Genomic DNA, 72,089 nt, shown 5'->3' with positions numbered 1-72,089 from the left:
TGTCATGGAGAGAGAGCGCCTGTGTGTGACTGTCATGGAGGAGAGAGTGCCTGTGTGTGACTGTTATGGAGGAGAGAGCTCCTGTGTGTGACTGTCATGGAGAGAGAGCGCCTGTGTGTGACTGTCATGGAGGAGAGAGTGCCTGTGTGTGACTGTCATGGAGGAGAGAGCTCCTGTGTGTGACTGTCATGGAGGAGAGAGCTCCTGTGTGTGACTGTCATGGAGAGAGAGCTCCTGTGTGTGACTGTTATGGAGAGAGCTCCTGTGTGTGACTGTTATGGAGAGAGCTCCTGTGTGTGACTGTTATGGAGAGAGCTCCTGTGTGTGACTGTTATGGAGAGAGCTCCTGTGTGTGACTGTCATGGAGGAGAGAGCTCCTGTGTGTGACTGTCATGGAGAGAGAGCGCCTGTGTGTGACTGTTATGGAGAGAGAGCTCCTGTGTGTGACTGTCATGGAGGAGAGAGCTCCTGTGTGTGACTGTCATGGAGGAGAGAGCTCCTGTGTGTGACTGTCATGGAGAGAGAGCTCCTGTGTGTGACTGTCATGGAGGAGAGAGCTCCTGTGTGTGACTGTCATGGAGGAGAGAGCTCCTGTGTGTGACTGTCATGGAGGAGAGAGCTCCTGTGTGTGACTGTCATGGAGGAGAGAGTGCCTGTGTGTGACTGTTATGGAGGAGAGAGCTCCTGTGTGTGACTGTCATGGAGAGAGAGCGCCTGTGTGTGACTGTCATGGAGGAGAGAGTGCCTGTGTGTGACTGTCATGGAGGAGAGAGCTCCTGTGTGTGACTGTTATGGAGAGAGCGCCTGTGTGTGACTGTTATGGAGAGAGCTCCTGTGTGTGACTGTCATGGAGGAGAGAGCGCCTGTGTGTGACTGTCATGGAGGAGAGAGCGCCTGTGTGTGACTGTCATGGAGAGAGAGCGCCTGTGTGTGACTGTCATGGAGGAGAGAGCACCTGTGTGTGACTGTCATGGAGAGAGAGCGCCTGTGTGTGACTGTCATGGAGGAGAGAGTGCCTGTGTGTGACTGTCATGGAGGAGAGAGCTCCTGTGTGTGACTGTCATGGAGAGAGAGCGCCTGTGTGTGACTGTCATGGAGGAGAGAGTGCCTGTGTGTGACTGTCATGGAGGAGAGAGCTCCTGTGTGTGACTGTCATGGAGGAGAGAGCTCCTGTGTGTGACTGTTATGGAGAGAGCTCCTGTGTGTGACTGTTATGGAGAGAGTGCCTGTGTGTGACTGTTATGGAGAGAGCTCCTGTGTGTGACTGTCATGGAGGAGAGAGCTCCTGTGTGTGACTGTCATGGAGGAGAGAGCTCCTGTGTGTGACTGTCATGGAGGAGAGAGTGCCTGTGTGTGACTGTTATGGAGGAGAGAGCTCCTGTGTGTGACTGTCATGGAGAGAGAGCGCCTGTGTGTGACTGTCATGGAGGAGAGAGCTCCTGTGTGTGACTGTCATGGAGAGAGAGTGCCTGTGTGTGACTGTCATGGAGGAGAGAGTGCCTGTGTGTGACTGTTATGGAGGAGAGAGCTCCTGTGTGTGACTGTCATGGAGAGAGAGCGCCTGTGTGTGACTGTCATGGAGGAGAGAGTGCCTGTGTGTGACTGTCATGGAGGAGAGAGCTCCTGTGTGTGACTGTTATGGAGAGAGCGCCTGTGTGTGACTGTTATGGAGAGAGCTCCTGTGTGTGACTGTCATGGAGGAGAGAGCGCCTGTGTGTGACTGTCATGGAGGAGAGAGCGCCTGTGTGTGACTGTCATGGAGAGAGAGCGCCTGTGTGTGACTGTCATGGAGGAGAGAGCACCTGTGTGTGACTGTTATGGAGAGAGTGCCTGTGTGTGACTGTTATGGAGGAGAGAGCTCCTGTGTGTGACTGTCATGGAGGAGAGAGCGCCTGTGTGTGACTGTTATGGAGAGAGCTCCTGTGTGTGACTGTTATGGAGGAGAGAGCGCCTGTGTGTGACTGTCATGGAGGAGAGAGCTCCTGTGTGTGACTGTTATGGAGGAGAGAGCGCCTGTGTGTGACTGTCATGGAGAGAGAGCGCCTGTGTGTGACTGTCATGGAGGAGAGAGCGCCTGTGTGTGACTGTCATGGAGAGAGAGCGCCTGTGTGTGACTGTTATGGAGAGAGCACCTGTGTGTGACTGTTATGGAGAGAGTGCCTGTGTGTGACTGTTATGGAGGAGAGAGCTCCTGTGTGTGACTGTCATGGAGGAGAGAGCTCCTGTGTGTGACTGTTATGGAGAGAGCTCCTGTGTGTGACTGTCATGGAGGAGAGAGCTCCTGTGTGTGACTGTTATGGAGAGAGTGCCTGTGTGTGACTGTTATGGAGGAGAGAGCTCCTGTGTGTGACTGTCATGGAGAGAGAGCGCCTGTGTGTGACTGTCATGGAGGAGAGAGCTCCTGTGTGTGACTGTCATGGAGAGAGAGCGCCTGTGTGTGACTGTCATGGAGGAGAGAGTGCCTGTGTGTGACTGTTATGGAGGAGAGAGCTCCTGTGTGTGACTGTCATGGAGAGAGAGCGCCTGTGTGTGACTGTCATGGAGGAGAGAGTGCCTGTGTGTGACTGTCATGGAGGAGAGAGCTCCTGTGTGTGACTGTTATGGAGAGAGCGCCTGTGTGTGACTGTTATGGAGAGAGCTCCTGTGTGTGACTGTCATGGAGGAGAGAGCGCCTGTGTGTGACTGTCATGGAGGAGAGAGCTCCTGTGTGTGACTGTCATGGAGAGAGAGCGCCTGTGTGTGACTGTCATGGAGGAGAGAGCACCTGTGTGTGACTGTTATGGAGAGAGTGCCTGTGTGTGACTGTTATGGAGGAGAGAGCTCCTGTGTGTGACTGTCATGGAGGAGAGAGCTCCTGTGTGTGACTGTTATGGAGAGAGCTCCTGTGTGTGACTGTTATGGAGGAGAGAGCGCCTGTGTGTGACTGTCATGGAGGAGAGAGCTCCTGTGTGTGACTGTCATGGAGAGAGAGCGCCTGTGTGTGACTGTTATGGAGAGAGCTCCTGTGTGTGACTGTTATGGAGAGAGCTCCTGTGTGTGACTGTTATGGAGAGAGCTCCTGTGTGTGACTGTTATGGAGAGAGCTCCTGTGTGTGACTGTCATGGAGAGAGAGCACCTGTGTGTGACTGTTATGGAGAGAGCACCTGTGTGTGACTGTTATGGAGAGAGTGCCTGTGTGTGACTGTTATGGAGAGAGCTCCTGTGTGTGACTGTTATGGAGAGAGCTTTATGGTTTTTGCATTTTTCTTTCACTGATCCTTTCATTTGGACCTTTGCCACCTGATGTAATATATTCTTTGGTTAATGGCTGCATTACTGAAAATGCTAGTTATGTTTCTTAAAAAGAAATTTTTAAAGAAATTAGAAAGTGAAATTGTTATTAATGAGTTAAGGAACCTAAATTCATTAAAAACAGTGCCCCTGCTTAAGGCCTTAAGCAGACAGGTGTGAATCCTTGGAATGTTGGGTCGCCTTTCCTCAGTCCGATGCCATCTCTCACTTCTTCTTTACTCCTTTTCTCCCTGAGGTCAGGTTAAGTCTTCGGTGTGCTTATGGGTCAGGGTCAACTGAGAACTTGTCCTTCTCTGGAGTCTAGGAAGCTCATTAACATACCCTTAACGTAAAAAGAGAGTAAGATTTTGGCTCTTCGTCTTTTTCTATTTGGTGTGTGTGAAAGTTGGAGGAGAAAGAGAGAACCGGAGACAGTGTCTCAGTCAGAGTTTCCATTCCTGCACAAACATCATGACCAAGAAGAAAGTTGGGGAGGAAAGGGTTAATTCAGCTTACACTTCCACGTTGCTGTTCATCACCAAAGGACATCAGGACTGGAACTCAAGCAGGTCAGGAAGCAGGAGCTGATGCAGAGGCCATGGAGGGATGTTTCTTCCTGGCTTGCTTCCCCTGGCTTGCTCAGCCTGTTCTCTTATAGAACCCAAGACCACCAGTCCAGGGATGGCTCCACCCACAAGTGCCCTCCCCGCTTGATTACGAATTGAGAAAATGTCCCACAGCTGGATCTCATGGAGGCACTTCCCCAACTGAAGCTCCTTTCTGTGATAACTCCAGCCTGTGCCAAGTTGACACACACACACACACACACACAAAACAAAAAGATACACAAAACCAGCCAGTACAGAGACACAGAGAAACAGAGAGAAAGAGAGAGAGAGAGAGAGAGAGAGAGAGAGAGAGAGAGAGAGAGATGAAGACATAAGAGATAGAGAAGCATACAGTGAAATACACAGAGAGTTGGAAACAGAGAGATAGAGACTTGCACAGAGAAAGAAAGGCAGAAACAGCAACAAATATGAAGAGTCAAATAGAAACAGGTAGAAAGACCCACAGAGAGGACAGAGACAGACAGGCACACACATACACACAGACACAGGGACACACACACAGGGACACACACAGGACAGAGACAGACACACACACACAGAGATAGGGACACACACAGGGACACACACACACAAAGATAGGGACACACACAGGGAGACACACACAGATAGGGACACACACACAGGGACACACATACACACAGGGACACACACACAGATAGGGACACACACAGAGGACAGAGACAGACAGACACACACACATACAGACACATGCACAGGGACACACACACACAGATGGGGCACACAGAGGACAGAGACAGACACACACATACACACACACAGGGACACACACACACACAGGGACCCACACACAGGGACGGACACACACACACACAGATAGGGACATACACAAAGATAGGGACACACACACAGATAGGGACACACACACAGGGACACACACACAGGGATGGACACATACATGCACACACACAGGGACACAAACACACTGATAGGGACACACACAGGGACACACACACACACACACACACACACACGATTGCCCATTTGTATGGAAAGTAAAAGGGAACATAACGAATCGCTAGATTATCCTCTGAACATAGAATTCCTGACTAAGTGGTGAGAAGGCAAGAGCTCCTGTCAGTTCACAGGTCAGGGCTCTCTCTGCTTTTCTTGATAGCTAGTTGGTTTCTATCTCTGTGACACATACCTCAGGGGGAAGAAACTGAAAGAAGGAAAACTTTAACGATTTCTTTTGGGCCAGTGAAATGGGTTCCTGCCACCAGGACTGATGGTCTGAGGTCAAGGTCTGGGACCACACGGTGGAATGAAGTGCCACCTTGTGCAAGTTGTTTTCTCATCACCACATGTGAAGTTTGTCACAAACAAATACACACCAAGTAGAAAAGAGCCCAAGAGCCCAATCTTAATCTTTCTTTACCTTAAGGGCATGCTAATAAATAAATAAATACAATAAATAAATAAGCAGACAAACTTTTAAAAAGATTTATTTTGGCTCCTGAAGACTCAGTCCTTGGTCGCCTGGCTTTATTGCCACAGGCTTGAGGTAAGGGTGGGGGACTGCTTACTTTGAGACAGCCAGAAAGCAGAAAGAAAATGTCTGGAAGAGCAGGAGATGAGATACACCCCTCAAAGGTATGACCCAGTGACCCAGTGACCCAGTGACCCACCTCCTTTGCTTAGGTCCTGCCTCCTTTCATTGCCTCCCAGCACTGCCATTGGTTGGATTATAAACCTATCAGGCAGAGCTTTCCTGATCCAATTCCTCCCCCCCCCCCCCCCACCGAGACAGGGTTTCTCTGTGTAGCCCTGGCTGTCTTGGAACTCCCTCTGTAGACCAGGCTGGCCTCAAACTCAGAAATCCACCTGCCTCTGCCTCCCAAGTGCTGGGATTAAAGGTGAGCGCCACCACCGCCCAGCCCTAACTCAATTCCTATCTCTGACCAATGGTGCTTTGGGAATCAAACTTTACACATGAAACTTTTGAGAGGCGCTTGATGCATAAGCCATAATAAAAATTGTCTCCTTAATTACTCAAAACAAATCATAATGTATGTATGCATGAGCAAACCATTTATCTTCTCTTTGCCAGGTTTGGACTGAGTCAGGCATTGATGCCCCAGCCAGGTACGTGGGACCCCAGAGATGATGCCTCGAAAGTTACAGAGCTCCCCTCTGCTGCACAGGCTTTGCAGTGTGCATAGCATGCTTTTAAGGGTACCAAACAAGTAATACCACCACCACCAGCTATACAGCCTATAAGAAAAGCATTAGAGAATTACACACAAATAAGACCTGCATTTGACACACACATACACACACACACACACACACACAATAATGGTTAAGAAGATGTGCCTGAGGACCAGGACTCCAGCCTTCAGTGAGCCACTTGCCTCCTACTGTTCTTTCAACTCCTTCCTTGGAATTTGATGTGAGCCTGGACACAGTTCTCCAACAAATAAGATTGTCCCACAGGTTACAGATGATGCCTTCAAGGAGACACGGGCTGGGAGACCAGTGAGAACCCAGATAAGCACAGCCACCATAAAATGACATCAAAACAAACAGTGAAGAAGCTGTATAAGGGCTGCGGAGATGGGCGGGCTCCTGCCTTCAACCATGCTGTGTTTAAGGTGGGGGAAACGTTTGCGCATCTCCATGAGGGAAGGTAGCAACAGAATGAGACCTTACATCACTATCGGTAAAGCACTAGTTAGGAAGGTGATGGTGACAATTGTAAGAAGTAGCAAGAAAACTACCTGTGAAGGTTGAAGAGGGGCTTCTTTGACACCACAGCACAAATAGATAAGACAAAAGTGTGTCTGTGTGTGTGTGTGTGTATACATGTGGTGTGTGTGTGTGTGTGTATACATGTGGTGTGTGTGTGTGTATATGTGTGTGTGTGTGTGTGTATTGACTTTTAGTGTGATATAGCTAAGCCAGGCTTGGAAGTAATTTTGTTTTAAACATATTTATCTGAAAATATGAATGGCATAAAGCATAAAGTAAGCTCTCAGGTCAAGAACTTAAAAAAATATATATCAACGGAGCAAATCCAAGGAACACGAAGGATGTTAGAAATAGAGATTCAAGAGAGATCAATGAAAGAGAGAATGCAGGAGGAATAAAAGCCTACAAAAAAAAATAGACATGATCCAAAGAATCAAGGCGTACTGCTTTGTAAGGCGTCTGACAAGGAACAAACACTAGAAAACAATACAACGTCTAAACATAAAAAGGAGAAGGCAGAATACTTTAGTTATAGTTATAATAGTGATTTAGCTTCAGTTACAATAGAAGTAAGGAATTAATCAAAGAGTATTATGAACAACTACACTAATGAATTTGCAAATGTAGACAAAATGGATGCACTTAAAAAACAAAAGAAAACAAAGCAAAAAACAAGAAACCAAGCACAATACCAAGGCGGACAAACTACTCAAGAAGTTGCAATGGGAATTAAACCGTATTGTTCTCACGAAACCCAGCTCAGAGTTAATTCTAAGTTGTTTTGGAAAATAGAAAATAGTGAAAGAGTATACCAAGAACAACAAAAAGTCCGCCCTGGTTACCAACACTGTAATTTTTGTTCCCAAACCAATAAAGACAAAAATGTAGGAGAAGGATTGTAGGTTAATATCACTTGAGAATGTAGATGCAAAAGTTGTTAAATAAAGTATGGTCCTACTGAACCCAGAACCACATAACATGAGGGCTTTGGGAGGGTAAGGCTGGTTCAATGTCGGAGAAAGCTTTTAATACATTGTTAGTGGACTTAGAAAAAAGTCACAATTCTCCAGATGGATATAAAAGGACCGTTTACAAAGAGTTAAACTTCTTTACCTTTGCAGACATTAGTGCGTCACCCACCGCCAACCATAATTCAGAGAAAAACCTCCTCCTAAGATTGGAAACGGGGTCAGACCATCCTCTACGGCAGTTTAAATCAGTATAAAATGTCAACCAGACAGAGTAAAACAACTAAGATGTGGAAGTAAAGTGACATGTAATTTCATGAAACATGAAAAACTAGGAAAACATGAGTTTGTGCAAACAAATTAGAATTATCAGATGTTCAATGAATTTCATACATTTTCCCCAGATTTACGATAGATTTGTGACAGTTTGCGCTCTGAAGCCATTAGAAGATCTAAGGAAAATAAGATGCATTTGCTGTAGCAGCACAGATTCTGAAAATCTGCAATATAAACATTTCACAAAAGATTATTAGAAAAGTTCTGATGAAATGTATCCCATGCACAGGGTGACTTGGTGATGCATGAACTTACGGCCACGCGAGAATCTCTGTTAACTCATTGAAGCACCAAGCAGAAAGTCAAAACCGAGCTCGGGTACCTGATTACCATTCCAGTCACTCCAAAGACTAAACAAGTATGTGCAGAGCCAAGCTGGCCTACGGAGTGAGACCCTGTCTCCAAAGGAACGGAGGTTGGAAGCGTGGAGCCGTGGGTTCAATTTCCAGTCTGTGAGAAGACAAAAATATCTCAAAAATATAGTAGCTAGGATGAGATGTTCAAAGTCTTTTAAAAAAATGTATGCAGATAATACAGTAAAGAAATAGGTGTGCTTCCGTGGCTATGTCCAAGTTACAGGTTTAGGAAGAAAGAAAAGAAATGAAGCAAATATGTGACTAAGTGTCTTAAAAGTGCTTATGACCACTGTCTGCTGTGTCTGCGGCCCAAACACCGCTGACTGTGGAGCCCGAGCTGGTCCTTCCCATGAGTGCTGGATTACAGGTGTGTGCTACCACACCTGGCCTAACATTTCTCTAAATGACAATTTCTCACACAAAAATGTTCATTAAGTACAAGACAAGAACTCAGTTGGAGTTCAAACAACCCTTAGCAATGAACGCAGAGAAGTTCCCAGCATTCTTTCAGAGCAGCATGCAGGTTACACAGTCCGGCATTTTTTACTGGGTGATTTTAAAAAGGAAAAAATGACTTTATCTGGTTTTCCCCTTGTTTGAATGCATCATATTTTAATTGAGTTTATAGACAGGAGAAATTGATGAGGAAGGGAAAAAAATAATGTAGCAAAACATGCTTGTTGAAACATGCATGAAAACATGCGTGGGCAAGCCAAGACTCAGAACTAGGAGCTGTCTTGGTTTCTGATGGAGCTAAGACTCAGAACTAGGAGCTGTCTTGGTTTCTGATGGAGCCAAGACTCAGAACTAGGAGCTGTCTTGGTTTCTGATGGAGCAAAGTCTAGAAGCCACATCATTAAGAAATTCTCCAGGATCGGTGGCGGCAGGCAGTGCACACACCTTTAATCGGAAAGGGAAGGGAGGAGGAGGAGGAGAGGGAAGGGAGGAGGAGGAGGAGAGGGAAGGGAGGAGGAGGAGGAGAGGGAAGGGAGGAGAAGGAGGAGAGGGAAGGGAGGAGAAGGAGGAGAGGGAAGGGAGGAGGAGAGGGAAGGGAGGAGGATGAGAGGGAAGGGAGGAGGAGGAGGGAAGGGAAGTGGGAGGAAGAAGCAGAGGCAGAAAGAAAAGAAAGAAGAAGAAGCAGCAAAAGAAGAGGAAGAAGGAAGAAGGGAGAAGGAGGAGGAAAGAGGAGGAGGAAGGGGAGGAGGGGGAGGAGAACAACAACAACAACAACAGCAGCAGCAGCAGCAGCAGCAAAAACAAGAGGAATACACACTTCCTGGTCTTTCCCTGAATAGCATTTCCAGCACTTCATTGGTAAAGTTCTTATTTTCCCACTTTTAATTTCAGGGCAGTTTCTTATGAATCCTAGCATGATTCTGGGTTCAACTAAAACTCAGCGGGGAGGGGGAGGGAGAGGGCGCCCTTTGTCTTCCTGAACTCCAGGGAGTAATTCTACCTGCGGAGCTCCCCCCCCCCCCACTTCTTGGGTTTATGGAGGGGGTGTGTAGAGGTTCTACCTCTCCCATTAGGCCCTGATCTCAGCATGGTAAGGGTCCCACCCAGGACGGGGAAATCAAGTCCAGCAGAGACATGGGAACCTCTTCTGGCACAGGAAGAATCAAGGCCACAGAGATGCAATGACCCTGGAAGCCAGTCTCTTTGGCGTTAACCCACAAGAACAGTCGCTATGGGCTTGCTCGCACAACCTCAGGGCAGCCTCTATGCTGCAGATACCTCCTCTCTGGGTCTCCACATCCAGGACTTGCGAGCAAACAGGCACAGACCAGGAGGGGTGAGAGGAGTCTTTCTGCAGGGCGGCCCCTCTAGGGCGGCCGAGGCTCTGGAGAGGCCAGTATTTTTGGTTCTAAATATGGACTAAAGAAGATGGTTATTTTTAGGAAGTAAATGGTAATGATTAGACTTTTTAAGATTTAAGTATTCATTTAGTCATAAAAGCTGAAGTCACATGATACAAAAAAAATAGTGTTTTCCTCCTGGTGATGACAGGGTCCTTTCAAGAGCAGTGATTGTCCTTATGAATGCGATCAGACCTCCACCCCAGGGTCTCAGAAAGAAAGGGAGGCAGGTGACGTCACCATCCTGCTTGAAGGAGGCTTCTGATCTGTGACCAAGGACAGGCTGCCACTCCCAAGGTCCTCCTCCCTGTGACCCTGTGCCTCCCTGGGTCCTCCTTACATGGTTCTCCCTAACTGTGATAAACAGATGAAGGAGCCGTGCACTGGCTTGCAGGGAGCAGATTCACAGTATCTATCAGGCGATGCTATTTGCTGTTGTGGCGTGAAAACATCTGGGTGTTTATGAGACTCAAAATTCTGAAGCTCTGCCTGGGTAGTGAAGTCATCTCCAGAGCATCACCAGTTCCAGTTGGCTGAAATAATTAGTCCGAAAGGGAGCCATGATGTGGGGATAAAAAAAGAAAACAAACAGTTTAATTTGAGGAATCTGCCTTGGGGTGTGCAAAAACCCCATAATTATATGCCGTCAGTCCTGCTTGGAAGCAGTTGTAGGCGTGGGTGTAAGGACATGGGGTGTTGGGGTCTCAGAGAGAGGGAAGTTTCTGCAGAGCTATACAGGCAGCAGGGACTTCCTGAAGAGAGTGGTCTGAGAGGCTATCAGGTCTGGCTTCCCATCCCACCTCTCACTGAATAAGATTCACTTTACACTCAGGCATCCCTGGCCAGGTATCTTGGCTTGAAAAAGCGTTCCTCCTCAGTGCAGGTGAGATTGCTATAATGATGTGCCAAGAGTCATAAATAATTCACAGGAGCCTCAGAAGGCTTGCCTCTGGCGTAAATAGTCAAGTAAAAAGCTAGCCTCCAGAGAAAAAGTTTATGAGGATCTTAGGCTCGGCAAATAGGCCCGGCCCTGGAGGGAAGTAAGCTATGGCAAGACCTATGTGGGCAGGAGATGCTTGGTGGGTGGGGGAGAGGGCGACGTGGTAAGGCCCTGCGCGTCTATGCTCTAGGTAGTGAAGGCACTGAGCAAAAGTATGGGGCTTTTCGGGGAATATGTCCACAGAAGGAAGTGCTAGCTGGATATCCACGATGAGTTCCTTAGGTTTTATTATCAGTTTTATACACACTAGAGTCACCTGGGATGGGCGAATGGTAATTTAAAAATTTGTCTCAATCAACTCCGGCCAGTGGCCATGTCTGAGAAATCTGGGTTGTTTTCCTTTTATTTATTTTAATATAATTTATTTTATTTAGTTCTTTGATAATTGCCATGATTGATGATTGACATGGGAGGGGCCGGCCCACGGCTGCCAGCCCTGTTCCTGGGCAGGTGGGCCTTGGTTGTCTAAGAAAGCCGACTGAGCAGGAATCTGTGACCTAGGCAGGAGACAGCTTTCCTCCATGGGCCCTGCCTCTGACCCTGCTTGAGCTCCAGCCTTGACATCCCTCCGTGATATACACGGAAATGGAAATGGAAATGGAAATAAACCCTTTCCTCCCAAGTTTCTTCTGGTCGTGGTATTTATGATAGCAATAGAAAGCGAGTTAGAACAAACGAGTTAACAGGGTTATGGGGTAAGATTTATGTAGACACAAGAGCAAGTGAAGGAGGACCTGGGCGAGATGGTGCAATGACATCACCTGAAGGGACTGGGACAAGGGACCAGAGAATGGCATAGATACCTCTCCCACTGGGCAGAGTAGCCATCTCGGATATCTGGAAGACCCTCCACAATCAAATCCACAGTGAAGAATGTCTGAAAAAAATCCCCACTTAGATCCACAGTGAGGAGAACCTAGGAGTCTTTCCTCTGATAAAATAAAATAAAATAAAATAAAATAAAATAAAATAAAATAAAATAAAATAAAGGGCATCTCAGAATGTCCAGTCTGAGTCACAGTGAAGGGTACCTGGGAGTCCATCCTGAGGTGGAGCCTCTCTAAGACACATCTGGAGGTGACTCATCAGTCACAACCACATCACTTCATTTAGTGAGGGACATTTAGAGATTCCTCTCCAGTCGCAGCCATCATAAGGGACGGTCAGGATGTGTTGTCTGGTCTCTGGAGTCAGCCATCAAGCAAGCAGCCTGATAGAACTTCCTTCATGTTTCCGAATATAGAGCCCCTTTCAGTTGTCTTCTTTCTCTGGGCTGGCACTTTGTGCGACACTGAACAGAAGGGAAGGCGAGGAAGGGGGATGTTGTGTCCTTGCTCCGATCTGAGCTGTAGCAACATCAGAGATGGGGGCCTGGCTTTGGGAGTCTCGACATTCCTGGACTTTGGTTCACATGGGAAGATGAAAATCCTGGCTACAGGAGGGATTCTAGGAGCCATAGCCTTGGGTGCTTCTGGAACTCATCAGGAAGAGTTGGCCCTACTAAGAAATCGCTATTTTGGTGGAAGTAATGGCAGGGGGAGGGTGGCTTGGCTTGGCTGCCCCATGGGAATCAGGCAATCCACCTACCATGGCAGCTTTCTAGACATAACTGGGTCTCAGAGAGAGAGAGGTGTGTGCTCTACAGTATCAGCACCAGTCATAACTGGGCAAGGTGGAACATATGGCCAGATAAGTGGTTCTTTTGTCACGCTGTGCTATGTGTGAGAGGCAAGAACTGAAAGAATGGGCCAGGCTTAGTATTGGAGACTCGATAAATTGGGTAGGCAGGTGGAAGTGGTTTCCCAGGAGGCTTCAGAACATAGCAGATGCACGGCTGTGCTAGAGCATCAGCCCCAGAGCCTCCAGATGCCACCCTGAAAACTGGAATTTGTCAAAATGGTGGGAGAGTTTAAGAGTCCCTGAGGCCTAATCTATATCATTTGCAGAATTAAATTCCTGAGAAAGAGCGAAAGACCCAGGGATGATGGTGGTGAAATAAGAATTCATAAGTGATAAAAAAAAAAAAAGAGTTCTCTTAGAATACTGAAAGCAGAGAATACTTTAGTCAGGGCAGAAAGAGCGGTGACAGGGAGATTAGTAAGTGTGCCATGTCAGTATTGCAGGGTATGTAGATGTCATGTAATATGACTGGCAATGTGTGGAACTGGAAAGGTTATTATTGAGGACAAATAACATATTCTTCGTGGGATCAGTGAAAAAGGCCTTTCTACATACACAAAAGGAGGGGAGGGAAATGGTCAGAAGCACGAAGAATGCACAAAAGCAGAATGTTTGTGGACACTGCGTGATCTCGGAGAGGCAGTGTGAGCAGTGGGAAACTCTTCACCTAGCGGCCCAGAAGAGATGAAAATGCTTGGCAAACCATCCCTTGTACATAAAGTCTTTCAAGTACTTTTGAGGAAGTGTGAGTTGAACCTGTAGTTTGAAGGGAGAATGTATCAGTATTCATTGAATTTAAATTGTATTGAGTCTATGATCCATGCACCCGTTTCTTAACTCAGCATTTACCCTGTGAACTTTAGACAACAAATGGGGGAAGGGAAGAATGGGGCAGATACCCAGCAGCGCAGCAGCATACGACTGAGGCGACGTTGACTTGGGGAAGATGGACTTGCAGGTATGCCCTGGAGTGGTAACAATGTGTCCAGGAGGTATACACAATGTTTGTGCAAAGAGCTACAGGAACTGGTTGGCTAGAAATCTTGAAAGAAGATTCTCTGTCCTCTTCCAAGTTACATTCGCTACTTTTGTGACAGCTTAACTCAAGCTAGACTCATTTCGGAAGAGAAAAATCCCAATTAAGAAAAGGCCACCATAAGATTTGCCTGTAAACAAGTTTGTTAGCCATTTTACTAATTAACGATAAATGTGGGAGAGCCCGGTCACTGTGAGCATGCCACTCCTGGGCAGGTGGGCCTGGGAACTATAAGAGAGCAAGCTGAGCAAGCCAGAAGGAATAAGCCAGTTGTGGTGATTGGCCAGAGGGTGGCACCTGGCCACCTGGAAGACGGTCTGCTACTTGTCGTCCTTTGGATGAAGATGTAGAACTCTCAGCTCACCATGCCTGCCTGGATGCTGCCATGCTCCCACCTCGATGATACTGCACCGAACCTGTAAGCCAGCCCCAATTAAATGTTGTACTTTATAAGAGTTGCCTTGGTCATGGTGTCTGTTCACAGCAGTAAATCCCCAATTAAGACACCAGTAAACTGCATACCTCTGCCGTCTCTGCTTCAGTTCCTGCCTCCAGATTCCTGCCTTGAGTTCCTGCCCTGACTTCTCTCCGCAATAGACTATAATCTGTGAGGTGAAATAAACCCCTTCCTTCCCTAGTTGCTTTTGGTCATGGTATTTATCACAGCAACAAAAACCAAACTGAGACACCAGTGCTGTTGAAAATTACATCAAAGAACAAAAGACTGTAAAACAGCTGGATAAAAACAGCTGGATAAAAACAGAAGCCAGAAATCAGATACTGGTGAGTGAAGCCTCAGCCCACACAGCTTGCTGGCTCCAAGTCGCACTTTAAACATTATCCTCTGTGGAGCTCTAAGTGATTGTTAAGCGTAATTAAGCGACAGAGGTTTGTTTCTTTAATTGTTATTGCTTCTAAATATCAATTTGAAAAAGGCATCCAAACCTTCATTATCAGTGGAAGGTGTATACTAATATTTGTTTGTTTGTTTGTTTATTTTATAAAGAGGAGGGGGAAAGTCTGTTTTTACAGCTGCTTTTCAGTTTTGAAATGCTCCTGAAGACTGGACTTAGAAATGGAAATGTTTGGAAATGAAGGAAGCCAGGACATGGATATTTCTAGTATCAAGATACGAGCGCATTTCAACCATGGCTGAGTGTGGAGACGTGTGTTGCTGGGTTATGGTCAAGAAGGCCAGATCAGGAGCTTGTCCAAACGCTAATCCTATGGAGAATGCTCAAGGCCCCTCCGTACCAGCTTTTATCTTGTGGGAAAAAGAAACACACATTGCAGGAGTAGACTTGAGCTCCCCAGAGTCACTCAGGAAAAGCGCCACCCTGCCTGCAGTCTCTGAAGACAGCCACTGATAAATATCTGTGGAGAGTGTAAGCCCATGGCTCCCATCCCCGAGGGTGTAGGGATTCCACACCAGACAATGCATAGGGTTGATGCTATGCTCTCCTACAGGAGCGCAAACAGGGGTGGCCCCTGTCCTGGTATAATTTCCCTTATGTGACAAGTGTGTATTCACAACAAAAACCAAAGTTCCTGCCACCTGCCAAAGGTCTGCCAGAAGACTTGGACAGGAAAAATAAAAAAGATGGAATGAAGCCTGTGAATCACGTGGCTGAGACTCTTTTGGATCCCTTACGGTTCTCTTGGGCTTTTGGATAAACACAGAATGCAGGTTGTCTCTATCTGGGCTGTATAGCTCCTGTCACACGATGAGGTTCTCATTAACAAGGCCACATACAGATAGCACCTCTCTGGATCTGACACAAGCCATTGGGCAGGGACTGTGGATTACTGGTTCTCAAGTTGGTACCCTGAGTATGAGGTCAGGGGAGCCCCCAGATCCTCTCTGTAATCTCCCTTTCTACAGATGTTCACTGGCTGGTTTTGCGTGTCAACTTGACATAGACTGCAGTTATCATAGAGAAAGGAGCCTCCATGAGATCCAGCTGTGGGGCATTTTCTCAATTATTGATCAAGGGGGAGGGCCCTTGTGTGTGGTACCATCTCTGAGCTGGTAGTCTTGGGTTCTATAGGAGCAGGCTGGGCAAGCCAGTAAGAAACATCCCTCCATGGCCTCTGCATCAGCTCCTGCTTCCTGACCTGCTTGAGTTCCAGTCCTGACTTCCTTTAGTGATGACAGCAGTGTGGAAGTGTAAGCTGAATAAACCCTTTCCTTCCCAACTTGCTTCTTGGTCAGGATGATTTGTGCAGGAATAGAAACCCTAAGACATTGGGCTGGTGAGATGGCTCAGTTGGTAAGAGCACCGACTGCTCTTCCAAAGGTCATGAGTTCAAATCCCAGCATCCACATGGTGGCTCACAACCATCCGTAAAGAGATCTGACACCCTCTTCTGGCGTCTGAAGACAGCTACAGTGTACTTACATATAATAAATAAATAAATATTAAAAAAAAAAGAAACAAAGAAACCCTAAGACAAGCTGCTTCCTATGGTGAGGTCTGGGCCAGAGTCTCTCCTCTTTGTCCCTGGTCTCCTTGGCTCAGGCATTCAGCCTAGCGTCCCCCACAGTTGTCCACACAGCCTGTTTCTCTCCTCTACTGCTGTTCCCCTGAGGCCTGTCATCTACACCTACATCCACCATCTGCTCTCTGATGCTGAGCCCTTCACCTCTGGAAGCTAACATGTGACATTCACACCTTCCTCTGGCCCCAGGACTGTCACCTCATGCCCTGCTGTCCTGCCATATTATAAAATCCCGTGGAGACCCCACCCAAGTCCCACAGAGAAGCCTCTTGTTTTTTGTTTTGTTTTGTTTTGTTTTTTTGGTTCTTTTGCATTTGGTTTTTTTTTCTGAGACAGGGTTTCTCTGTGTAGCCCTGGCTGTTCTGGAACTCACTCTGTAGACCAGGCTAACCTCGAACTCCGAAATCCGCCTGCCTCTGCCTCCCAGAGTGCTGGGATAACAGGCGTGCGCCACCACCGCCCAGTGCTGCCTGTCTTCCTTGACTGCTTCATGCTCATGACTTTCCTCAAAACTTCTAATCTGGTCTCTGCTTCGCAGGGCTCCCTTCATCCAATGGCTTCTGTCATGTTCTTGTCTCACTGAGCCCTCATTTCTGTCCATCTGTGCAGTTCACGGTCTTGAGCCGTGCTCTGCTCTCACAGTCTGGCTTCAGCTCACCTACCCAACCCCTTAGCTCTTCCTCAGGACCCAGGACTGGAGACCCCCCCTTCAGTGGGCAGGTAGCTACAGTCTCATGTGCCCTATCTTCCTGTTTCTTGAATTTCTATCCTATCTTTCTACTCCATGGAGAATGCTGTGGTTTTCCTGGGATACCATATGGAGTTCTGACTGGAGCAGGGTTCGTATGAGCTTTGAAGGTAGAGATGGGGCAGGACGAAGGCTGGGAGTGGTGGGATTATAAAGCAATGTTTTCCCCAAGAAGCTTACATTTCTGTTGGTGATGATGCAGATGCCACTTCTCAGATATATGGATATGTTTTTCTCGCACTGGTTCTGCAGAGTGGCTCAGTGATGGCTGCATTCTCCAAGTGCCTTCATCAGTACCACATGCTTGCTTGTCCCCCGAGCCCCTCAAAAGTCCTCCGTGTTGGGGTCCACCTTCCCTCTTCCAGCCTCTTTTATCTGTCTGGTTGGTCTCTTGCCTCAAGAAGTAACCACCTTATTGTGATCTCTGACAGAAGAGAGGCCATACCTTGGGGGATGTGTGTGTGTGTGTGTGTGTGTGTGTGAAGCAGAACCATTCTTCTAGTCTTTCATAAGCCATCAGCATAAAGACAATTGGAAATAATTGACTGAAAGATGCAAATGGGATTAATGACACTGTCCCAGTCACCAGCCATTTCTCAAACGTTTTGTTGAAGTAGTGTTCTATTTTCAGAAATGGGAAGATGCCTTCCTGGCGGCTGCACACCACAGCAGCCTCGTGAGGCCTCAGGCCTGAGCAGGAAAGTAGGTCATCGAGCCTCACACAATGAGCTCGCTAGAGACCAGGAATGGAAAATTCAAGAAACATGCCCATCCAAATGCCTTTTATTCTTGTATTTTTTTAAAAAAAAATGGTTTCATTAAAAAGGCAAGGAGAACTGTTGGCCATTACTTAATTATGTTGTTCAGCACATAATTATTGGATGCATTGAATGTGGCTTACACCGGGTCCTGGGAAAGTTGCACTGTAGTTGGGGAAAGACAGAAGGACAAAGGCAAGCATGCTAAAAGCAAACAGTCAAAAAAAAGGAGATGGGAATATAGACTGAGGAGAAGCAGATATATATCTGATGTATAAATCATGTATATGATCATGTATATGTATATGTGTATGTGTATATGATGTACATGTATACGATGTACATGTATATGATGTATGTGTATATGATGTTGTATGTGTATATGTATGTGTATATGTGTATATGTATTTGATGTATAGGTATATGATGTATATGTGTATATGTTGATATATATATACCATCATGTATATGTGTATGTGTATATGTATATGTATGTGTATATGATGTATATGTATATGATGTATAAATGTGTATGTGTATGTGTATATGATGTATATGTATATGATGTATATGTATATGTATATGATGTATAAATATGTATGTGTATGATGTATATGTGTATGTGTATATGTATATGTGTATATGATGCATATGTATATGATGTATATGATGTATATGTATATATGATATATGTGTATGTGTATATTATATATGTATGAGTATGTGTATGTGCATATGATATATATGTATATGATGTATATGTATATGTGTATGTGTATGTATATATATGTGTGTGTATGCATATGTAATATACATCATATATATCTATATATCTCTATCTCTATATCTAGCTCTATATCTATCTATCTATCCATATCTATATCTATATCTATATATCTATATCTATATCTATATCTATATCTATATCTATATCTATATCTATATCTATATCTATATCTATATCTATATATCTGGATAGGATAGCCTTGAGGAGGGAAAAATGTTACCATAGGAATCAAGCTTGCAGCTGAGCAGCTCCAAATTCCCAGGAATCTTATTTGGGATTCTGTCTGCCCTCCAAGAGTTCTGCATGTTGAAGTCACAACAACAGCGGGGTCCCAGAGACTAGGAACAGGACTAATGGAATCCAGCCATCCCCAAATAGCTCGTGTTCCAGCAGCAGCTAAACATGGCAGCCTGTGATCTGAGCTGCAGGCTGCTGAGGGGGGCACACACAGACATGCCTCACTTCCCCCAGGCCAGCTAGGACGCAGGGAGGTTGAGTTATGCCACCTCTGCCATTAGGCAGGACTCTGGGGACCATCCCCAAATCATGTGCAGTCAGCCCTTCATCCGCTGGCCACCGAATCCATGAGATAGACTTGTCTGATAGTTTCAGCCCCTGAAGTGTTTGCTACCAACTGTGCCACTGCTGTTTATTGGTATAAGAACCTTTCCCAGGATTTCGGGGACTGTCAGAAAGAACTCTTACTACACAGTTATTTTAAGACATATAATTAGCTGAAAGTAAGACACAGTGTACACATAAACACTTAGGTCTTGGGACTTCCTAAGAACACTGGGAATTCTGAGTTAATCACTGCCCAGTTATAGCCCCAGAGAAAAGTGATGTCCATCTTTTGAGGAGACACGAGGGACCTTGGGGGATGTCCTTCCTCTTCTCAAGATTTCTCTACTTAACAGATTTGAGAAGCTGTTAAGGGATCCGAGGATGATCACACATGAGTGGAACTTTTTTTCTCACTACAACACCACATAAGTCTTCCTTCCTACTCCTGACTAAGGCTGAGCCACCTCCTTCTGGGACCACTTTGTACTGTCATATCTCTATATGTATATGTATATGTATATGTGTATGTATATGTATGTATCATCTCTCTCTACCCCTCTATCTATCTCTATATCTATGTGTATATCTATATCTAGATCCTTTGTTTAGTTTTAGGACTTATGTGACATCCACTAAATCTTTTATTTTCTATTATTTCCCAAGGGGAGTTGGAGCTCCTCTGAACTCCCCAACCCCCACCTTAATGGACACAGTATTGACTATTGACGATTACAAACCACTGAAGGGCCTGCAGCCAAAAGACAGACATATGGAAGGACAGTCTCACTCCTTGTGGTCAGCTATGTGGCTTTCCATCTGCTTTACTTTTGGCCTGCCTCAGTTTCCCATCTGTCAAATGGGGAGATCCCAGGACCCCTCTCTCCAGGCTTTGTATGATTAGATAGGTTAACCTGATTATCCCCCAATCAATTCTTTCAGTTTCTAGCTTAGTAAAATGTATACTAGATGTCTCCCTTGTATTAGATGGAGACCTGAAAATCAGAGGCTGCCCTTTATTCTGCTTACGTATGAGGCTGCAGATACGAAAGTCAGGTCCGGGCTGGAGGCTCCGAGGTGAAGAGTCCATGTTCTTGCAGAGGACCCGGATTTGGTTCCTAGCACCCACGTGGTAGCTCACAACTACTTGTAACTCCAGTTCCAGGAATCCAGGGCCCTCTTATGATCCCCAGAGCACTGCATGCACAAAGTGCACATCATACTCATAAAGCAGATACACAGTATAAAAATAATTTTGAAAAAGACAGAGGTCAGAATAGGATTGAGTGAACAAAGACCTTATCCCTTGACTACTGAGCACCACCCTAGGGAGCCTTTCCTGTGGTGATCATGGCTGCTGCGGACCTTCCTTACCTGTCTCTGCACACCCAGGATGCTGTCTCTCTACCCTGGACCCTCTAATAACCCATGCCGTTCGCATCCTGTTTCAGCTTTAATCTGTTCTCTGGGAAGAGTCTTCCCTTTGAATCAGCATTTAAATCAGACCATGCCGACTGTCACCATGCCTGAACACACAGGTAGACAACCTCTTACTTGGAGACAGGGTCTCTCGTGTCCACTACTTTCTTGAAACTCAAAGCAGGAACACTTATAAAAATCAATGAATTCTACCAAATGTCCCATCCCAAAGTCTCTTCCAAGAACTCGAATGCCTCCTGGTTATTTGATATCTGAGCCAAACCTCCTGACTTCATGGTGAAATTCTTGTGCCTGTACAGAAGGCCAGTGTGGTTGTGGTGGGGTAGACACCCCACTAAGGAGGGAACAATGACTTGCTGGTCACAGGTGACTTGATGGCTGAACATTATAGTACAGTTCCATAAAAGTGACAGGAAGCACAGAGTTTGTCTACAAATCAAACTATTCATTTAGTGGCTGTATGCAAGAGGAAAGGAATATTTCAGGGATAGTGCCGGGGAGAGGCTGTTCACATCTCTGTGACGTGGGCTGGCTCCAGGACGGAACTGTAAACCCTCGCTGGGGATGTGGGCTGTCCTGTGTGGTGTGCAGCTATATCCTCACATGACAAACCCAGGGAGGTGATAGTCTTGTCCCACAGGGTCATCAGGTGACGGTGATGACCCTGTCCCCAGTCTTCAAAGAATGAGATCTGACAGTGAATAGTGCCACCCTCGCTGGGAGTCTGAGCGTGGCAGATGGTCCAGCGGAACGCCACAGAGTTCCTTCTCCTTACAGGCATTGGGAGTCCCCACATCAGCAAGCCTTGGATTTTACTCTGTTCAGAGGAAGACAGAATTGGGGTCAGGTGCTCAGAAGAGTGTGGCTTTGGGGTGGAGGCAGTGTCCTTTCTCTGATATGTTTATTGGGTTACCTTTGCTCCTCAGAGCCTAGGTCAAGCACCTGTTTTTTCTTTGGGAGAACTGAGCTGGAGGCTTCTAAAGGCCATCTCTGAAGCCTGGCCTTCATGTCCCAAATAAGGTCAGCAGAGGAGACAAGGAAGTACCAAGGCCTACTGGTTCCAAGCAAATTCTGGCAGAGCATATATAGCCTTTTTGAGACTATCAGCAACTGTTTGCTTTGCCTCATGAAACTGCTCCTCAAGCCAGCTACGCTTTCCGCACTGGCTGCGCCGTGCTCCGGAGTTGGTAATAATGCCAGAGCACACCACTGGCCCCTTCCAACCAGATCCACCAGAACACGTCAGACGCTCAGGCCGAGCCCGCTTGCCTGGCATCGCCATGCCACTTTCCAAAAACGTTCTAATTGGTAGATTTTTGCCCTCTGCATTCATCCCTACAACTTGAAAAAGTAAACTTTTCTCTTTGTACTTCACTGACTAGAGGCAAGAGGGGCATGTGTGGCTGCTGTTGTCTGGTCCAGAGGCGGTCATCCTGTCCTGCCTCTTTTATGTGACATTCTCTTTGTGAACAGGTGTGAGGGCCCAGCTTTGAAACTCGAGCCTCCAGCCTGGCCTGGAGCAGGGGAACCAGGGGCCTGGGGCAGCTGCCGTGCCGCCCCCCCTTCAATCCCTGCTCTCCCTCAACCTCCTTCTCCCCTTCTTTAGCTTCCTCTCATCCTCCCGCCCTCCCCCTTTGTCTTCTGTTCCTCCTTGTCTTTGTCCTCCTCTACTCTCCTTCGTGATCCTCCTCCCTCCCCCTCCCTTTTCTCTGCTCTCTCACCTCCCCCTGCTCCTCCCCCTGACCCCCCTTCCCCTGTTCCTGCCGCTGGAGCATCAGCCTGGCAGAGGCTGGGAGCGTGAGCAAGCCAGGCTCACCGCACAGGCACCACCGAGAGAGAGAGCAACTCTGTGGACCTGTCTGGCCGAGGGTCAGGAGGTCATAGAGGTGGGCGGGGCCCGGGCAGCAGATTGGGAGCCCCCTGCCCCAGCAGCGTCATTTAGACAAACAAGCAGATGGCGGGTGTCAATGGGGACAAAGAGCCATCTGCGCAGCGAGGCTGCCCACTGTCTCTCACAAGGACTTCATTAAGCCCGACGTCAGATAGCTGTGCTTCAGTCAGAACCAGCAGGGCCCTCGCTGGCTAGAAGAGAGGCTGTAGCTCTGAGCTCTACCCAGCGCTTTGCCTGCCAGGCCAGACACAGGCCACAGGGGCGGGGCCTGCGTGTTCACAGCAGGGCTCCTGTCTGCTTTCAAAGGGCCAGCCTTGCAGACTGTGGTAACCTAATGGCTGCCAGAGGCAGGTCTGGTGATGGAATTTGGTATCCCCCCCTCTAGCATCTACGGCTGCTTTCTGGGTACAGGTCCTTTACCCAGAGAGCACCTATGCTCCCAGGTAGAGGCACAACAAAGCCCTAGATGTATAAAGCTGGTACTAGGCTAAGGTTCAGCAGCCTGTACAGCTCCCCAGGAGAATGGGGTCAGAGGCCATGGTCCGGGCAGCTCTTGCAGGGGGGAATCAAGAATGATGTAGCCATCCTGAATCTTCCTAGCTGGTACCAGTCATGTAGTAGTAGAGGGTCTGGATTTGGGCACTGGCGAAAAAGGCCCCAATCCAGGTGTCCTTGGTCAATGTCTCTTCATTCAGGATGAAAAGATAAGTAACTATGCTGGTTGGTTTTTATAAACTTGACAAAAACCTGGACTTAGCAGGGAAGAGAGAATCTTAACTGAGAAAATGGCCCCAAAGATTGGCCTGTAGTTAGGTCTCTGAAGTTACTGACTCGATTCATGATTGATATGGGAGGGCCCAGCTCACTGTGGGCAGTTCCAGTCCTGGGCAGGGGGTCCGGGATGGTATAAGAAAGCAGGCTGAGCAAGCGTCCCATACAATGGCAATCAGAGATCTGGGTACACGTGTAAGTTCAACAGCACCTCTCCCACTAGACGCCCACACATGTCAGTGTGTGAGATTGTAGCCTCCGCCAGCCTTTCTCTCACTGAGAGGAAGATAGCAAGACAAGCTCACACAGGTTGCACCTAAGGAGGCAGAGCAGCAGACCCAAGGATAGCAATGCAACCTGTGCCGTCGAGGAAGGCAGCTTGTGGCCAGACCTTCTAAAGCATCCTGGGAAGGGTGTAGGATGATCAGGGTGAGACCCCCTCCAGGCGAGGGTCTCGGTAAATTCTGGGAAACTGGACAGAACACAGAACCACGTGGAGCCAAGTGGGAGAGACAGAGGGTGATATTGTGCAGAGCCGTAAGCCATGGGAAAGGTTGCATTTCATTTTAAATGTGCAGATCAGAGAACAGGCCTTTTAGATAAACTTCGTGAGGATACAGCTTGGTTTGCCAAGGGCTCTGAGGACCACAATGCAGGCACTACACTAATCCAATTAGGTTACCATCACCCAGCAGGACACCTCTATCCATTACCTACCTTCCTCCTGTCTTCTCAAACCACACCCTCCAAAGTGAACACTGTATGTTTAGTGTAGCTGAGGTCTCGAGACCTGGGCATGTCTGTGTGCTTTCTTCCAGTCTTCTTCATGTGTGAAAGACTTGTATCACAGGCCAGCACATCATTGGCTTCTCCTGATAAACTGTGTCTAATTTGCTCACGTGGTGATGGGTAATGGACTCACTGGAGCCCTTTGATTATAAACAGTGATACTGTCCACATTTATGGGAATATACTTTTCTGCTCTGTTTTTTTGTTGTTGTTCCTTCTGAGACAAGGTCTCATTCTGTAACCTAGGCTAGCCTCAAATTCATAGAGAATCTTCCTATTCAGTCTCACACGTGCTGAGGTAACAGACAAGAGCTGCCAGGTCCGGTTTTGTTTTCATTTGTCCTTCATATAGAGACCTAGGAATTCAATTTCTGTCTCACATGATAACTTCACACTTGTCCTTTGAGGAGTTTGTCAAACTATGACAGATTTTAAACAGGACTGTCTTAGTTAGGGTTTTACTGGTGTGAACAGACACTGTGACCAAGGCAACTCTTCTAAGGACAACATGTATTTGGGGCTGGCTTACAGGTTCAGAGGTTCAGTCCAATATCATCAAGGCGGGAACATGATAGCATCCAGGCAGGCATGGGGCAGGAGGAGCTGAGAGTTCTACATCTTCACCAGAAGGCTGCTAGGAGAAAACTGGCTTCCAGGCAGTGAGGATGAGTATTAAAACCCACGCCCACAGTGACATACTTCCTCCAACAAGGCCACACCCTCTCTAACAAGGCTACACCTACTAATAGTCCCACTCCCTTGGCTAAGCATATACAAACCACTACAAGGACTGTAGGGATGTACTGTAATTCTTAGTATAGACATGCCTTTTTATTTCACATACCCAGCACCGAATTTTGAAAGTTGGATGGGTTATAACAAGGAATGGCTTGCTCTTTCTTGCTTGAAATGTTCGTTTAACCAAGGAGACATGGGAAGCAGGCGGGCGGAGCATTCTGAAGTTTTAAGTTATCTACTGGTGCTATCTGAACTCCTCATGACTGTAGCTTCTTCTGATAAGGTAGTCAAGGGCTGGGGTCTGATATGGTAGCTCTGGGATTCAAGCAATCATAGTCACTGACTTCTGTCTGGAAACACCTTCTGAAAGCTGGGGCAACACCAACACCTACCCAGCACCTACCCAGCCCCTACCCAGCACCTACCCAGCACCTACCTAGCAGCTACCCATCACCTACCCAGCACCTACCCAGCACCTACCCAGCACCTTACCCAGCGCCTTACCCAGCACCTACCCAGCAGCTATGAATCCTAAGCAGAGTATAAATATATCATAAATAAGTAAATACACAAATGAGAAAGCCGTGTCTGGATGCGTGGGAGTAGAGTGCAGGAGGACCAGAAGGAAGCCCTCTCAGAGGCTGCCGTGAAGCTTGGGCTATCGGGAGACTGAGTGAAGCGGGGACCTATCTTGTGTTCCACAATGGAAGGAAAGAAGGATCTCTGGCTGCTCTCTGGGTTCGCCACCAGTATATGAATGGACAGAGATGAGGATATATCGAGTTGTAAAGAAACCAGAATGAGCTAAACCCATAGTGAGCAAAACAAAGGAAATAATAAAATCTGTCTGGAAATTGGTAAGATTTAAGAGATGGTCAGGGAAGGGGAAGGAAGGAAGGAGGGAGAGAGAGAGAGAGAGAGAGAGAGAGAGAGAGAGGGAGGGAGGGAAAGAGAGGGAAGGAGGGAGGAAGAGGGAAAGAGGGAGAGAGGCAGGGAGAGAGAGGAAGGGAGAGGGAGGGAGGGAGAGGAGTCAGTAAAACTCAAAACTGATTATTTGAAAAGTTTAATTAACCTTGTGTTATCTCTTGTCAACCTGAGCACAGAGAGAAGGCGCCGTGTGGGTGCACCGGACACAGGGTCTGAGTATACCCAAGGGATGTTAATATGATGAAAGGATATTCTGGAATTCAAAAGAAAAACATAGAATGTGGCTAAAGACACTAGTTAATTTCTCGTTTCCATAAATTCAACAATTTGGTTGAAAAGGACAAATCTCATAAAAGCTATTAGAACCAAAACTCACTAAAAAAGAACTAAGATGAAGAGCCCAGTCTATTTATTAAAGGAATTAAACTTTATTTTTATTTTAGTTGTATGTGTGTGTTTGTGTGGTATATATGTGTGTGTAAGTGATGCATACATGTGTGTGCATGTGTGTGTATGTAGTGTATGTGTGTGTGGTATAAGCATGTGTGTGGTATATGCATGTGTGTATGTGCTGTATGTATGTGGTGTATGCATATGTGTGCATGTGTGTATATGCTGTATGTGTGTGTGTGTGCGTGCACGCGCGCGCGCGGTGCGCACGTGGATATGTGTATGTGAGAATGTCATTTAATGTCCTCATTCACTCCCTTGAGATAGGCTCTCTCACAGAACCTGGAGCTCCTCAGTTTCTAGATAAGCCTGCGGATCACTAAGCTCCAGTTCTGCCTCCCCTGCCTCCCCCAGGTGCATACAAACAAGCCTGGATTTATGCACATGTTGGGATCTGAACTCAGGCCTTCATACTTGTGCTACAAGCTAGTGCCCACTCCAAGAAAATCAATCAATCAATCAAACACACACACACACACACACACACACACACACACACACCTTGATCTGCAGGCAGCACGAAGAGATGCTACCCTGGCCAGACTTGAGCATCTGAGAACTCAAAGCCTGCCTCCAGTGACACACTTCCTCTAACAAGGCCACACCTATTTCCAATAAGGCCACACCTCCTAGTAGTGCCACTATGAGCCTATGGGGGAGGGCATCCATTTTCATTTAGACCATCTCAAAAGCACCCCTGAGGAGAGGGAGCAACCTGGCTCTATCCTGTAGACATGACTGTGTATGCAGAAGACTCGATGGGCTTCAGACTTTCAGGATAAAAAGTCATTGTCTAAAAGTTAGTCATATTATTATATACCCACAATGAATGACCAAAAACAACACCATTTTCAATAGCACAAAGCACAAATTTCATAAGGACCAATCTGGTGAAACATGTGAAAGAATGAAAATTATAAAACATTCCCGAGAGAAATTAAAAGATACACTAAATAAATGGATACTTAGATTAATGTTCACAGAGCCAAAAATTTCCCCCAACTGGCTCAGATGTTCAGTCTACATCTGCCAAGATCCTAGGTGTGTGTGTATGTGGTGTGTTACAGGGCAGGGAGAGGGAGGGGAAAGAGATTGGACAACTGACAATAGAATTCACGTGGAAACGAGAAGACCTGGATCACTCAAAATAACTTTCAAAAAAGGCACAAAGCTAGAGGACTCACACAGCCAACGTAAAAACCCACCATGACATTCTATTTTAGTGGTCTGACATCTGTATAGACACATAAGTCAATAGAACTGAATCCAGAAATGAACAACTAAGATACAGACTCCAGCCAAGGGAAGCGTTGGTAAGTGTGTGGAGGAGCTGGAATTCTGCCTGTGGATGAAGTGAGAAATGGCACAATCACCTTGGAAAATATTGTTTCAGAGCCTTAAACAAAACCCACAGCGGCCACGGGATTCAGAAGTACCACTCCGAAGTATTTACCCAAGAGAAAGTGGCAAAGTACAAACAAACACATGTGCACAGTGACACTTGTGTCACCTTATTTAAAAGAGCTCAAAACTGGTCAGATGCTTGTGAACATGTGTATAAACCAATAGGGGCATCACCATACAACAGGGCATGGCTCTGTACAAGACAGAACCAGCTTTTGATGTATCTAACACTGATGAGTGTATTCGTTATACTTTCTGAAAGCACCTAGATTTTAAAAAGAATATTAAATGGCATCACCCACTCATGTAAGCATCTTGGAACTTCAAACTAATTTACCATCGAAAAAGCTCATGGGTTCATAAGAGCATATGGACTGATAATCTCACTGAGATTCATATTTCAGATATATATTGTTTGTTGCATACCAATTAATGAAAGGCAGCCCAACAAAGCTACTTTAAAAAATAAATGCCACACAGTTTTACCAGAGTCTCAACAACCTTCTAGAAGTCATCTATCTGGCAGGCCGGGGATGCTTAGTCCAGATGTGAAGAAGGCTAATCCCAGATGATTCCTCTGCCCCATGCTGTTCTGCCACAGCCAGACCTGCTGAGTTTCTAGATTCTCAAAACCTCAGGAATGAATTGAGCTCCAGAAGATACTCCAGGTTCCTTAGATCCCATGTGATGCCTCATCTCTGGCTTATAGTTGTAATGGGTCCATCTTTGGAGGGAGATTTCAGTAGAGAAACATGCTGGTAGAAGAGACCATGACCATAGAAGCCACTGTATTTGCATACTTGTGATCAATGGCACAGGCAGGTCTGACTTTCTTAGAATCTCCATGTTGCATTACCTGACTCACATATCTGAGGGCAGCAGCATCAGGATGTCCCCACACTGAGAGGTGTCCCCAGCGGTCCATACATGTGATATTGGACATTTGCAGCTGTGTAGGCAGAGGCTATTAGGAGGGCTCGGCTGGGACAATGGTGACTTGTGGTGGTCTAGAAAATACAGGTCATCGAGGAACACAGCCCTCTGCCTTCAGGGTGATTGCCACAGCTAACAGACCACCATGTCTGATCTGGGGAGCCAGAGCTTTGGGAGGTACCTGCTAGACTCTATTCTCTTTGCTTCAGATGGTGTCTGGAGCCGCAGAGAACCCCTCTCAGGCTGGAGGTTAAGTTGTTTTGCCATGGTTAAGTGGGACCAGCATCAGAGATGTGTACTTTAGGGAAATAATGTCCTTGCTAGCAAAGAGTTTCCTATCATGCAAAAGAATAGATTGACTCTGAGGCCACTTGTGTTCATGACCATCAATAATGTCCTTTACAGAAATCACACCTAAAGGACAACCCCATACCCTATCTTCTTGCTGGCAGAGATGCTTTCTTCAGGTGGACTGGATTGCTTTTCTAGAGTACAGTTTTGGGACAGCTTGAGGAGAGTCAAGCCTCACAGGCCTAGGCTTCAGAGTGGCAGTAATAAAGGCGTGTCCCTGCACTGTCCCTCATGTGGTGATAGACATTAAAGGCAGAGCACAGCAGAATACAGATAAGAGTTTCCTGCCAAAGGGTTTTCCTCTCAGTCTAACCACAGTCTTCCCCTAGCTGAATTAGATCAGCGTTGATGGTAGAGATAGCTATTCAGGATAGCAAAGCCTTGTATACCCCAGGCAGCCACAGGACTGAGGATGTGGGTTCCAGACATGAGTTTAAGGACAAGCAAGTTGTTAGCCAAGTGGAGGGCCTCGCATGCATGGAGGAGGACCTTTTAAGTTAGAAGTCCAAGGAGCTAAATATCTCACTGAGGCACACAGCATAAAAAGGGTAACTGCAGCAATCAGCTGCCTCTCTGAGGAGGAAAGTCCTCACCTAAATCCACTGTGTGGGTGAGACATTAGAGTCTGAGGTCACTCGCAGCATCGTATGTCCACATTGCCTCTATCATGCTGTGTGGGAAGCAGACCTAGGACTGAGGAGAACAAGGATCCACTGCATCCAGAGGGTAGAGGAGCTTGTGTGGGAGGCAAGATTTGGGGTTAGAGGGCTTTGTGTTGGCCAGGAAGCAAAATGGAGAAGCAAGTAGCAGGGATAGGGTTTGATGGGGGGATGGGATGGATATAGTGAGAGGGTGATACAGGGATGGATGAAGGGAGGATGGAAGGCTGGGATAGATGGAAGGATGGGGAAGATGGAAAGATGGAGAGAAAGAATCACTGGGATGGATAGAATGGTGGGAGGGAGGGAGGACTGAGGGATAGGAATGGAAGGAGAGATGGGGTTGGCTGTAGAACCTAAGGAAAAGGTGGTTGGTCAGACCCCCTACAGTCCACTGTAGACTTACTTGCAAGAGTTGAGTCAGTCTTTGGTGTACTGTGATGACTTAACTTCTGTGCTGTGGTCCACAGGCCCTCCCATTCCTGTTAGTTGATCTCCTTAGCACTGACATAAAGGATGAGCATTTGGATGCTTTTCACAAACCTGGAACATAAGGCACTCACAGCGTGATGGCCATGGGGCCACCCTTCACCATGGTCTTCTTTGTATGGTTTGAGATGTACCCGCTCATGGCTGTACTTTGCCAGACCAGGGTTTCTTGTGTTTCTCCTCACACTGGCTCTGACTAGAGCCCTCCAGGGTGCCTTTCCAAGGCACCATGAAGGAATGTCTTGTATGTCACCACTCAGTTTTGACTTTCTAGAGTTAGTGTGAACCTGGCTCAGCATAGTTGCTTCAACACACACCAGGAGAAGCATGGTTACGCCAACCTAACTCCCCATCAGGTCACGCGGTACCTGTGCGATGGAATGAACTGCTGAGATGCCAAAGGTATATAGGTCCGCAGACTGCAGAGTTGGCTATAGTTTCCCTCCAACATCATACTGCACTAAGGGCAGACACTGCTTGCAGAAGCATGGTCTGGCCAACATTGGATCCTCAGACTGAGACCTGGTCCTGTCTCAGTATCATGTGCCTCTGGCCCCAAGTGGGTAACTGGAAGGATCAGAATCCTGGGGACTTTGCCACAGCTGAAGCATCTAATGTCCACATACCAGTCAGTGTCTTATTGTTTATGACTATAGCCTATTCATTCATTCCTGCAAACTGCAGCTTTCCTGAGAGTGCTCAATTTAGACTGTGTGTGACAGAAACAGTGTAGTAGTGTGATAGAAACAGTGTAGCAGTGTGTGATAGAAATAGTGTGGCAGTGTGTGATAGAAACAGTGTAGCACTATGTGATAGAAACAGTGTAGCACTGTGTGATAGAAACAGTGTAGCACTGTGTGATAGAAACAGTGCAGCAGTGTGTGATAGAAACAGTGTAGCACTGTGTGACAGAAACAGTGCAGCAGTGTGTGATAGAAACAGTGTAGCACTGTGTGATAGAAACAGTGTAGCACTGTGTGATAGAAACAGTGTAGCGATGTGTGATAGAAACAGTGTAGCAGTGTGTGGTAGAAACAGTGTAGCACTGTGTGATAGAAACAGTGTAGCAGTGTGTGATAGAAACAGTGTAGCAGTGTGTGATAGAAACAGTGTAGCAGTCCACGCTTGTCACCCTAGGTGTTAGTCTCCAACCCTTGGTCTGAGGTATGACTGTTAAGTGTGCCTAGCACTGGTCTAAATGAGACTGGAAAAGTCCTTGCTTCCTGACCTACATAGCTCCATGGTTCCCCAGGGGCACTCGCCCTGTGGGAGGCACAGGGCTTCAAGGGTTAACAGTCCATGACATGGGAAAACACAGATGACCCAAAAGTTAGTCTGGGGGGCAGGGCTGAGCCAACATTAGCAGCTGCGGAAATGGGACGTTTTTTCCATTAGAAGTGATAATGCGCTTAGGTACAAGCCAATCCAGCTGCCCTGGCCATCCCTACATGGAACTGCTGCCTCTCTCTAGCAGAGCAACTTTGCTGAGCAACTGAGGGATGAGTTTTGCCATTGGTGGCCAGTTGATGCTTGGGTGAGGTGTAAGAGATGGGGGATTTGTGAATACCAATGAGTTCCATGTCTAGCATAGTACTTTCCCTCCACCTCTTACACACACACACACACACACACACACACACACACACACAAATAAGTTTGTCCTTTACTACAGATCTAGGGTAAGCGTGGGACACAGCATGGGGGCAAAAGAAGGGCCCTGAGCAATTCTGATAGCTATTCTGACTCAAGGACCTGTAGGGAGCTAGGGGCTGGCAATTCCCTACTCCCTGCCTTCCACTGGCTATCAGAATTAAGAACACCTAGAAGTTGCCAGGCAGCCCCTCCCCAGTTATCATCATGATAATAATCACTAGGGCGTGGCCATAGAGTGTCTTGGCTGAGGACAGTGGCTTGATAGGTGGGGTTCTGTACTCTGTAGCAAAGAAAGGTTTTCTGTTGGCTGTGGGTAGGAGAATGGCAGAACCCTCAAAAGGTGGTCTGTTCCGCATGGCGCTATAATATTCTTGAGGGAACAGGACCATCCATGGCATCTCAGGGATGCTCTCAGCCTGGGTACCTCTCACCTCTGCACTGAGCATCTGTGACGTCAAAGGCATTTCCCTCTCCAGCTTTACTGCCTAATCATATGTGCACATGCTCCCAGTCACCTGCTCCCAGGCTTTGTGGAGAACTCACCTTCCTGTTCCTTTCCAGAGGCAAGGTTTTCAATTTCTCCATAGTCAGGATCCAGGTAGGGCTCGTGGGAAGGAGGAATGGTGTGTCAGCAGACTGCTACTCAGGGACAATGAAGGAGCATTCCTTGGCAGCATCCAGCCTGGGGTGTCTACACATTGATGTTCTGGGGGATGATGGGGGAGCACTCCCTGGCAGCGCCTGGCATGCCATGTCTGCATACTGGTGCCCAGGGTAGATGAGGGTAGCACTTTCCTGATAGGGGCTCTCAATGCCACTCCTCAGTGAGCCAGACCCACTCTTCCAGCATTTCGGATGAGGCAGAGATGGGTTTAGACAGTGGCAGGCAATAGAGATGGGAAACTTATGCTGGTCAAGACACAGACATGGGTCACCTTATCCGATTAATGGGCGATTCTCCTGGCTGTCCTGCACTCTCTAGTAAGAGTGAGTGTCCTATTACAGGAAAGAAGGAAAAGAAAACAGAATATATGGAAGATAAAATGTCTTTGGACAGGCAAGAAGGCAGCAGGGTGCTGAGAAATGCCCATTCAGCCTCAGGTGTTTCTTGGTTTCCTGCTGCACCTGCTTGCAGATGCCTCAGTCAGCCTATAGGCTGACTGACTCTGCTTGCAAGTGTGTGGGTGGACAAGCCCTTGGAAGAGACAAACCTAGCTCCCATTGTCCCTATCAAAACACAGGGCTCCACAGGAACTCCCATAATGTAACTGCCTGCAGTTACATCAAACAGGTTATCTGCAAGGGAAGTTGGGGATGTATGGGAAGGCAGCGAGACCAAGACAACAGTTGCTGATCAAGGTCCCAAGGTTTAATAAAGGACTCAGAATTTAAAGTTTCAGGCGAGACCCCCTCCCCCAAATTCCAAGGTCTGTTCAAGAGAACTGGTTTGACTGTTCAGCAGGGGTGTGAGCAGCCTCCACTGCTTAGGAGGCTGGGATCCTGCTTAATTTAGGAATTTGTAGATCTGGAGGAACAATGAACTTTGCCTTGGTCCAGCTCAAGGGCTGGGAGGGGAAGGTACACCATAATATATGGGTGGGGTCTGGGATCCAAATATCACACACAGTGAGCTGATGTAGCTATCTCTCTAGGATGCCATGGCCAATGAGCAAGGAGAGATACCATAAGGGGAGAGAGATTCCCCAAGGACAGTCTCAGTGGGTCAGTTACTCTGAGGACCCCCAGCTTCTGGGAGGTACCACGGCGGAAGGAACAGGATGGAACCATGTCTTCCCTTCCATATCTACTATGTGGCATCATTAGGACTCTGGTTTGGGAAGAAGGGTGTGGCATGGGAAGAGGGGCTTGGGAGGATTCATGGTGCAGTCAACAATAAGAAATAGGAAGGTCCTCCTGAGAGTGTGGAGCCTCTTGTGGTAGAGGTAGGCACTTGGACACATGTGATGGTTGATTGTGATCGTCAAACTAGGTTGGATCTTAAAGGAATTAGGAGATGGGACTATACTATCCCATCTTGTCCCTTGTATACTAAGGGAAAAGAATCACTCTGAATGGGATTCACAACCCCCAAAGCTTGGCTTGCTAACATATGGAAATGTTTTTCCCTGATTCCTTAGGGCAGATGTTCTGAGGCCATCTGTAGCTGTCATAAAAGGGGGCCAGAAACATCCAGACTGTGCTGGTTTTGCAGGCATGCAAAGTGTAAGAATTATGAAGTCATGGGAGCCCATATCAAGGTCTGGAGGTTCTTCAGAAAACTGGGAATGATATTTCCGGAGGACCCTGCTATACCACTGTGTATATACCCAGAGGATTCCCCAGCATGTATTAAGGACACATGCTCCACTATGTTCATAGCAGCCCTATTTATAATAGCCAGAAGCTGGAAAGAACTCAGATGTCCCTCAACGGAGGAATGGATTTAAAAAATGTGGTATATATACACAATGGAGTACTATTCAGCCATTAGAAACAATGAAATTCTTAGACAAATGGATGGAACTGGAGAACATCATCCTAAGTGAGGTAACCCAATCTCAAAAGAACACTCATGGTATGCACTCACTGATAAGTGGGTATTAGCCTAGAAGCTTGGAATACCCAAGACACAATTCACATATCAGATGATGCCCAAGAAGAAGGAAGGAGTGGCCCCCAGTCCTGGAAAAGCTCAGTGCAGCAGTGTAGGGGAGAATACCAGGACAGGGAAGTATGAAGGGGTGGACTGGGGAACAGGAGGAAGGAAGAGGGCTCATGGGACTTTCGGGGAGGGGGGATCCAGGAAAGGGAAAAATCACTTGAAATGTAAATAAAGAATATATCGAATTAAAAAAAAATTATCTCACCCCAGCCATAATGGCCAAGGTCAACAACAACCAACAATGAATGCTGGGGGAGATGGGCAAAAGAGGAATCCTCATTCACTATCGGTGGGGATGATCTTTGGTGTAGCCAATTTGGAAAGCAGTGTATAGACTCCTCAAATAAAACTAAAACTAAAAAACAACAACAACAACAACAAAAAAAAAGGTTCCAGAAGAGGCTGAGGAGAGCAAGGAACGTGTAGCAGTGCTGGAGTACCTGCAGGGAGGCCCCAAGGAAGCAATGAATGACACTGTGAAGGCAAACTCCAAGGTTCAGTGTGGACCCCGGATGCTGCCGATAATGGATCATCTACCAAGGAAGCCGCAGTCACCAAGTGGACCACAAAGGATGCTGTGTGTGCTGCAGTCAGGTGATGCCACTGTGGGCCCTGGATGCCCCATAGGAGCTTCAGGATGCAAAGTTTGCTCTGGTGGGGTTCTAATCTTGCTCCGGTCTCGTCTTTTTGCTTTCTGGCCCTCCATTTTGGAATGGGAATATTTGCTCTATGTTACTGTGTGACATATGTATGTGACTTGCCTTTTATTTTACAGCTAAGAACATGGCTTGAGAAGAGACTTTCAAACGTTGGATTTCAGAGCTGAGTGCCTTTCTCACTTCTTGACAATGTACATAGGGGCTGACGCCATGTTTTAGAAAGTGTTCTTCCTCTCTTTGGTTCTGAAACTCTCACAGGTATATGTAATCCATTACTTATTCTCTATCTGTGGGGACAATGTAAGGATCCTCACTAATCAGGATGAGAAGAAAGGAATCCTGGTGTTCCAGCCCATACAGTCAGACTCACACTGTTTTGGTTACAGGTGAATAATCTCAATCCCTGAATATGGGCTCTTCTGTCCTTTCCGGTCCCTAGACTTCCTTCAGTGGCCTCTATACCTGAAGTCTCCACACTGACTAGCAATTGGGACAGAAAGAAAGAAGGTCCAGATGGTTGAACACTGCAAATGGTGATGGTATGGAAGTGTGGCTTCTGTGCAGGGTAGAGAATAGGTCTTGTGTGTCCTCCAACTTCCCAGCAAGCCTGAGGCTAACGGGACAGCTCAAACTAGTGCTGGTCTGCTCACTCTGTAGGCCATATTGAATATCTGTTTTCATTCCTTATTTTCAAAATCGTAACTGTATTCATCATCAACTCAGTTGAAATACAAGAAAGAAAAAAAAACTTTAAAGTTTCTTTTCAGTACATTGCCAATGTTTTGAAATTTTATTTAATAGTTTTGATTATAAAGTGGCTGTTGAATAAACAGAGCACAGAACAATGCTATAACCTTGACCTCTGCTACTCATCATTCTTTAGAGAAATTTAAGCATCCTTAAGATTTAAGCATTCCAAGGATTATTCTGTGTACCCGGGGAATGTGGGTACCCCGAGTGGTGGTCCTGGCTCATCCAGATCTCATGACCAAAACAAATGCATGGGAAGACATGAATCTTCCATGGCTTGTGATCAACAGGCCTCCTCTGCAGGAATGAATACACAGGGGACAGGCTGTTTGCTGCTCCCAAGGAGGCCCAGAGACTACAGGAAAGAGAGAAGCAGGGCACTGTTAGCCAGCAAACCCCAAGAACAGAACCATCCTTCTCTCAGGGAGCTGGACTGTTGTGATCCTGACATGCAGCAGGGATGTAGTCCAACGTTATCTATCACGATGATCTATCCATAGTATCACAACCTTGAGGAGTCAGTGAACATATTGTGAAACCTTGAAGGGAAAGGGCAGAGTTGGACTGAATGTGACTCAATTCCTGCCCTTCATCTGGACTCCTGTTATACCAGTATCCAGATAGGTCAAGACTAAAGATTCAGATAGCACAGGGACCAGGGGCTACTGTCCCAATGAAGTGCCCTATCACTCCTGTGACTCACCCTCTATAGACTTGCTTTTCTCATCACAGGCTTGCCTGTCAGTCTTCTCTGTGAGGTGTTTTCATCCTCCAGAAGGCCAACATGTCCACTTATACTTTGGAGGTATTGTGGATGGAAGATGACCGGGACTTTCATAAACCATGCAGTGAAATTTAAGCATCCTTAAGATGTAAGCTTCTGAGGATTATTCTGTGTATCCATGAATGTGAGTACCCTGAGGTGGTCCTGCCTCATACAGTTCTCACCACCAGAGGTGACCCTGGGACTCTGCGTGCAGAAAGGTCTGACACTAGATCTTGGACATTCCCGAGCATCCCTCACTATTTTGGCCCTAAGTGAATGCTCAGCTCTTTCCTTCCAGTCACCCTATATGGACGGCATCCTGAGGGGGAAACGGGCTAGGTCTGGTAGCTACATGGGGCTCATGTCTATAAGCCCCACAGTGACTCTTACATCTGCAGAAGGGCTCACCTTTCTCTGGATCCAAAGATAGTCCTTGGGTTTTTCTCAGGCTGACCAATATCAAGAAAGGCAACATGCAAACTCAGCACAGGGCAGAGAACCATATACTACATGCCTACTCCCACCCCCGGTGGATTCATCCTCAGAGATCTGGAAAGGGGCATGGTCTCTTAGCATGTGGACTGGGGGAACAAGTCGGGAGAAATCACAACAATCACCTTTCAAGAGGTTCATCATGCCCCTCCTGACACCTCATCTCCTTTCAGTGGCCAAGAACTCCTTGGTGGTTGCTAGGCTCGGTGTCTGCCATGCACCAGATGTTGGAGACGGTCCCAGGTTCTGGGACAGGAGCCTGTAGGCTAGGGATGGAACACGAAAGTTCACAACCACTCCCTGCTGGCTTGGTTAAGCTGCCGAGTTTAGTGGAACATTTTATATATAGAGAAGCACCTTGACTTAATTAGGCAACGAGGAATTAGCCAATGGGGTAAACTCTCAGATTCTGTTGTCTGTGAGGACGCTGGTCTAGCTGAGGCTGACGTAGGCTGCAGCGGGAGCTTAGATGAGATACTGTCTGTTTACAAACACAAAGCCTGACCAACTCCCTAAATTCTAAAATGTTCCAGATGCCCGGAAGCCAACACGGGCCAGTCACCCTCCTTGGGCTTTGGAACTTCCCTCCTCAACCATTTTCCTCAAGTAGGGATTAGGGGCAGGACACTTTTGGGAAGCCCTGGGAACTCCCCAGTGGAGTTCTGCTCTTGGATTCCAAGAAAGTTCAACATGGGACCACCAATTCCTGACCATCATCAAGTGGACATATCACCTTCATGATTCAGCAGGGCTTTCTGGCTGAGTGCTCTACAACTTGGTGACCACCGTAGCTCTGCACCTGGTGGGTTGTCCTCTTCAGGTCAACCTGCCCCTGTTTAAGGGTTCAAAAGTCACCAACCTCCACGGGAAATCTGGGAATCTGAACCCCTGGAGATGTCTCTGACATCTGAGCTCTTGTAAGAATGTGGGTGTGGTTCAGGTACCCAGCTCAAAAGCTTCAGGGCCCAAGTGAAGGTGAGTAGGAGGTGCTCATGCTGGGCCAGGAGCTCTCTCTGCCTGTCAAAGAAAGAGCATCGCAACCTGAAATGTGACTCTATTTTGAATTTATGAAGAAAGCAGTCCTTTGAAGTCACCACGTTAGCTATCATTTACTGAACACAGTAAATCTTACTGAAGCAGTAGATGCTAGATGCTCTGTTGGGTCCGTTATGAATATTATCCCAAGGATAATATTATAATATTATAATATAATTATCTCAAGGACCCGATAAATCAGATCTTGTTTCACAAGGAAACTAAGGTGTGGAGGGAATGTGCCCCACTACATCCTTCTCTTCCTATTTCTCTACGTTCACTTTGTAACTTAGGTGACCCAGAACTTTCCACTTCCTTTCCTCAGTTTCCAAGTGCTTGGGTTCCTTCAAGCCTAGCTATGGCTTGGACATTTTGATGCCTGTATGCTCAAAGGAGCCTCCATTCTGAGCTTCGTCTGGCCAGGACAGGGCACTGTGGAAGACTCCATCGCAGTGCATAGCTTCTTTTTAGTGTTCCAGCCTCAGTGATGGCTCTGGTGAGTCACACTGATGGAAACGTAGAAGATCAGCTTGTAAGAAGATCCCGCTGGGAATCTAAGGCCAATCAGAGCTTGGGCACCAGGACAGCCAAGACCCATGAATCTGTGGTTTCTAGGTTTCTACTTCTTGCCCCCCACATGCTTGTGGACAGCCTATTGAAGTACACTCATGTGGAATTGCCCTGAGGGGCAGTCTTCCAATCTAATAAGGGTCATTGCTGGTGTGCTATTTACAGATTGGGGGGGGGGTGAGCATTCCCCTTGATGGGAAATTAAACCAGCACTGAGCCCCACGGTTTCTTATTTGCTCATATCCGAGCCAATAATTATTAGACTTGCCCTTCCCATGGCCTCACAGAAGACTCCCTTTCAGGTGACTAGAGCAAAGCTGGGTGGATCTGCTACCTTGGCTGTGTATCGCTGGTGTGTTGAGACCCAAGGTTGCCAGGATGAGATGAAGGCTTTATATTATTACCCCCACAGGGGCAAAGAGCAAGAACACTGAAGCTCTTCTCATGACTCACAGACAGGGTTCTGCAACCCCATCCACAACCAGGCAACCACATCGGAACCACTGTGCTTGGGCGTCACATGATGCAGCCCCAAGGCCACCTCTTTGCCTGTTCTTTTCTCCTAGGGAACTTGCTGGTATGTGAGAACATTCTCAGTGGCATCTTCCGCATCTCGGGAAATTCTCTGGAGAAGGTATGGCCTGCATCACCACAAGGAGACAACCTTCATAACCCTGGCACTGGGCTGCAAGCAAAGGCCTTTGATCCAGGCCCGCTTCTTCTCATGCCATCCTGGGGATAAGCTTAGAGAGTAGAGTCCAACAGCTCCACAGAGAACACAGTTAGCAAATGAGGATCTGCCTATGCCCTATTCTTCTGGGGGGTCTGCACATCAATTCGCATTTATGAGGTTGTTTAGTTTTAGATGAGTCAGAGTCTGTGCTACGAGACCTACTTGCACCTTACTGTCTTTCACACTACACTCAGAAGGAAAGACAAGGGTCTCACCAAGGCAGCGAGACCAGGAAACAGAATCCCCCAACACAACCTCTGCACCAGGTGACTACGCTAGGGATATATATATGAGAGAGGAGGGATGGAAGGCAGGCTCCAGCCTCCTTGTCACTCAGGACTCCTGGAACTCCAGGCTTGGTGGAGTGTATGAAACACAGATGAAGGACTCCATGGACAAGCAGGTTTCACAGGGGCAACTTCCTACTCTTCCACAGGTCCCATGGCTGCGGCACAGGCCTCTTTCATAGCCAAGTGCGTTCCCTAGGACCAGTGTCTGCCAGCAACCCTTACCCACCTGTGGTTGTTGCAGCCACTGGACCACAGGCTCCCCTCTCACCCAGTAGGCATGTACCCTGTTGTGACTCCTTGGCAAGGGTTCTTCGACTTCCCCACACCCTCGCTTGAGTATCACAGAAGGGCTTGACTGGTCCATGTGTATGTTGAGGCTCAGGGTTTCAGTCCCATCATGGCTGGATGGTGCAACCCCACAAAGCAACTTTAACCTGGGATGAAGGGTAGGTCCTTCTCATAGCTTCTTTGCGAGACTAAGGTTATTTAAGATGTAAAAATAAAGATTAGCAACATGTCTGACATAATTCAAAGTGGTTTTCAATGCCGGGACAGAAAGTAGGCCTTATGCTCTAGGCGTTGACGTATTTGTGTCAAAGCTGAAGATACAGAATGTGTTTGCTTCCACCTTCATCTCTGTTCACAGGAGGGAGCTGAAGAAATTCTTGCATGTGCTGTTACCTGATGCCTTAAGACTCTTGTAGACGTGCTGAGAATCTCCTGGTAGGAAGGGTTGGGGAAGTGGGGCATGAGGAACTCTCCAGGTGATCCAGGTGGTCATGTTCTATAAAGCATTCCTTAAGTTTTCAAGTAAAATCTACCAGGGAGTAAGACGTCAACTTCCTTAATGCATTTAAGATGTGGCTGCACATACGTTGAGGAGCATAAGGCCTACGACTTCCTTCTACGGAGGTAGAAAGGGCTATGCTGTCATCTTTGAAAGGTGGGATGTAAGGACCACATGTGCCCAGAGGCCTCTTGATATTAGAGGTGAGGGTGATCATTTTCTTTATATTTGTCTATATGCCAGGTGGCCTTGTCCTGAGGACACCTTCCCTTCATAGCTGCGTTTCTAGGCGTGACCAGCAGCTCTGCTGATTCTGCCTTCTGGCTTTCCTCCTGCCTGCCTTCTTTGCAGTATTGGGAGCTTCCAAGCTCATCTCTATGGAAATGCTTCTTTCTTCTGGCTCCTGGGAAACCCACTCCTTCCATGTCTCTTCTCTAAGTGCTTCTGAGGAGCCTACTCAACACTGGGCACACGGTCTCACCGGTAGACCACCGTGAGCACAGCAAGACCATATTCTTGTCTTGCTTCCTATGTGGTGCCCAGGAATATCTCCTTTCACAATAATCTTAAGGGTAATCAAAAGGACCCACGAAAAGGGGTCCAGGTACACATTTCATGTCATTCCCCAGGTAGAACTTTGCCTGCAGTTTGAAGCTTGGGGTCTCACCTTCCTGTGCTGGTGTAAGCAGCCCTAGGTAGTGCTGTCTGGTCTGTACTTCATCTCTGGGTGTCATGGAGAGCGTGTTTGGTATTGGATTCCACTAAGAATTCTACTCAGTTTGGAAGAACCATTTGCTCTTTCAGTCCTTGGTCTGGACACCTGGTTCCAGGGTAGTTGTGGCAGTGGATGAACTTGATGGGTACTAAGTCTTGTTCTGAGAGTCTTCCATAGGACTCCCCAAGAGCCAGACCCAGGAGCAATTATAGCCACCGGAACTCTGTGGGTGTTTCTGCCTTCTTCCCAAGGAAGTGCTGCCTCCAGTCACAGACGGACAATGTGTCCTCATTTTCCCGAGTCCCTCTGCGTCTGAACCCAGAAACATGAGGCAGTTCCTTGTGTTGGCGCTGCCTCGACAGGCCAGCTGCTTCACACAGCCAGAAAGGTGCCAACTGTTGTGTCGTGCTATCGGAATGGAATGTTTTAATTGAGATATTTAGCTAAGATAAACAAGAGTTTTCATAATGTCTCTTTTCTTTTTCTTTCTTTTTTTTTTTTTTTCTGGAAAATTGGGAGGCAGGCTTGGAGGATGGGGACATGAGAGAAATTGCAAAACTGAACAGAACCCGAGGCAGAAACTGACGAGGGCGGATGTGACCAAATGCTTGCGGGAAAGCATGCTGCAGGGCAGGCGGGAATTCTTGGCTCTTTGTCAGGATCTAGGAATGTCCTGGGTGGCTGGCTCCTGGCTGCTCTGGAGTGGAGGTGGTGGAGACAGGGGGGAAAGGGTAAAACCTGGGGCAGCTCTGGTGCCCCACAAGGTAGGGAATTCCTAAGGATGCCCGGGGAGTCCTCAGGCCATCTTCTCAGGGTACACTTATTATCAGGCACTTTCGTGAGTGGTACACACGTCTTCCTGGGTGTCTGTAAATATGTAATGTTAGGAGTAGGGGGAGGGGGTAAAGAGCCTCCTATGTGTCCCAGGAAGGGATGGAGATATTCATTGCAACTGTACTAAAAAAATACTTAGTAAGCACTGAATTTTAATACCATTGCTTTAAAAAGGGGCAGATTCCCTCCATGTAAATGCCCAAATACCACAAGAGTCCTTAGGGGTAGCTAAGGGCAGATGGATGGCCCCTGGCTCATCTTTTTCTAAAGAAGCCTTAGCGTGTTGGTTGGTCACACTAAATGAGGAACAGGAGGGCAGCTTATAAACTCTGCTCGTGAGCCTCAGGTCGCCTGAAGCTGAATCCAGCTTGGGAAATTCCCTCTTAGCTGATAGAGAAGTTGCTCCCTTTTCCTCATCCACTGAAGGGGAGCCAAGGTACCGGTGGCTGCGTTGATGGAGGCCGGTCCAGGGCGTGTGGTTTGGAGAGTTTCATAGGATATTCAACGAGACTTTGCAACCAAGTCAAAGTCTGAGCTGAGGGCGCGACTGCCCCGCACTTTAATATGCAAACAGTCTCTTAATCAAATGAATCAAATACGGGAGAGTAGTTTCTGGGTCTGGATTGATGATTCATGGGATTTTCTTATACTTAGAATGAAAGCAAAGGAAATGGTGTATAACATGACAATGTGAAGAAACATTAAGAACATTAGAGAAATTGTGTTTAAATAAACTTAATAGTAACCTAATTGATCAATTTAAATGTGCGGGTTATGATAGAAGACATGTTTCTATTTCTCAACTATTCTATAGTATGTTGCATTAGGTACTTTTGCATATATATATATACATATACATACACAAATATAGATATACACATATACACATATATTCATATGCACATACATGTAGACATGCATACGTGCATATATGCATATATACACACATACACATACATATATACATATACACACATATACACATATACACATATACACATATACACATATATACATATATACATATATACATATATACATATATACATATATATATATACATATATACATATATACATACATATAGTTATGCATACATACATACAGACATGTAGACACGTGTACATATATACATCTATAAATCACAAGAATGAGAAAAGCAACTTAAGGAAGGGTTTATTTGGGCTCTCACCTTGAAGGTACAAATCCATCATAGTGTGGAAGGCATAGCAACAGAAGTGTAAGGAAAACAGCTGGTCATGAGGCACCTGTGATCAGTCTGTAACCGTGTGTGTGTGTGTGTGTGTGTCTGGGACGGGTCTAAGAGATGTTGCTGCTTATAAATGTCCATCCTGAGGTGACATCACTGTGAGGAGATCCCCCAGTGAAATCAGCAGGCTTGGGCGAGGGCCAGACGGAGGGCCTGTGAGGCACAGCTTTGAGATCCGCTGGGGATTAGCCTTAGTGGCTGTAGGATGTGCTGGTTGCTACTGACTCTGTCTGAGAGAGAAGCATTAAGGGCCTGCCCAGGCTCCTTGTCCCCAACCTCATCCTTCTCGTGAGCTGTGACCTAAATGCCCATGTTTCCAGTGAGAGGCCGAGGGCCCAGACTCAGTACAGCTGCAGGCACAGAAGGGTCCCTCTTAACTCCCTTCTTGGCCTCAGTTCCCTGCCCACTTAATCCACTGCCCCAGTGTATGTTGGTTATGGGACTGGAGGGAGTTCCTCGCTCAGATACTGGCTAGCCAAGTGCTCCAGGTTTAAGTGCAGTCCGCTCTGAATGTTAACTCATTGTACAGCGGCCATACTCCTGCGATGGAAGTCAGTGGGTCTGTCTCCCGGTAGCAGTGAGTGAGTACCACTCAGGGGGAAAGTTCTGGAGGAAAGAGCAGGGGCCCATCTTCAGGCTGTCTCTGTCCTCAATTAGGCTTTTATAACCTTAAGTTCAGGAAAACCACATGATCTCTGCCTACGGTATGGGAGTGTGATGGGTTCTTGGCTTCCAATCTGATCATAACCTTCAGGAGGTGTGTGTAGCCTCCTTTTCCAAGGTGCCTGTTATACTCTGCTCCACACCCCTTTGGGGGACAGAAGGGGAGCTTTCCAGGAATGAAGGGAGGAGTCAAACCCTTCCTTCTAAAAGCACAAGAACACCAGCTCCACGACTCACAGCCAATCCCACTTCCTGTTTCCTCTGCTGGGTCCAATCAGCAACCTTCTTTCTGAGAAGTGGGCGGGACTCACTTCAGTCCAGCCCCAGGGTTCTTGCCTGTCTATCCTTGGAGGGTGTGACCTGGAGGGCAGGAAAATACTCTCATCAGGTATGAACCTGCAGCCCCTCGGTGAAGGCAGGCCGAGGCAATTTTGACAGGAATGAAGGCAGCTGTGTCCCATCAATAATGACATTGCAGGTAATTTTCACGTACTATTACTTCAGTTCCCTTTCTCTCTCTAGCATTTAAAATTGTAAATCTCTTTGCTCATAGGCCACGCCAGAGCAGGAGCCTGGAAACATTTGGTCTGACGTCACTGTCTAAGGTCTACAGAGCAGTTCAGTCCCAGTCTTTTGGCAAGGCTCGCCCTGGGCGACTATGGTCAGTGGCTTTTCACAAATATGAATAGCATCGCAGTGCAGTCACAGGAGAAAGCATCATGGCGTGTTCGAGGTGCAGTGAGAGCTCCTTGGGGCTCCATCAGCCTTGAAGATGAGGGTTCTTACTCTGGGTTGTAAAAAAAAAAAAAGCATAATTGTAACAGGAGGAGACAGACAAAGGAGGCTGTTCCTGTTGTCCTAGGAAGAGTGGTCAGCTTAGGGGTTCACGGGGGAGGGGGACCTTCATGTCCAGCTCTGAGCCCAGTCTGAATGGAAATGTTCCCAGCAGCCTGTGGGGTAGGCAGAGCCTCCATGTGTATTTCAAAAATAATATTGTAGACTGATTCTGTGGGCTGGACAGAACCACGCAGCTGACAGGAAGGAGGCATGTGCCAAACACGGATGGGTAGTGGGTAGCGGGGACGCCTTATCTTACTGGTCTGTCTGACGTTTGCTTTAGTCCTAAAATCCACAAACTACCCATCCTTTGTGAATTGAGTCCACATAGGGGTGGGCTTATTGTAGTGTAGGCAAAAGCTGGCTTCCTGGGTTCCGGGAGGGTCAATACACAGGCCTGAAGCAGGCAGTAGCCCCCCCCTCCCCCCATACTCCACCTCCACCCCTAGCAGTCAGCAAACCTGGCACAAGTCTTCCTGAGAACATTCCTGAAGGGGGCGGCTCCCTGGCAGGAGCATGCTGCCTGAACCCCCAGGGTACACTTTCTAAATCAGGATAGAGAGAAGAAGAAGAACTAACTGTAGGCAGGAGCCCTTAGAGCAGCCCGGCACTTGGTGAAGTTTGCCGCCGCCGCTGCCAGCTTCAGTTCTGGCTCACTCCCCCTGACTCATTTCTGTTTTCTAGGGAGGCAGCCGAGACCACGAATCTTCTGAGCCCCCAACCTCATGCTCTGAGCCCTGTGTTGTTGTATCCCTGCTGGCACACATGCCCACTGTTGTGTATACAAGTACGAAGCCACACTTGTCAGCCTCCGGTTCGCTGGCACCCCTATACTAGGCTTTCGTCAGACACCCACATACAGGGGCTTCATTTCAGGTCACTCGTCTAAACGTTCCCTTAGGAGCGGATTGCCAGCCAGCATTTCTGACTCAGTAGATGTGCAGGAGCTCCACCATCAGGAAACCTGTCTACTCCTCTTTCCTTAAACGGCTAGGCTCTGTCAAGCCAAGACACCTAGAATCAATGTCCCTACGGAAGTAGATGGAGCCTGACACAGAGCTCTCTCTGTTGAGGTAGATGGGAGAGATTTATTCCCTGCCTTATCTTCGCTGACTGTGTTGAACGTGGAACTCTTGTTGGTTAGACAAATACACGCCTTTGGGTGATATCCACCTCTTAACCCCGAGGCCTGAGTATGCTGTGTTACCCAGTGCTCACTCGACATCTGTGATGAACTCAGTGTAGAGCTCACCTCTCGTCATCCTAGGAAAATTCTTGTCCTAGGCACAACAGCAAACGGTCTTTGCAGAGCCATATGTGGAATGGCTGCCAGGTGCCAAGACAGGAATTTTTATTTTCTGATTTAGGGACAGAGGCCTCTAGGTCATGATGTATTTGGAACTAGTCCACACATATGCTAACACCCATGTCTCCTCGCCATGGCGCTCAACAGTGGGGGTGATCTCCCAGTCGATGTAATATGGAAATGTTTAGGGGTGGGTTGATGAGTCTCAACAAACCTGGTTGTGCGTCCCACACCAAGAGCGACAGGGAGGACCTGGGACACAGAACTAGAATGTCTCGTGCTTCCGTGTGCAGCACACGTAAGTATGACAAGCACGGCTTTGCTGAGTCCTTTTGGTGCCGTTTCTAGAGGGTCAGGGTCGCTCTCACGTTATTTTCAAACTTAAGAATCGGTCATGGGCTTCCCTGTGTTTTGCAACCGACAGCCTTTTGCAGGAAAGGCGCATGGTGAGGACTGACCCAGGCCTAAGCCTTCTCCCCTCCCAATTAGCCACACAGAAAAGAGCTCCTTAGCCAGACAGAGGAGAGGTGTGCCAGGCAGACAGTTGAGAGGGCCATCCATGCAGACAGTTGAGAGGCCCATCAGCCAGACAGTTGAGAGGCCCATCAACCACAAAGAAGAGAATGCCTATGGAGCCCAGGTTTGTGTAAATATTTACTGGGCTGTTTGGGGTACTGTGATCCGGGCGGTTGACGCGTCATAAAACAAGCTTTAAAGTGAATTGGCATAAAGTGAAAATAAGCCTCAGAGGCCCTGACATGTAGAAGCCAGTCACATCGCCCGTACTGCAGGCTGCAGAGGACGGATGCTGGGCCCTGCTCTCCCACATGGGACGGAATCCCTGAACCTTCAGCAGGCCTGCCCACAGGGAGAAGAGGTGTGTGCCCACCTGAGCAGCTGCAAGCTGAAGTCCAGCTGGTCCAATCCACGCTCCGCATTCTCAGGCATCATGCTTTCAGAGGGAGCAGGACACGGGCAGCAGGAGGGCTTGACACGAGATCCCTTGCTGTGTGCCTCTGTGGCATGCTCACCCCACTGATCCTGAGAACCTGTGGGGCGGTAGTGCTTCCTGGGTGTAGTGGGTGGCTCTGGGAGTCTTGTCAGCAAGGAATTCAGAAGTATCTACTGCAAGCTGGTCTCAAGAAGCCTCTGACCTTCTCTGAGACTGTGCACGGAAGACTGGGAACAGTAGTGGTGGGCCACGTGCACATACGTTTGCTACATGTGATAACAAGACCTTGTGCTTATGTGAACGTGAAGGTATTGTGTCTGTGTGTATATACTTGTATATACAATGTAAATCCCATGCCTGTGCATGTGTGTGATACGTGAACACACGTGGTTATATGTGTATATGTGAGACTGTACTTATGTATGGATGTGATAGTGAACTGTGCACACACATTCCTGTGTGTGTGTTGGGCAAGCTGGGCAGGCTAGCTTCCTCCGCCAGGACCTGTGCTTGGTCTTAAAGGAACAGCGAAGGGAAGCCATCAGGAAGGAGCTCTTGGAGCCGGTTCCAAGACACAGAGACACATGCACCTGGCACACAGTCAACCTGTTGATTTCCTTGTAAGCCTTGGGAACTGCAGAGCTGGATAATCAAGTCCAGATGCTTGGGGAGGGAGTTCAGAAACACCAGGACAGGTGGAAATCATGGGCACTGTTGAAGTTGCCATAGCCACACTGTGAGTGGTCTCTGCAAGTTAAGGCTCAAGAACTTGTCTGTCTTCCTGACTCTGTGTCTCCTTTCATCTCCCTGTCTTTATCTCTTCCCTACCCTCTAAAGTTTGAAGAAGTCTCTACCACATCACAGTAACCTGAAGCATCTGTCTCTTGGTCTCTGACCCTAAGGACAGTCATGGTTCTGGGGACAGCAAAAGACCAAAGGAGGTTTGAGGCTCATGATTCCAGCACTCTTTCAGACATGGATAATGGTAGCTCTCTGTCTCCTTTCCTTCTGTTTCTGTCTGTCTGTCTCTTTCTTTGTCTCTGTTCCAGTCTCTGTCTGCATTGTCTTTTATCTGTCTATATTTGGTCCTGTCTCACTTCCTGTCTTTGTCTCCATCTCTGTTCCTCCATCTGCTCCTTATTTCTGAGTCAGCAGGAGAATGACCACCAGAGAGTCCTGGAAGGTCTGGACTCACAGACTATACAGTCTCCCCTGCCTTTCCCGGCCCTTTTGTTCAGTGAGTCTGGATTTTACTCACATGTGGTTGATTGCTTATCCTGATACCACCTGAAAACAACTTCTGACACTGAAAAAAAAAAAAAAGGAGAAAACTTACTGATTTTACTTGTGTGAGATCCACTTCTGCTTCCGCCTGGGACTTCTACAATGTCACCTAGGGGAACAACTGGGTGGACCCTGGCTCCCTGGAGAGTACAGCCTCTTGCTCTTTCAACCCTGTCTGCAGACTGTAAGCAGCTCTTAAAGTTGCTGAGACACAGCTGCAACTTGCTTGGAGTAGAAACAGGGAGGAGTGATGAGCTTCTAGTTGTCTCCCCAGGAAGACATTGATTCCAGTGTCCATGGGCAAGGGCTGTGCTGGTGAAGTGTCGTGCGTCACCTGAGATATGCTTGCTATATCCAGATACTGCCTTCCCCTCCCATTTACCTGCTGGCAAAGGCCTGGATGTTTGTGGACAGTCTCCCACAGCTCTCTCCCTACTCATCTCTGAAGACTCTTGGAACTAGAGGACCCAAGTAGAGACCTGGCTGCGATGGGAACATGCAGTAGATGGTATGAGTTTTAGAACTAGCTGGGCCTCTGAGCTGTGTAACCCGTGCCACAAGGAACATCCACATGACAGCTGTATGGCCTTGGTGTGTTGCCCACACTCTGAGCCTCTGCTCCTCAGAGTATTCAGGACAGAAACTAGTATCCTCGGCTATCATGGGTTGGAATATAGACATTGTCGACATAGCAGTTCCTCGTGTTGAGCCAGCAAGGGTTGGCCAGTGGAGGCGTGCCGTAGTGGATCACTGAAGTATTTTGAAGTGCCATAGGCCACGGGCCTCTGGCTGTTTTCATCACCAGCCTGTGACCCATCTGTCCCGTGTCTACCAGGCACATGAACACACCTGACAAGCCTCTGTCCCTTCATGTACCTGCCTGAGCACCTCCACCTGAGCAGGCAGGCCCGGGGCCAGGTGTTTGGCACGGAGTGCCCCTGTGGAATTTGCTATACAGAAGTGACTCAGCATCCAAGCATGTGCAGCTCCGTGCCGAAGGCCCGTGGCAGAGATGTGGGCTGCCTGGGCAGGTTCCTCTGGTCCAGGCATTACTGAGAATGTTCTACCAGGTTCTGTGAATATGTCTTGGCGCTGGATCTGGTCTCCAAGTGAATAGCCCCCAAATCCGTTCCAAGGCTTTATCTAAGCTGTATCTCCCCATAGCCCTAGGTTGTCCCTGCGCCCACTGCTTCTGGGCCCGCCCCCCACTACCCATCTCTGCCTGACTTGGGGCATCCAAGGTCTCAAAGTCAGGGAAGCAATTCCCCAAACAAAGGCCACGTGAATTTGTCCCTGCTGCTGAGAACGCAGAGTGCCAGTGTCTTTTTGGCGATTGCCACTCCTTGGACCAGGGGAACAGTGGGCTTGTCCCAGGCCATGTGAGCACCCCCACTCCATTCAGGTGAGGAGTGCAGCTCAGACAAATGCCCGGCTAGGACAGTGCGGTGCTGGGCCTGGGGTATCTGAATGTTAAAAACAGCAAGGTTCTGGGTTAAGGATGCTACTATGGCCTTCATTACTGACATTACTATCGCTGGTTGACAAGTGACCAATGTTGGTGGGTGGCGGTGGTGGCAGTGGCAGTGGAGCCCAATGGATTCTGGAAATATGGTGGCTGTTGCCTTGGCAACAGGTGTATAGTTCGTGCTATCACCTATGTGATGTCCCAGGTTTCCGAGGTCCTGGTACCAACAACTAAGATGTACTCTACTGTCTTTAAGTGTCTCAGTACGTGTGTGGCCATTAGAGGATGTGACTTTTGTGCAGTTGTGGGAACACAGAGGTTGCTATTCACCTCTTGGAGGAGGAGAAGTAAAGGCTCAGAGTGGCTCCCTCTATTCAAGTCCTCCTGTGTTAAGCTCTAAACAACTGTGTAAGAGGGCACCAGCCCAAACATCACAGACTTCCCTCCCTCCTAGCCAGAGACCCCATGGCTTTGAGTTGAGTCAAGACACACGCTTTATGACTATCTTAGTTACTTTTTTCTTGTGATAAAATACCATGACCGAAACAACTTAGAAGAAAGTATTTAATTGGGCTTATGGTCCCAGACAAACAGATACACCCAGAGGTTTGTCTCTTAGGTGACACCAGAGCATATCAAGTTGACTCAGCCTAAGGGTATTTCACAGGGAAGGGATTGAACTGAGCCTGAATTCCGTATCAGGGTGTACTCCACAGCAAAGACCATGAACAAAGCCTGGATCCCACATCACGGCAGAGAGGGGTGGCAGGAGCCTGGATCCCACCTTGGAACAGAAAGCAACGAAAGGAGTCTGGATCTTACCTGCATCATGGCAGAGGGGGATGGCCAGAGCCTGGGCCCCAGTAATCAATAAGTGGGCTCTTCTCTGCACCTTAAACCTTTCTTGGAGTGGGAAAAGCAGCTCCTGGGGACAGACCGCCGCCCCTGCACCTATAATACGCACCCGGGTCACCCTGAGCATTCGGTCCCTTCAACATCACTATGGACCCGTCCTCCGAGCTTGCTGACAACAGTGCTCTGGTGCAGGATGGGGACTGTGCCTTGAGGCAAAGAGGGTTGGGGCGGGGGGGGGGGCTACCTGGCTCCACCCTTTTGAGGATGGAACTGGCTATTTCCCCCGACTTGGGATCCCACAGAAAATATAGTCCCTTGGAACCCTTTTCCACGGTCTGTAACATGAAGGGCCTCACCTGTTTTCAGTATTTCCATCTCCCAATATAACTTGACCTACCATCTCAAAATACGATGGCCTGCACAGACGCTCTTTTCTCCAACAATAATAAAAGAGCATGTTTCTATGTTTATGAGCTTGTTATCCTCACTGCTATCATCAAACATCACCCTTGTATATAAAAAACATTAAGCTTGGTGGTGGCGGCGCATGCCTGCAATCCTAGCACTTTGGAGGCAGAGGCGGGCAGATCTCTGAGGCCATCCTGGTACAGAGCAAGTTCCAGGACAGTCAAGGCTATACAGAGAAACCCTATCTCAAAACCAAACCAAACCAAACCAAACCAAACCAAACCAAACCAAACCAAACCATTAACATTAATACAGTCAGTGCACATATTTAAAATATGTGACCAACCACCCCCCAACCAATAAATAAATAGATAAGTAAATGAAATATAACCTCCTGACCGTGCACCTCATTTTTGTATACTGGAGAGATACTATCACAAACAAGTACCCACAGTTTGCGATGCAGTTTGGGGCTAGTCTGTGCCACTTCCCTCACCGGTAAACAGGATACACACGACCACAACATTTGCTGCCCCGGCCCTTAGCACAGAGGGTGGAGTCAAGATCATGATTAATCTTCCTGCCTGGCATTTTTGGAGGGTAACATCACGCTGTGATTTAAAGCAAGGGGACTGGGGTCAATGGACTTGAAATAACTGGCCTCGACCAGCATGTTTGACCTGGCTGAACCTTGACCTGCTCTGTACGCTGAGAACACCACCACCATATCCAGCAGAAGCAGATGAGTTCCTTGTGTAACGTGAATAGCACAGAGGAGCATAGACATGAAATGTCTTGACAGCGCACAGTGGACAAACCCCACCATTACATACCAAAGGGTATTGGGTCTAGACCTTTATCACATAGAGGCCTTCCTAGACACAGACACCTTGTTCAGCCCTCGGTAGTTCTGGCCCCGCCACAATGTCTGATCCCAGTAGACTTCGAAAGGTTTAGGAAGATTGGCTGGAGCTAGTGTGAGGAATGATAAAGCTGTTACCCTGATGGCATTGCAGGCCCTTTGGCTGGTGCCTCCAGTGTACAGTGGGGACCAGGGCCTGTGGACCTTGGCCCAAGACCTAGCGGTGGTGGTGGTAGTGGTGGTGGTGGTGGTGGTGGGGTGCATAAAAAGTCTCAGGCACAGCAGGGAAGTGACAGTGGAGAGTTCTGAGAGCAGTGAGGGCCCGAGCCCACAGGAGGAAGGACTTAGTCTGAGGAGTTAGGGTCCTCGTCTTTTAGGGGAGCCGTGGCTTCCCTTAGCGTGTCTCTGCCTTGAGTGTGCTGAGCCAAGGCTCTGGCTGCCTACTTGGTACAAGAGAAAGGATTCTCATGGTTACACCCTTGTCCTTCTTGAAGGAACCTCTTCATTGAAGATCCGTGGGAGGCCCGAGGGAAGTGGTAAAGGCATCTGCCTAGGATTTGCCTTGTGGAGGATCTGGGATGGCCTACTTCCTTGGCCAAAGTCCTTCATCTGCTCAGGATGCAGGACTGAAGCAGCCCAGACTCCCTCAGGCCGAGACTTTTTGTTAGCTGACTTGTGAGCTGCCCTGTAATCGTTTGCCCCCACACTAGCTTCAGCCAGTCTGTCTGCCCAAGCCTTGGAAACCTGCTGGGAACAGACCCCTGTAGTCCTCCTCCCCTTGAGGGGTCCCCCCTGCCTTTACATTGGGCATTCAGGTAATCAGGATTAAGATATGCACTTTGCTCTCAGTGGCCTCTGCCATCATTAATACTATGTATATTTGACCAGAGCCACCTGTGCTTAATATCACCCCCCCCCCCGAGAAAGAAAAATCTGAAAAAAGAAATGAAACTAAGATAAAAAGATAAGGGGCCGGAGAGATGACTCAGGAGTTAAGAGCACTGGCTGCTCTTCCAGAGGACCTGGGTTCAATTCTCAGCAACCACGTGGTGGCTCACAACCGTCTGTCACTCTAGTTCCAGGGGTTCTGACCTCTTCAGTCATACATGCCGGCAGAACGCCAATGCACATAAAATAAAGTAAATCATTTAAAAAAGGATAAAAATACCTTTTGTGCTCCTTTCTAATCCCTTGTTTCTTAAGAGAACAAAGAAGTATCTCGTGAGCCCTAATGTCACGGCACAGCAGTGCCATTTACATGGTATAAAGTGACAGTGACCGGCTGGAGGCACAGTGCGGAAACAGAGTAATGGAATTTCCTAAAATCCCCAAATTCTAAGTGGGAGCTAGTTGTCCTTTGAAAGGTCAATGACACTTATTTCTGGCAAAGTTGCTCTCTCAAACTTCCACAATCAGCAACAAACTTTGGATGTAGCAAACAACTTCAAGAGTGCTTGCTTAGATAGACGCTTTTACTAAAATCCAAGACCAGACCACAGTGATGCTTTTCAAAAAAAAAAAAAAAAAAAAGGCTTTTACTTCTGGCCCATCATCTAATCGATTTACCCTGTTAAAACAAGAATTTGTTTCATGGTTAATAGTAACTTTGAATTTCCTATTGTCCCAATCGTTTGATCTCATTTCTTATGTGTTTCTCATAGTAAAATTTCCATACAAAGGCCCCATGTATCCCAGATAACAGATAAGAAAACTGAATCCATAGCACAATTAACTAACTTGCCCAAGCTCAAATGGCTAGCAAGTACAGAGTTTGAATTCAATTCTGGTGGCCATATCTGGAGATGTCTATGAGGACATTTACAGAGTTGGTTAAATTGAGAAGGGAAGACCCACCCTAATATGGGCAGTGTAATTCCGTGACTATGGTCCTGGATTGTGTAGAAAACGGAGAGCAGTCTGAACTTTCCTTGCCTTCTGATTCCTGGTTCCAGATGCACTGCGACTAGCAGCCTCACATTCCTGTGGCCTACTAGGATAGGCTGTCCTCTGTAACTGTAAATGCCAAAATAAAATCCTTTTCTCCTTAAGTTGTGTTTGTTATAGATTTTGTCAAAGCAATGAAAAAAAAAGTGACTCAGAAAACTGGTAATGACAAGTAGGGTCACTGCTGTTGTTAACCTGACCGTGCAGTTCCCCAGGCTTTGGAACTCGTTTGCTAGAGGATGGAGAAGAATCTGAAGCTTTTGGCTAGAAAATGCTCCAGAACACTCCAGACACAACTAAAAAGAGCGCTCTGGTGGGAGTTTGGAATGCCGGGCTGTCAAGAGAAACGGGGAGAGTAGAGCCATAGTACACAAGGTCTCAGAGAGGAGCAAAGACTCTTTGCAACTCGAGCTAATGGTTTCTCAGGCTGTACCTGGAGGAGAGGCTGGCCGCCTCTTCCTGGCATCCTGAGAACTGGAATAGGGCCACGTTCAGATGGAATAGACAAATTTTGGATTTTGGTGGAGGGAAAGTTCAGAGACAGAGACAGAGACAGAGAGGAGACAGAGACGAAGAAAGAACATGGAGAGACAGAGAGAGATACATCAAGAGACACAGAGAAAAGAGCAGGAGCAGAAAGATTTTTTTTTTAAACTGGGCACTTGGATGGGTGAAAGCAACAAGTTTATAAAGTTACAGAAAAGGAAGTTGTGAATGCAGATGTATTCCTTAAGGAGGTTGGAATCATTAAAGAGAGATCAGAACTTTCCACTAGGTCAATAGAAAAGATTCCCAAGGGAAAGACCCATTTTTTTTTAAAAGGCATCCGTGAAAATGTAAATTCATTTGAAAAGAGTCTTTTCACGTGGCATGCAGCTTGAAGGGAGAGTCTAGGTGCAAAAAGCTCACCTCAGCATTCATCCCGACAGCGGGACTGAGCAGGAACCGCGCAAGACTAAGGGAGTCGTCAAGTTTGGCATCCAAGTCTGGAGAGTTGCGGAGGCCAGACGGAAGTGTAGCAGTGTCAAAATTCCTGTAGAAAGTCCCCGAGAGGCCATTGCGTGAAGCTTTAGCAAGACCCAGGCTGCAATGGAGACCCCAAGGGGTCGGAAAGATCAGGGCTAAGGAAGTCTGTGGAGAAACCTTCCTGTAAAAAGAGCCAGATGAGACTCAGAGTCAGGCCTGTGTGCTTCACGCTGTAGAGCTAGAGAGGTCGGGCTGTCTAAGCCTTTGGAAGCCAGATGTACGGATTCCATTGTAAGCCTCAGATGTCAGAGCTGAAGGATTTCATGTTTTCTCTATTAGGATTAGGACTTGATCTGTCCAATCTTACCTTCATAATGCCTAAGGGCAATGTTTATTCTCTGTTATTATATGTTGAAAATAAGATGATTTGCTTTTGATATCATAAGGACCTATAATATAGGCTGTTTCTCAGAAGAGAGTCTGCGCTTACATTTCTCAAGGGTGTTGAAACTGTAAAACTTGTGGGAACTCTTGTAGTTGGGTGGAGTGTAGTTGACGTAGAAATGGCCACGAGCCATTGGAAGTGGTTTTGTTTGGGTGTCAGGTTGACAAAAGTAGACCTGTCCACTTGATACTGTTAACGTCGCAGGATCTGACTCACCTCAGTATTTCTGTGAGAAAGTTTGTAAATTGGGTTAATTGAGGTGGTAAGAAACACTGTAAATGTGGCCAGCATAGGCTGGGGGAGGGGCGCACTGCATAAAAAGGAGAACTAGCTGGACACGAGGATTTGTTGCTTCTTAACTGCGGATACAGTGTGATCATCTGCCTCAGGCTCTAGCTGGTGTGCTTCTGTGATGGACTGTAGTTCTTCAAACTGTAAGTCAGAACACGCCTTTCCTCCCTGAACTGCTCGTGAGGTGCCTGGTGATTAGTTTTGCCACAGCAACAAGAAATAGTTAGGTGAATCCATGACACCCCTTTATTTCTCAAGGAGGTGGCTCCAGTCTTTCCCCTAACACCTGCAGTTGGAGAATACATTTTTCACCATCCATAATGAGGTAGCAGGCCTTATTGTTCTCTGTGGGTTCCTTGTTAGAAAAAAACCCTTCCTTTCCCACAGTCTAAGGTTAAAAAGAGTCTGTCTTTCTCTGCAAGTATTAAGGTTTGAATATCTCCTTTCCTAATTTAGCTCGGTTTGGTGATGCACTTACAGGTTATCAGATCTCGGCGGCAGATGTGGCAGATGCTCTGTGATCTGTCACTATTTCCTTCAGTAGTCAGCGGATGTGCTGGCTTCACCGTCATGAACATCCATGACGATATCACTACGGTGTCACAATCCTGGCGCTGGCTCAGCAACTTGGCTCCACTCCCCATGGACAGCGAGTGCTTGGGGGGAAAAATCTAGACATCAGCTTTTCCTGTGGTGGAGTTCGTCCTGTGCTCTCTCCTTACATGCAATGTGCTGAGTTTAAGAATGCTCTGACAGAGGGGGCATCTTGGAGGAAAAGCTTTGTAGGATTAAAGGCAGTGAAAACCCACCAATGCCTGAACAGGAAAACCCACCAGTCCTCAAGCTTGCCCATGCTCATGAATTGCAATCCAGCCAATCTTAACCTAGAAATCTATACCTTGGAATGCTCCCTCCAGCCTCCAAGAAATCATATATGAGCTCTGCCTCCTGCTCCGTTCCCTCCTGCTTCTTGTCTTAGCAGTCAGCCACCCTCCTGAGTTTTTCCTTCCCAATAAATCTCTCACAGGAGGTACGCTGTACAGTGTGACTTTGTGGTATTCCTTGGCCCCTGATTGTCAGGATACCCCCCTGAGGAGAGCTGTAGCACTTCCAGTGGGGAAAGCATCCCCTGCTAGAGCAGAACGGTTACATCCAGGAAACTTTCTCCTACAGCAGCCAGAGCAGAGCTGTAACACTTCTGTAGTCAAAGCCTTTCCCTTCAGAGCTGTAACACTTACAAGCTTGGGGTAGAATCTTTAAGAATAGTGGCATACAAGAATCATTGCTATCCCTGCCTCCAGTTAGATCGAGACCTCACCATTATCCGCCAAACTTCTATGAAGAATGCTTCCTGAAGTGCAGCATTGGTTCCCAGGACAGCAAGCGAGGCTTTCCAAATAAGAAGATTAAATGAACAATGTTATTTCCCTTGACTTAAGTAGGAAATCTCAAGGTAAATGGAGAGTTTTATTGCTTAAGGAAATCTTGTTGTAGATGATTTTTTTCCCCTAGATCTCTGCTGACTTACAGATCTTAGACTTTCCAAGAGTTTCTCTTTTAGATTATCAATGAAGTTAAGTCTATTTTTAGTCATAGCCAATCATGCACCACAAGAGTCTTGATATTGAGCCACTTTAAAAAAAATAACTTTTAGACCAATAAGAAAGATCCTAGGTCTTGGAAGAGTCAGATGCCTCCTTGGATTGAGGAAGTCGAGGAAGAACCTTAGGGGTAAATCCTTGGTTTAGTTTTTAGTGTACCTGTGAAGGCAGGCCGATGTCACCTAAACTCTCCATCCTGCCCACGGTGCTGGCTCTGAGCAGGCGTGGGTCTTTAACCGTATATCCAGACCCCACCTCTCTCTCACCTTCTGCCTTAACACCTTTCTCATGCACAGGTGTGTGAGGAAAACCTGGAGAAGCACTCTTCTATCTTTCATCTGCTGCAGATATTTCCTTCTTACAGTAAAATCATCAAAACCAGTTAGACAGGGTCTCCTCGGCACAGTCTGTGCTCTGTCTTCCCTCCCCACAGACTGCCTTCCACCTTCTGTCCTTCCAGACCTCACTGTGACCCTCCTCTGTCCTCACTCGGTACCACCTGATGATAAAACACAAGCTCCTTAATATGCGGATGAGCCAAGAACCCCAATGGCCTCCCACCTATTTTGGGTGTCCCAGAGCCTGGGGCATGGTATGTCCCAGGTACAAACCATGGCTTTATGGTCCTTCTTCCCGAAGACAAGGTGCCTTCTGTACTTGGATTCGACCTTGAGCCTACAAGAAAGAACTGTCACGCTGGTTCTGACATGAAAAATGGAAGTCAGAGTTCTGTTCCTTCTCTTCAGGGGACATCTTCTCCTCTGAAGAGGCTACTTGGCCTCTTCCTAGCTGGCATAGCCACCATGCCAGGACAGAGGGCTGTCCCCTGTAGAGTTCTTTTGTGGAAGGAAGCAATTTCCTCCAGTCCCGCCTTTTGCAGGCAGAGTTTCAGCCTCTGGCACCTCTAACCTCTTCCTGACGATGAGCTTCCTGGCATGCTACGTGTCCTTCAGAACCCTAGCTATAGTCATAGTGTACAGAGATGGAAGTGATGACCCAGCAGTCAGCCTGTGGGACAAGGCTGTGGGACTTCACGGAGCAGATGCAGAATGTCTGTTTCATCCACTCTGACATTTCTCCAGGTAGAGATAAGCAATGGGTTAGTACTCAGCCCAAGACATTTCTCAAGCCATCTTTAAGACCCTACACTCCCATAGCCTGCCCTGCTGGTTCTGTTTTGATTGATAACGCCTTATGTGAGTAATTAGCATCTGTTCCTTTTTGGAGCAGACAGGAGCTGTTTCCCACAGCGGCATCCTCAGGACCTGGCACATAAAGATGAGCCATGAGGTAAGGGAGGCTTCAGCTCCCTTCTCCTTTGCCTCCCTCCTTCCCTCCCTCCTTGATTTCCCCCCTAACAGGACTGGAACGGAGACCAGCCAACGGAATTGAGCCAACAGTGAGATGCCAGGAGTGAAAGCCCAGATTCTTAAGCCCACAACAGGGGTATCTGAGGTTTCTGGAGGTCAGAAGAGACTCAGAGAAACTGACCTTTCAGATGAGTGGATGACCTCCCTCTTCAACCCTGCTCTGCCCATTGTCCACACTCCCCCGGTGTCCTAACTCCACTTGACACCACATTCTGTCACCCTGGACTGGGGCCCAGTCTCTCGCTTCAGGCTGGCCAAGGGCAAAAGTATGACTTTAATCTTCACTTCTAAATCACAAAAGCCAGAGTTCCCAAGAGGGCACTGCGGCTGGGAAGCACTCTGATGGGCAAGTATTCTACCTGTTCATGGAATCCCAGGACCACAGCTGAGACCTGCACTGAGTCCCTGGTTAGGAGAAGAAGGGCCGGGTGTCTGGGAACTAATGGCTCAGATCGTGGGTCAGACACACTTTCACTAAACAAATGGACTCCTACAGAGTGCTTCTTTTTAACACACAGTAGGAAAACTGACCGTCTTCACTCTTTACACCACCCCAGCAACAAAAGCAACAGAGGCAAGAACTAGAGCAGGCTATCCATGTGCTATCCATGTGCTATGTGCGTGTGCACACAGGCAGGATGGACGTGTGTGTGGCGTGCTCATGGGTGTGGACTGTGTCTCAGGCATACTTGCTCATCCAGTGGCATTTCCTCTTTCGTTGCTGGGCACCAAACACTGTGGCAGAAGCCAAGAACGTGGGTGCAAAGTACTGAGGATGCTCTAACTCCCCTGGGTTCGTATTCCAGCAGGATGAGGACAGCGAATATGGATTATAATAAATAAATAAATATATTAGATACCCAAATATTTTTGCTTACAGGTAACTTATTTTTTTTTAGACGAGACAACCAGCCAGTCTTGTCTTGAAGTCACGATATAGCCCAGGCTAGCCTTGAATTTGTGACTCTCTTTGCCTCCGTTTCTTAGGTGCTGGGATTGTAGAATCACACCATCACACTAGACTGAATGGATACTTTACCTTTTGAAATATTAATGGAAAACCTTGTGCATTATTCTTCTTGGGAGTGTTTAGAATTGAACTCGGGGCTTTGCACATGCTACACAGTTCTCTAACCATTGGGTCAAAGCCCAATCATAAACTCAATAGCTTCTATTACAAGCAAAAGTCCAGGAGCCCTAAGATCTGATTCCCCATGTGTCTGAGCACTCGCTTGAGTGTCCTTAAATCACTATAAAGGAGAGAGTGTTATATTGATCCAATTTAATATAAATATATTTTTGGTGTGACCTGAACTCAAAACATTAAGGCAGATTTGAGTCAGTAAATGTTAGTTCCAAGAAGAGCCAGACTGTGTGCCACTGTGCTGTGGGGAATAGCAGCTTTCATGCTGGACACCGCCTAGAATAAATAACTCCTGATGTAATTGTGATCTTGGAGCCTCACTGCCTCCTTCTGCTAACCTAGGCCTAGCTCTGCGAGCTTCTAGCCTCCGTTATAATCTAATCTAGGCCCAGGATGTTTTCTGCCTCCGAGACCTGCTACTGAATAAGCTCACCCTGTCTTGTTCGTTCTGAACTCTGGCTGGCTGGTTCAACTCAGTGTGTTTGGCTCAAAGTTCTCTCCCAGCTGACTTATTCGATGTGACTTTTCTCTCAGCCTCTGAATTGCTCTGCCTGGCCTCAGACTAACTTTAGCAATCTTATCTTGTGGCTCCTTCTCATTCTCTGGCTTGTTCTGTCTTCACCTGTGTCTAGCTCGTTCTCTCTTTAATCTGTCTCTGTAAAACTCTCAGGTAAACCTGCCTCTTTTCCTCTCTCTCTGCTGTTCTACTCTCCCTCAATTCTACTTTCCTGCTCTCCATGAACTCTGCTGTTTTCCTGTTCTATACTCTCCCCTCCTGTCTCTCCCTTAAGTAGCTTCCATCTCCTCTCTCTTCTCATGAGAGTTGGGCATATCCTATTCTGTCAACTATTTCTCTGATTTGTCACTTTTTCTGCTATTCAAGTAGACATCACTTTCAAACGTGGGTGCTTCCTTGTACAAATTAATTTTAGCTTCATTGTTTGGGATTAAAGATAAGTACTAAAGGCATGTCTGTATTTCAGCCAGAGGGATTAAAAGTGTGTGCTAAGGGCTGAGCCCCACCCTAACTAGAAACAGGTTAGAATATCCTATAACAGACTCTATTTTATAAAGCAGCAACTTTGACAAGAGTTATTCTATTTTGGTGCACATGTGACAAGAAAGAGCGACATTACGTCTAGTTTATACAAGTAGTTACCATCTGCCAGCACACAGGAGACACAAGCTGATAGTGAATGTCATTAAGAAATGACACTTGAAAATATATCAAGTCATAGTCAGAAACAGAGACACATGGGTGTATCAATCGTAGCAGACGAAAAACCCTTACTTGGGACAAGGAAAGAACCTGGGGACTGCAGTGTGGACAAGGAAGGAACCTGGGGACTGCAGTGTGGTGTGTCCCACCCATCGGTTGGTCATTCCTGCTTCTGTCCCCAGAGTCCACTTCTGTCCATGTCCTCAGTCCTCTCCGAAGGATGCTGAGCAGCCTGCCCCCTGGACCTGCATTCCGTTTCTCTACCCTATACATCTGTCCCCCAGGGTTCATAAGGCTCTTTTTGAAAAAAATAATAAATACTTGTTTTATGTTTTGAGATTATAATATCATTTCCCCTTTCCTTTCCTGTCTCCAAATCCTTCCAAATACCATCTCTCGCTTTTTTTTTTAAATCATGGCCTCTTATTTCATTAGTTGTTGTTACATGCATACACATACACACATGCATATTGTTTATACTGCACATATATGTTTTAATATATAATGTAAATGGGTATGTGTAATACATGTACATATATATATATATATATATTCCTAAATACGCAAATTTAACCCACTCAATCTGTATAGTGCTTCTACTTTATATATTTTGGGATGATCAATTGGTACTGGATAACCAATTGGTGTGCTTGTCCCTGGGGGAAAGACTCTTTCTCCCACTCTCAGCACTCCTTAGTTGCCTGAGTTCCTTGTGTATAACTAAGACCTCTGGGGCTACCCACCCTCCATACTAGTGTGTCTACTGTTGGTGTTCTTATTCAGCCCATGTTTAAGCGATGATATCGGGGCGACTTTATAGGTGCAGCTTCTGCAATTCCTAGGAACCACAAAAGCAAACTCCCTCTGGCTTTCACAGTCTTTCCATCACCTCTTCAGCGGTGATCTCTGAGCCTTAGATGCAGACATTGTATTGATCAATCTGTTGGGACTGGGCTCCACAACTCTGCCTTTTCACTGTTTCTAGTTTTCTGTAATAGTCTCCTGTTGGGAACCAGCGAACTTGGCTCAACGCCCCCAGCTGAGCTGTTTGCACAGGTTTCTTAAGAGCAAAACATCCCGCAGCTTAGCTTGAGTCCTGCCTTCCCACCAGGTGTGGTAGGACTTCCCAGATAACTAACCTATGGCTATGATTGTTTTTTCCTGTTGTTTTCCCTGGCCTCTAGTATATATTGCTAGTCCCTCAGTAAAGCTTTGGCATTCTCCTTACCGAATGGCCCATGTCTGTGTTTGATGTCAATCCCCAGGCCTACGCCTGATACTTGGTACTGTGGCAGCTTGGGCACTGTCAGTCTCCCTCTGTTGCCAAGAGGAAAGTGTTTGATGAAGACTTGAGGACCACACTTACATGAGGCTATAAAGACAAATGTTTAGGTTGTAGTTAGCCGAGGGCTAATGACGTCATGGCTCATGGAAGAAAACTTACATCTACTACATTGCTACATTACTAAAACCAGTACATCCCAAACCACTCTGGTGGTTTGAATATGCTTGGCCCAGGGAGTGGCGCTATGTGGAAGTGTGGCCTTGTTGGAGTAAGTCTGGCCTTCTGGGAGAAAGCTTGTCACTATGGGCATGGGCATTAACAACCTTTGACCTAGCTGCCTGGATGACAATGGACTGAATCTGTAGGCAGGAGCATGGCAGCACCCAGGCAGCCATGGTACAGGAGGAGCTGAGAGTTCAACATCTTGTTCCAAAGGCCAACAGAAGATTGGCTTCCAGGCAGCTAGGACGAGGGTCTTAATACCTGCTCCCACTGTGCCACTTCCTGGGCCAAGCATATTCAAACCACCACAGTTAGATAGTCTTTGGCATTTGGAGGGAGCCTTGTCAGCACAGAAGGGAAAATTTCATTTACTCTGTACATGCTTATTTATACACTAAGTGTATTATAGGCATTATTGGTAGATAGCTAATAGCATGATTCCTTATGACTTTTCCTGACATCTTTACTGTTATTTTACCATTCTTTCTCTTGCTTTTATATTTATCTCCCTCTCTGCATACTAAAAAGAACCCCTTCATAGGATGTCTTATCTGGTGGTAGACATAATTTCCCTTGCAACTTTATTAGCTTTCTTCCTCTCTAAATTCTGCACCCTCATTAACCCTTTCTTGGCCATTTTGTAACCTACATATTTCCATATTATTCTGTGAAGTGTAATATATGATCTGGCAGTTAATATTAGTAATTACAATTAGAAGAAAAGAACCTCCTTCGCCAACAACCAAGAAAAGAAGTCCTGATTACTTGGCAAACTGCAACCAGTGACGCTGACCCGCTGGTGCATTTATATTCTAACTCAACATTCTGATATTGTGGAAAGACATAGCATGTCTATGCTTTTGACATAGGGAACTCACAACTCACCTTCAGAGGTGACGACAGTAGGCCCAGGGATAAAGAAATGTGGACACGGTTCTGTCTGAGGTAAACTTTTCCCTTCAGGGATTTTTGGTAGCTGCTTCCTTTGGACTGGATATGACCTTTATCCTCTAGAGTCAGAGTTGTGATCACTGTCGTGATACAGCTATGAGATCTAGCCTACTCAGGCTCCCTGGTTGAGGGGCGGCACTCTCTAGAGGTTCAGGAGGTCCTCAAGAAGGCTCTTCCTTCCCTAAGGAAGGAAACAAGTTAGGAAACAGCTAACTGGAAGGGACATGGTGATGTCCTTATGCTGCCCGGGGATTTCCCCACAGTGAACTTTCCTTTGAGTCATCTTCATTCCTCAACAAACCCTGGTAAACTCACTGGTCCACCAACTAGTGGAATTATTTCATTGATCTTCCAGCACCCCACCCCACCCTGAGAACAGATGTTTCTTTAAATCTCCTCAGAAAAAAATCATTGGGGGAAAGGCAGGCTGCTCCTCGACCTGGGGTAGGGGGTTTTTTGATGCAAAATACTCAAACATTGCAGAGGGAACAAGAAATAGTTTATTCTGAGACAAATATGAGTGGTTGTGGCTTACACACACTAATTCAGGTTGCCCCAAGTGACACATAGGATATGTTAGTCACAGAATAGAAAGCCGTACATTTATTCACCTTCTACTACATAGGTAGGGCACTAGGAAATCTTTGCTATTGTTTCAGATGCTATCTGATTACATGTTTAGCTTTGTGCTGATGGAAGCCAACAGTTTTCTAGGTTAATATATTCCAAGTTTTTTCTTCTGATGGTCTGAAGAGTTTTAGGTCAGATACAGAGGCAGGTAAATGCCTAATAAAGGAACTAAAGACAGCCCAAGACAATTCTGGCTCTGGATATGCAACATTCCAACTCTACCCAATCATGAAGTTCTCATTAACCTGCAGAATCCTAAACAAAGATACAGCTTTTTCAGGAACTCAGTCCACAGGGGTGGTAGCTCGCTGGTCCCGAATTCCAGGCAGTAAAAAAAAAACCCATGTCCTCCCTTCCAATGAAATGTGTCACAGTTATATTTCATGACGGAAACACAGGGTTGATTTTGACTAAGAAGTTACTAGGGATATACACATAACTGTCCAAACAATTCAGTGCTAACTGCATTGGGCTTGCTGCAAGGGGTCATCACGCTGTCCCCCAATAGCCAGAGCTGCAGTGAACAAGTTGGCAGGCATGGGGGACGTGCACTTGGGGAAACATATTTCTAAGAAATGACTGTGTGCTGAGCTGTGATATTCCAGGATCCCTGGTGGCAGGGTACAGGAAGATGGTGTGTGTGCCACACTTGCAGGGGACCAAAAGTCTTGTGTCTCTAACACACAAAAGGTGTTTCTAGGACTATGCCCCTCGAGGGGTTGCTAATAAGGCTCTCTCCATTTCTGATTTTCCTGGTAGCTCTCCACCCCCTCCCACTCCCCCCCCCCCCACTGTTCACCGCAATCTCCCTGTGGGTGTACGGTGGAATTATCATAGTACACACACACACACACACACACACACACACACACACACACACACACACACGGTGATAAAAGGGAGGACGGCTCTGCTATGCCGTGGGTGCTTAAGACCCAGCAATAAGGGAAGCTGGCCAATCCTGGCTTATCCCCTGAGGACGGGGGCCAGTGGGTGGTGCTGATGGAGTTAGACGGCTGCTTATATAAAGAAGTCATTTGAGAGATTTCTAGGGTAACTGGGGTGAAAAATTACAAACACCGTCTATTTAGAGCATAAACGCCTGCTGCTTAGTTACAGGCTGAGAGCGGGTCTCCAAGACGCTGGGTGAGAGAAACAAAAAGAGAAAAAAACAAAACAAACAAGGGCGTCACGTGTCCAGCAGAGGGAGGCGGAGCCTGGCCCAGCCCCACGTCTTGGCCTTTTGTCATGCAAATGTGAGGCCAGCGCTTCCAGGTTTTCACCTGAGGCTCCTGCCCCGGCTTTAACTGAGTATCCTTGGTAACTCCAGGAATGCTTCTGACTTGCCTCATTAGCACACCTGGCACCGCAGTCTGCTGTGACCATCTGCTCAGCATACTCTGAAATCCGTTTTAAAACTTCGTAGCAGAGGGCCCCAAACATGGTGGCCCCTTGCTGGCAGCCCCCACCCGTGGTCTGTGTCTGCAGGGCTCTCTGCCCTTGCCTCCCCCGGACACACTGCGCTGTGCTTTAAGTCACTAGCCAACCTTCTGCAGAGTTAAACGCTGTTTTGCAACGTGCCCTCTTGGGCAGGGAGGCTAAGATGCTTGGTTTAACAATAAGACACCCCCACTCCCAACTCCCCGACTCTGGCAAAATGACAGCCTTCGTTTATGCGGGGACCTCCATAGGACAAAGCCGGCTCATCTCCCTGCTCACGGAGGTTTCTGTGGCCACCTGGTCACTGCGACACGCTTAAGGGTTCCCTAGCAGCTTTCTTTGGTTTCTCTCTGAGCCTAGGAAAGGTTGTGGTGCCTGCTCGGGACCTTCGATATTTGCAGCCCTGGCCTCAGCACTATAACCGCAGTGGCAGCCAACCGAGTTTTTTTCCTCCACACAGAAGCAGTGATGGGAAAATCCACGCGACCTGCAGGGCCCGACTAAACTGAGATACAGGTCTTGTGCTAGGTTAGGACTTTGAAACTTTGAGGGCAGAGGATCAAACAGGTTCCTTCAGCACAGGCCTTAGGGAAATCAGGTGACCTTTAACGCCTTCCCAGCCAGAGGTCCTCCCAGATCTCATCACAATAAAAATTAGAGTGGGCAGGAAAGGTCACATTTCCTGTTCTCAAGGACATTGTATGACCTGGGGTGATGGGGGTGACCGCTCACCTTCATGCTACTTTGTGGTGACCCCCGGAACTAGAGTCTTGTCCGTTTGTGACTTCATTTCATGAAACAGGTCTGCGGGTCTGTTGGAGACCTCACCCCTCCCAGCCCAGACAGCCTCAATCTCAGACAAGCAGTGGCAGAGAGGAGGGCCTGTCTGGCTACTGAACTTCTGAGGCTCGATTCAAGTTCGGGGGGTGGGGGGGGTGGGGGGGGAAGGGAGGGGGGTAACTTGTAGTGTGCATGAAGCAGAATCAATTTGTATCCATCTCTTGGTGGAGATTAGCAAACAAACAAACAAACAAAAAACATGCTCGCTGGGACAGAGCAATATCAGATAATTAGCAGAGGTGAATTTAGGAGCTGCATACAATATATATGGCGACCTTGGAAACAGGGAAACAATGAGCCCTGTAGATGAAGGCCTCTGGTAAACAGTCTATGGGTCATCAACCTGGTAGCCATTCATGGAAGAGTCAGGGTTGATGGACCTGTCCACACAACAGTGGTGGTGGCAGTGGCGGTGGCAGCGGCGGTGGTGATGTGGTGGTACATCCTTATACATAGGAAGCCATGTCCTGCAGGTTACAAAGAGGCCAATGTTCCTGTTTCCCAGATCCAGGCTAAGGCCCTAGATCTAGCACAGGACTAGCAGTGGGTCTGGAGTATTTCTTCCTTTGCATGCATGAAGCATGGTGACTACCGTTGCTGTAGGCTTGGCTTCTTTCCCTGAACCTGGCCTGGGGAGAATGGAAGAAGTCAGGCTTTAGGTTAGCCAACAGCAGACCAAGCCTGCTTTCGGTATCCTCCCGCTGTCTGCCCCTTGCCCTGAGCCTTCATCACCCCAGGGACTTCTCTAAAGAGGTGGCTGATCGGATATGGCCGCCCCGGGCTGGCCAGATGGATGGAGCTGTGTCATGGTTGGTGTTGAGGCAGGGAGAGGGCAGGGGACAGGCTGATGTCCACTTGCTCTGCAAGCAATGATATCACACACTCCAAATGTTCTCAGGGAATGGTGGTGGATGATCAAAATCCCTGTGAGAGTGAGGTTGGTAGACTGACGGCGCTTTACCGAGGCATCCCCAGAGGAGCCTGGTTCTTTCTGAGGCCTGCCCAGGAGCAAGGAGGTGCAAGTCACCACTACCAAGTCAACAGTGCCAAATACCTTTGAACGTGAGGACACAAAACCACCCGCTTCTAGGCTGTTTTGCACGAATGTAGGCATCTGTGAACCTCTAGGCCCTCCTGACCTCTTCAGAACAAGAGATGGTTTCGTTGTTATTATTGGGTCTTTTTTTTTTTTAATAAGTTGTAAGTAGAACACAAAAAGTAGAAGAAAACAACAACTCTAGAAACATGTTTGATTTTGCCCTATTAAGAAAATTATAAGATTTTAGGTAGGCATGGAGAGGAGTTGGCTGCCTGATAAGTTTTATACACACACACACACACATACACACACACACCAGATGAGATGGCTGATCAGGTAAAGGTGCTTACTATTAAACTTGACAACTCAAATTTAATTCCTAAAATCCAGTGGTAGAAGAGAACCTACTCCCATTGTGCACCGTGGCAGACATGTTCATGAACACACACACACACACACACACACACACACACACACTTATAGCTTACGAAATTAAAAGTATGTGCTTATTACTTTTTTAAACACATTTGGAAATAATTTTAAAATACACAGTAAAGTCTTTGGAAAACATGTAAACTGTAATGTCGAACCCAACAATAGAAAGCATCGGGAACCAGAAGCGACACAGGGATGCTCTCTGCGTTTTCCTCAAGTGCCAGTGAGGTCTCTCTCCACACTGCGAGTCACGGAGCCTCAACGTGGAGCAGGGCAGCCAGCTCCGCCGGCTCGGCCTACACGGGCTGCTCTGAGCACAGCTTCCCCCAGCCAGTGAGCTTCCGGACTTCTCTCGGCCCAAGTGTCTTTTTCCAAATTTCAGTTTGGGTTTCCAGTTAAACAGTTTGAAAAGTCACAAAGCCTGAGCTTGCCTGTCACCAGTGAACTCTGTGGAGGCTGCACAGCTGGTGACTTCTGCAGATGGGAGGGGTGCATCCACTCCTGACAGAGAGAGCCACACAGAGCAGGCCACGTCCACCTCAGCCTACTCCCAGGGGCCGCGCCAGACACAGCTGCTCCTCCCAGGACACTAAGTGGCTCCTGCCACCCAGATCCCCTGACTGTATGTCTACTCCAGGTAATGGTTTCAGCCCTATCTGTGGTCATGAGATTTAAGGCTGGTGGCCCGCAGCTGTGACCACCCTGTTCTCATCATTCTTGGCCCAGGGAAGGAAATACTCATTGATGTATCCTCAACTCAGCAGCAAAATCTGGTGAAAGAAATACGTTCTAAAAGGTGTTTGATTCAGAAAGTCTTTATAGAAACAAGCCAACTGATTTCTCCTTGGTTCACTTATACTGGAATGCAGTCTCTGGTGGACGAGATCCCCCGATTCGACTGGTGTGTGCTTTCCCAAACGTCTTACATGCGGCACAGAATGTTTCCTGAGCGCCTGCTTTGGGCCACACCTCACTTTCAGACAGACAAATGGCCTTGTGGGCTGTTCAGGCAGAGTGAGAGAGAGGGGCCTGAAGAAGAGGACTCTTAGGCTGGGTGTGGTGGCTCACACCTCTAATCCCGGCACTCAGGAGGTTGAGGTGGGGGAATCTTTGAGAGGTTGAGGTCAGCCTGGTCTACATAGTGAATTCTAGGATGGCTAGGGCTATATAGTGTGACCCTGTTTCTAAAAGCTAGAAAGGGAGGGAGGGAGGGAAAGAAGGAGGGAGAGAGGGGGAAAGGAGGGAGGGACAGAGAGGGTGGGAGGGGAGGGGGAAGAAAAAGGGAGGGGAGGGGGAGAATGAGGGAGGGGGAGGAAGAGAGGGAGGAGGAGGGGAGGATGAGGAAAGGGGGGAGGGGAGGAGGGGGAGGAGGAGGGGAGGGGGATGGGAGGGGGAGGAGGGGAGGGAAGGAAGAGGAAGAGGGGGAGAAGGAGGGAAGGGGAGAGGAGGGAGAGGAGGGGAAGGACAGAGAGAGGGAGGGAGGGAGGGAGGGAGGGCGGAAGGGAGAGAGAGAAGAGGGACGGAGAGAATCTCTCATTTTACAGGGGTCATAAGAAGTCAGGCCCTGGCCAGGGGCCAGCTGAGCTCTGTGACTCTCTTGATGCTGTTAGGACAAGCAGAGCCTTCTGCATCCACCTCCTCAGGGTCTAGATGTAGAGCGCAGGTATGTTCTCTGCCCAGTCAGTCTCTCCCTCTGAGAAGTGCCCTCCCTCCATAAAGCAGGGGTGACTTTTTTTTTAAACTCTGGGTCTGGAGCTGACTGAACGAATGTCTTGAAGAAGCCTGGTCCCTACATGTCTTCGCTGGGGATTCAGAGGTAGCATTTGGAGGAGACGCTTTAAGATGTCTGTTTACCTGTCACCGCTGAGTCACCCAGGTCACCCAGCACACAGAGGGAAGAACAAGAGAGAACCGGACAACAGGCCACAGTGCCTGCAGACACTGGTGTCGGGAGCGCCTGTCCACACCTATCTCTTCACCTTCAGAGAAAGAAGTAGCTTCTTTTTAAAATTATTATTATTTTCTATATTCTTTGTTTACATTCCAAATGATTTCTCCTTTCCTGCTTCCCCCCTCCCTATAAGTCCCATAAGCCCTCTTCCCTCCGCTTCCTAGGCTCTGAGACCCATCATGGTGCTCAGTGAGCTTTCTGTTGTGAAATGATTAGTCTTGATGCAGGAGTGGGAATAGTGGGTGACGCTCACTGACTGAACCCACCTGGGCCACTGAATGTCTTGTTTGAGCTACTCGTTTGTCCTTGTCAAGTGTAAGCAGTGTTTTGTTTTGTTCTTTAAAAAAAAAAATAACTCCTGGTCAGCTACGTGGCTTCTGGAGGCGTTCTTGTGCTCTATTGATTTTGCCTCCGACGCACAGAGGTTTTCCGTCTCGCCTACCCCTTCAGCCATTTTCAACTCTGCTCTGTGCTTTGGGAAACCTTGCTATCAAAATCTCACTATTCCCCCTTCTGAGAGGATTTTTAAATTGTCTTCTTATGAGAGGTTATTCCTCGGACTGTAAAACCTTTGGAGCGTTGGTATAGGTCTGGGATCCATCTGACTGACATCTGCATTGCGTCATCGTGTCTGCAGTCTCCTTTTGAATGTGTGTTTCCTCTTCCCTGACCCACTGGTTGGAGAGACCACCATTCGTTCCTCCACTGAGCAGTCCGTCTCGTGCCCTTATGGAAATCATTTGGTCATACAATCAAGGTTTATCTCTGCCTTAGAATTGCATTTCTGATTCTGATTACTATAGTTTTAAAAACAAATGTTGCTGGGGTTTTGATAAGGAGCCCAGGTAGCTTCAGGCAGTGTGGACTTTGCACTGGGTATCGTGATTTATGAACCCGGAGCGCCTGCCTTTTGGGCCTTCTGCTTCTTTAAGGAACCTTTTGATAGTTTTTAGAGTCTTTCATTTGTTCAGGTAAGTTCTCTTTCGGCACCTCATTCCATTTGAATTCCGTCAAACATAAATGTTTTAAATTCCTTTTGGGGGCTTTCTCGTCTACTATATAGAAACAGCTCATTTTTGCATTTTGGTTTTGTAACCTACAATTCTGCTGAATCTTATTTATTTACTTACTTACTTACTTACTTACTTATTTATTTTTATGAGACAGGCATTCTGTAATTTTTTTTTTTTAAAGAGCACACATTTGCAATGGTATTGTGGAAACCAGTCACATTGATTGAACATATATTTTGTGGGCAGTCTTCCATATTTTCCAGTCTGGTAGTATCTGAAAAGTTTTCATTTTGAAGATAGCCGTTCTCCTTTGAATGTACGAATACCCTTACAAAAAGAGGTAGCTCCTGCTTTGCAAAGAAGGCAGATGCCCACAGAGCTTCTCACATCACTGCAAGACGGAGGCAGCCACGGGCCAAGCGTCTGGGCGGCCGGGAGTACAGCCCATGCTCTTTGCATTAGAGCCAGCTGGGTAAATGAGTCTCCACTCACATTTGTCCTTGGGTTTCTTTTGTTGTTGTTGTTGTTTTGTTTTTTTGTTGTTATTTCTTTTGATTTATACAGAATCCCTTTAACACATCTTTTACCACCATCTGGAGCTTTTAATTAAAAAGCATTGAAAAAAAGATTTTTTTTTCCAGATTACTTTGTCTGTAACCCCCAAAGGAACCCTCAATGGATCAATTGATGTGTCATCTGTTTTTAATGCCACAACATAAATAAAACTCAATGTACTTCAGCATGCTACTCCAAAGCAGGGCATTTTTCCAGGCTCTGTAGGAGACCTCTGTCCACCAGCAGTCCACCCTTCACCCACAGAATTGAGTTTGTGCTCGTGGTACAGAGCTCCTTAGAGACCATGAGAGGACCCTGAGCCAGTGCTGGGGGAGATGCTCACACTCTGCTTCTGCCGAGTAGCCTGGGTGATCTCTTGGTTCTCCACCCAGGGAGAGGGATGGACAGTCATCATACTGATAGACCGTGACTTGGCCCTAACTAGGTTTGTATCTCCCGCTGGCAAGTTAGCTGAGCTCAGCATAGTTTCTATGATCTTCTGACCTAGGCTAACTTGAGAAATCTCTATTTTGCCCCCAGAGTCCATTTGGACAGGAACTCGACCTACACGCTCTCTGTGGACGCGGTGATAGCAGATAGATGCTCTGTCACAAAGGAGAGGCTGCTCATGAAGTATCTGTTGGTCAACAAACTTTTCTCCATTTGAAAAGGTGCCACTGGGAGTTGGACTGCCAAATCTCATCTTGCATAGACGGCTTCCATCCTTCTACCCGAGTAGAGAACCAAGAAGCCATCTGGGCTACTCGGCAGAAGCAGAGTGTCAGGGTGTCCCCTAGCACTGGCTTCATTTGGGTAAGAGCCAAGATGCTGGGCGTGTGAAGAGATTAGACCAGGGGCAGGCAC

General features: G+C 47.3%; 1 long non-coding RNA gene across 1 annotated transcript; it reads right to left on the bottom strand.

The window, feature by feature from the left end:
* Window positions 1–54,710: 54,710 nt before the first annotated feature.
* On the bottom strand, window positions 54,711–57,833 carry LOC127674018 (uncharacterized). The gene is made up of 4 exons (XR_007975263.1): window positions 57,743–57,833; window positions 56,849–56,919; window positions 56,009–56,186; window positions 54,711–54,975 (listed from the first exon to the last, which is right to left on the bottom strand). It is a non-coding gene; the product is annotated as an uncharacterized LOC127674018 (long non-coding RNA).
* Window positions 57,834–72,089: the final 14,256 nt, after the last annotated feature.

Source organism: Apodemus sylvaticus, chromosome 23 (genome assembly GCF_947179515.1).
Source record: "Apodemus sylvaticus chromosome 23, mApoSyl1.1, whole genome shotgun sequence".
NCBI classification, from domain to species: Eukaryota; Metazoa; Chordata; class Mammalia; order Rodentia; family Muridae; genus Apodemus; species Apodemus sylvaticus.
This window is presented reverse-complemented; position numbering and strand designations above follow the sequence as displayed.